The sequence below is a fragment of the Pungitius pungitius genome, chromosome 14 (genome assembly GCF_949316345.1).
Source record: "Pungitius pungitius chromosome 14, fPunPun2.1, whole genome shotgun sequence".
In the NCBI taxonomy this organism is placed as follows: domain Eukaryota; kingdom Metazoa; phylum Chordata; class Actinopteri; order Perciformes; family Gasterosteidae; genus Pungitius; species Pungitius pungitius.
The window spans coordinates 5088504-5160592 of record NC_084913.1 but is presented as its reverse complement, the minus strand read 5'-3'; the positions used below and the strand labels follow the sequence as shown (position 1 = coordinate 5160592).

The following is a 72089-nucleotide window of genomic DNA, read 5'->3' as shown; positions in this document are numbered from 1 at the left end:
GTCACTATTAAAGCTGCATTATTTTTCTTCCTCTTGACCCTTGGAAATGTCTACAACACCAAGATGCCCTCTCTTAGAAACAGCAGCTGTGTGTAGTTACATAACAGGAAACAGCTGTCACGGGCGACCCCCAGAGTCCGGCTCTTTAGGGTTCCGGGTCTGGACTCCTGTACAGGTTGTGATGTTTGTTTGGAGAACATGCTGGTGTTCTGGAGTTGCCTGGAGTCAATGGACCAGAGGGAGTCAAGGGTTCACACTGATATGCCGCGTGTCTGGGAGTCAGATGGCTTGCTTGATGATCTGGCAGCTGCTGGTATCTGACAAATTGTAGGTTATTTGAGCTGAAAAGCGTATTGTTCCTGCACTGACTCAGTGCAGGGGGTGGGGGGGGGGGAGTCTAAATTAATATTTTAATATTCATACAAGGGTTTAGAAGAGTATGTGGAGTGGGAGGACACTCGTGGTGATTCAGAGGGAATCATCGTCCCACTCAGCCGTTCCCCACCAGCAGCATGTGTGAGTGTTAGAATTCATCAATCAATGAAGTCTCTATTGTCCACATTTTGCATGATTTGTCATTCCTCTTCTTCTTCCCATTTTTTTTGAGCAGTTCAAGCAGAATTACATTTCAATTGTTAAAACTTGCTTTTACATTAGAAAAAAAGATTTGAAAGACGGTATTAAAAAAACCTGATGATAACAAAAACAACTTTGCCAGTTGTTTCCCATCATAATAACAAACTATCTGTTTTATCTGTCTGATTATCTTTCCCCATAGGTGGACCTCAAAGAAATCCAATAAACTGAAAGGCATCTATTACGTGTGATGGAGAATTCCTAACGAGAGCTGAAAATCAAACCGTTGTGTAATCGGACACCGTACTGTACACAATAAAGATCCTCCGCCTCGTTTTCCCCCGAACGGCTTCAGCACCTGATCAAAAGTTTGCTGAAGGTCATAAAAATTCCTCACCTTCAGTTAAATTTATGGCAGTACTCATTAGTTGAAATAAAACAGATTAATGCAAGTGCAATTAAATGTGACCTGTAGGTTTAATAATGAAGTGGAGTCTACTTAAGCATGTCTTTTCCATTCTCCCCAGCCAGCCTGGAGTCCCCATAAAACCCCTTTTAGTGGAGGTGTGCACTGGAAACATTAGTGAAAGAGACTGCTGAAATCTTTTAGAAAAAAAAAAAAAACTAAACTAAACCTTGGCCGTTATATAACTGTGTCATTTTGTAGAATTAGCTATGTATATATATATATTTATTTCGCAAACTCACACACTAAAGTTCTATTATCCACACACTGGAGTTTAGTTTCATTTCTTTGCAGTTTAAAGCGTTCAGCCCCGGGGCTTAAAGTGTCAGTGTGAGATTTTTCTGTTGATCCCGAGTGTTAGTCCACATCATGGCGTCCCACAGGGCAGGGGGAATTAGTTCAGAGTAAAGGAAGCCACTACCTCATTATGCTTCTTATTTTAGGCACCAGGAAGAGATGTTTAGAAAGTTTTTGGCCCAGATTCCAAGTGCTGGAGTGGTACCCGCTCTGCTCGCTACTCCCATGGGTGAAACGGGGGTGATTTTGGTACTTGAGCGAGCTCAAAGAAACAATTTACAACATATACAGTGGAACTTCAAAAGTGTCTTATCAGGGTCAGGCATCAAACATGAATGATTCCATATGAAATAGCAACTTTCTGTTTACCGTAATTAGGAGAATATTTTTCCATTAGGGAAGTGAAAATAAATTAACGTGGCTTTGGTTGAGAAGCGGACCTGAAACTCAGGCGAACTAAAACTAAAAACTGACTTATTGTGGTACTTCAGTTTATCTGTAACACATTTTAACCGGGATTAATGTGTTTTTTTCACCACTTGGTAGCAGCCCAATATTGACCTAAGATAAGGAACAGTTACTGATTTGCACATCCAGCGCATACATTCATTCACGCACCCCAACGCATGCAAATGCAAACATTTTTGGCCCTTGAGCAGCTAAATGCACCAGTATATTCCTGCTCTAGTTCGGAGAAGGCGGGTAGCTTATGATAATAATAACATATATTATCAAATGTTAACCTTCCAACGTAATGAATCGACGGGAATTGATATTTTCTTACCTGTAAAAATGAATCTAAAAAAGATTTCAAGCTAAACTCAGTCACCATTTATAGTGTGTTATTGTGTTATATAGAGTGTTACAGGGGAATAAAAACTTGAAAAGCATGTTGAGTGGCAGAACTCTCTTAAATCCTGCCGTTGGCTCTGTGTTGACTATAAACCTGGCAGGCGCTGTTGGGGGGGGGGGGGGGGTGAACCTACAAACTCATAGTCAACATGATGGTTGATTAATTGCAGATGAAACGAATGACACGCGGACACGGACATACCCTCATGGGGCACGGCTGGCTGGAGGGTTGCGGCGCCAGGCCTCCCATAAAAGTCTGTGATGATTATTAAGAATCTGAAGATGTCAAAAATCGATGTTCACTGGTGGAGGACATGATGCCTGTTGGCATGGGGAGGGAGGATGGGTGTATTCTGTGGAAGATGGAGAAAAAAAAATACAGACTTATAAAAACTTTTCTTCGAGACGCTCTGTAAAATCACAGCTCTATTTCACTGTGTCACAAATTGCTATCTGTGGAACATCGTCTGGCGAAACCTCTTTGACAAAACAAAGTATTTCCATCTTGTAAATACACGATTTGGCTTAATCTGGTACTTTCCTCGGGTTGCCGAAGAGAAGAGTGTTTGTTGTTCCACCGTTTCATCCATTTACAGCGCTGTGTACGGCGCGCAGGCCGTGCCTCGTCGCGTCCGACCACCCACCCGCACTGCGCTCAAACAGTCAAGAAGCGGTCATTAAAGCCTTTCCCTCAGGTCACTCAAATCCCACTCGTTAACGCTGTGAAGTGGAGGGAAGACCCTGCTGGTAGGCGTCGTCAACATTGATGACCGGCATTTCTTTAACGGTAGTAATGAAACAGCTGATGAAATCGTTCATTTATGTATTCTATACCAAATTTCATTTGTTATTTTTACATCTAATATTATTTTCACCCCCCTTTCAAACATCTAAAAGGAATCACTGTGATTTGAAAGGTCCGTTGCTTTAATCTTTTGGCGTTACTACTTGTGGATACACACTAAAACCAAGAGAAATAGACACTGGCATGAGCCTCTCCTCCCCCCAGTTGCCGTTACATTAACCCGTTAACGGCACGCAAGTGCACCAGCGGCTTGTTGAATGTACCACGCAACGCTGCATTGGGTTGAACTCTGCTCGGCTTTCTTGTCACGCTATCGCGCCGAAATCTCCGCTGTGTGTGGCTGCTTGTCTCCCCCCGAGGCTGTACGTGACAATGCCGGCGGTGCCTTTGTCTTATACAGCCTGCGCAGTAGGAAAGCGCATATTTTTTTTGGGGGGGGGGGGCCCTGCTTCTCCTCACTGACGTGATCGCTACGACCTAACCCTAACCCTAACCCTAACCCTACCACCTAACCCAGCGCCATTTTGAAGCCCACTGGGGGAGACGTGGAAAGGGAAATACAATGTGGGAGTAACTGGATATCCACAGCCACGGCTGCCCTGACACTTGGTGAGGAATGCTTCTCCCGTTCTGCTTTTGAGCAGGCATGAATAGACGTCATCTTTGCATTTCTGGGGCAGATTCGTCCGGACAGATAGCACAAGCGGTGTTTGCATACTTTGAGGTGAGCCGGTGAGAAGGCTAGTTAATTGACATGAAAGCAGGTAGGTCCGGGGCCACCACATCTCTCTTTGCACGATGCGGATGCCGGGCACAGGTGAACCGGAGTTCACGACGTCAGCTCCTCTGGCGTCCAACGAGGAGTTCGCACGACACGCCCGTCTAAAATGCTGCAGGTACCTGGAGGCCCGCAACCTCGGGCCGAGGACGTTAAGAATGTGACCCTTCAGCTAATGAACAAGTAGTACGTGTGGAGGGGAGGGGCTTTATTTGAAGGATGCAAGTTGAAAGGGAAGTGAAAAAGCATACGTGGGTAACCAAAGCGAAGTGCGTTACCAAATCATAGCCTTTGCTGTTTCGGTTTTAAAGCCAACGGCTTTAGAATGATGGATGAGCTACACATTCATGGGCTTCTTTTTTTTCACTTTTCTGTAGAAGGAATTTCTCCCTGGCAGTAGCAAAGTCCATAAATAGGTGCCGGTTTCTCCCTACGTGGTGAAGTGTGGGTGGCTTTCTGGAACTATAGTTTAAGCACACAAAGAAGCAGTGAGCAACATCGAGTGCGGTCACATTGCTCTTTGCAAATTCTGTGTGAAACTTTTCAATCTGATGTACAAACAAACATGTGTGTGTAGGATGTCCCTCGTCCCACGAGTGTTTAACCGTAAGCAGGGGGGGGGGCGAATGACGAGAACGCGGCTGGGGCGTCGGCGGATGGTTTGTCTGGTTGCCGCTCTGTTTTTGATTTCTGCGTATTACATCGTAACATGCATTCCTACAAGGATTCCACTGGACCGACTCTCATTACTCTGTGGTGAGTAGATCTGAAACGTAGCCGACATCATGCAAATGTTAACGTTTAAAAGTAATCTATCGAGAAATTGAAAAAAATCGGCAACAAAACCTCAGCCAAGCAGCGGTTAGTATTTTTTTGCATTATGAAAACATAAGAGCTTTAACACCAGGGGTTCATTCATGCTGATTTCTGCGCATAGCCTTGATTTTCTCCAAACTCAGAAAATATTGGAGACAGTGAGGAGTTACAGATGTTTGGCGAAATATAAATAATGGGTTAAGTCTTGGTTGTTTTAACAAATGAATGAAGGACCGGTGCATCACAATGCCGTTTCGCTTTCATTGCAGCCCACTGGCGCCATGGTGTATCACCGGGGCATCCTGTCAATGTTGAAGGACGGGGTGGAGGCGCTTGTTTTCAGGCGCTGTTATGATAGCACCGCGCTGTGAAAACATTTGCATTACGCAAACTGAAAAGATGGCATGCTTACATCATTAACGGTCTTTGTATGCCCACCTGGATTCAGACGTCGACATCTAAGATTTACATATACGGAGCATCATTGCCCGTGCATGTTATAATAAAAACTCAAAAAAACTTAATGTAAATATTTCTAAAACACAAACTGACAAATAACCAGGGTTTGCAAAACCTTCAAATTTCCTTATGATTCATTTGCCCGGCTGTCAAAGCTGCATGAGTTTATTTTAACAGCGAGAGATGATTCATGCAGACTTCTGGAGGAATTCCTTGGACTAGGCGTCACTATGCAGGTGACTGTTCTGCCAAGACACTCAGGGCCTAAGCTTCTGTGCAAGAGTCCGCCTGCAATATGGGCCAAAGATAACGTGATGTTTTTCTCTCCTACTTCAGCAGAAGGTGAGAAACCAGCATCTCTCTGTGGCGTTTGTAAGCACAGTCCTTTTAGGAGAGATACGAGGTCTGTCGAAGCTGGGGGTTGTTATAAATTACCCGCTGATGGAGGAGATAATCCTTGTCAAAACAGTTGGTACACGGGCACGGGCAGAGTCCAGATCGCTGCCCATCTTCCCCTGCAAAGCTTCGTCACGTTCGATGAAATCGTGATGTGGGTGACTTGGGGTTAGTCACATATTACACAAGATAGAAAGCTGATGCACAACTGTTGCTATGGAGTTGTGCCTTTTACATTGAAAAACTGACAGGCAGATTTAAAACATTCTTTTTCAGAGCTACCAAAGAAAATTCTGAGTCATTGGGGAACGTAGCGAGGTGAACTTTCAAACCACGTTTCCAAAGAAGATAACAGTTATCTGCCTATTTAGCTATTTTTCAGACCCCACTAACAATTTCCTGGGTCGAAGCGCAATGTGCCAACACTCCTTTAATCGAGACCTGCTTGTCACACGAGATGATTGGAGTAGAAGGTACCGTTTAAGGATTAATTACTTTGTTTATCATACATGCAACCTGAAAGCATTGTTAACCACCAAACCCAAACACATTAAAGGCTAGGTTGCACTGCGCCTAACATTTCGCAAATTCAAACCTTTTTTTTCTTTTTTCCCTTCAAATAGCCAGACATTTAACCACGTAATGACCGTGGTAAGTCCCCCTTTATCGGGCCCTCGGAAAACGCTTTGAGGATAAGGTTCTGTGGATAATAATTAAGATGATACAGTCAGTCGGAGCTTGCAGTGGGCAACTTCATGTTTAATTGCTTAAATCAACATGATAAGATGCTCTTTAAATGTCTGCGGGACTATGACAAAGCCCGCTGACATGAACGGGCGCTCTGTGTTTACTTATTCAAGACCTCTATTACAAAGATCAAATCAGCTACGAGACGGAGAACAATGTGAGTGCGTGTAGGGTTCGTTTGTTTGATACCAAAAATAAAGACATGTTTTGTACCAAATCAGATCATCGTCCGGCATAGTTTTCTTTATAAAAAAATAAAAAATAGAACCCCCCCTCAACCCACCAGAAAAATCCAAAATGCATGGATTCGCGGCTAAAGCAGTCATTTCATTCCATTCGTACTCGTCAGACTGGACTCAGCACAAAACCCAATCTCAAAATCATTACCATTACAGATGAAAGGCAAGGCCCAATTAGAATGGCTCCAATTGTTGCAATTAAATAAGTGTGGTTGAATGATAATATCTTTTCCCCCCAGAAATAAAAAGAAAAAGGCAGCAGCATTGAATAATCACACAATCAAAAACAATCAAGCTGGACTTTGATGTTGCTGCACGAGCAAATCTCACAAATACATCTGGTGTAGAAATGGCGTCTCGGGCTCAGCCGACAGGCGCCGTTGGACCTCTGCGTCACGGGGGTCGGGCCCGCTTACTCCGGCAGCCGTAGGTGCTGCTTTTGGGGTTTCAGCGGAGGACACTGGTGTGTGTGTGTGTGTGTGTGTGTTCCCACCCACGGTGCGACGCGGCAGGCCGCCAGCGCGTTGCAGACCCCGAGACTCGTCCCGTGATCCCGTCTCTGCGTCGAAGACCGGGCCGAGCCCGTTTGCAGCCGGTCGGTTCCTGTGTAAATAAGCAGGAACAAAACTTCACTGCTGCACTCAAAAGATTTGGTCTGGGCTTTACATTTAGAGCTTTGAGAGGTCTTTTTGAGGTCTTTTTGTCCGCCTGCGTCCAGTCCTGCTGTATCAAGCGCAGACTGTCCATTTCACAGCTGATGACCTGCTCACAGGGCAGTTTTCCAGCTGGGATGAGATCCAGTGTAGTTCCCCTTCACCCAGTGGACTTCAGGAGCACTCGAGCATGCCAAACAGAATACACCCTGATTGCTTCAGACTGGCACAGCAGATATTTCTTCAGTACTTACTGAAGCAAACAAACACGGCGACCCATTTCCTATCTTAAAATCTCCACAAAATGCTGAAGTGGACCCATCTCAAAGGGACTAATTATCTTTGTGATGGTGTGCAGCTGCAGGAAATGATAGAAGGGGACATTTCATGTGCAGGTCTGGGGAGGATATCTATCTTTTGGGGGACTTTCTGGCTCTACCTCAGGGAAAACAATGTGTTTCATGGAAAAACGTATACAACTAGTATTCAAAATGTCATTAATGGTGGATACCATGGAAAACTTAAGGGGGCATTAAAGGACAGTTTATCAGCTTTTGAATAACAACACTTTTGCATGAAATGTCTGATGAAGGACGACCAGAAGTGGAAGTTTATTGTTCCAAAGGTTAAGTAGGTCTAATCATACTTACGGATGTGCTGCTGCTACTGGGCTAAGCGACCATTTACACGTTGTTTACATAAACTACCCAGCTACTTGCATAGTTTACTTCAGGACCAACATGTGGCTCGCAGAGGTTTAATATTGCAGTCTGGCTTAATTGGTCGAGCTATTTAAAAGATTTGTTTATTTTCAAATGTTGATGGTTTGGATCGCAGAACATCAAGTTCAAATGGTCAGGAATAAAAATGAAAAAAGTTTGAATATGCCAGATAAGAGCACCTGAATATACTAAAACGGTGTTTAATGATTTAACAAACATTGAACATTATGTCCAGAAAAGGTAATAATTTCACCTAAACCTTCTGATGCGATACCCTGACTCATTTTATTGAGTGTTTTTTTTGGGGGGGGGTAATCTTCCAGTGCTGTGCAGCCGTGGGTTTGACAATAGCAAACCTCCAGGGGTAAAAAAAAAAAAAAGCGACTGCAGAGGATTCACAGCCTTCAGCAAGCGCTAAGAGACCAACGAAAGGACAGGACTCTGTCTTCATCGCAGTCAAAGGGACATCCGGTCTGTGGCACACTGATTACAGCAGCGCAGCGTAAGCCAACACACACTTGGCATTGACCTTGAAGAAGCTTTACTTTTCCTTCCAGCGCTTTCTTTGGGGGGGTACAGTCTGTCACATATTACGAGCTTTGACAGAAGTGTGAAGGAAACACGTGAAACGGCCCGAGGGGTGACCACGGCCCGGCTTAACCACAAACAGACCCGTGCCCGTCTTCTCACAACAGGTAATTTCTGTAGCACGACTGAGAGGTGAAAGCTTAGCTTAAGTTACTCCAAATGAGAAAACGCTGTCGCAGGCCTTTCATGTCCTCGACCCGAGCGCCGCGCGCGTCGCCCCGGCGCGGTGATAGCCATGGAAAGCAGTTTTGATGATGATGATGATGTCACTACGTCCTAATCTGTTTGCTCTTATTTTCTCTCGTCTCGCTTTAGGCCGCTTTCTCCTACATCCTGCCAGGAACGCAGTTCAACATGCAGACATGTTCACACAATGCCTGTGCAATATTTAAACAGGCTGCTTTCCATCTCAAACAACGATAACGTCTCTCACACCCCACGTCCAATCAAGTGCTTGGAGAAATGGAAATCAAATAAAAGTCAGCCAATTATTTAATACTTGTGTATCTATTGAATCCAATGAATACGGTTAATTTTTGCATGAAATGCTAGAAAACTGAGACTAATGAACACATTTTAACTATTAGTCAATGATATTACATTTAATTGCTCAAAAACTGTGGGCAGTAGAATATAACTAACATGCAAATTTGCATTACTCAAAAGAAATGGGGGTAAATTAGGCTTTCCTTACAGAACTGTTTGTGTGTTGCATTAAAAAAAAAGCATTTTCATGATAAAGTACACATGCTAGTTGTGAGCTTTGGGTACACGGGTTGGTTTACCTGGTGCTTTAACAAGATTTCTTAGCAAAGTGAAGTGTTCTAAAAATCATTTATCATTTTTGCACAATTGAAGTGCTGTTCTGGGTGATCAATACCTTCATCAGCACCTAAAGTGGTTTGCCATTTGTTGCCCAAATTGGCATGCACTACAGAGAACGATTAGCATCAGCACGCAACAGTTGAGTGGATCAACGACCAATCATCCAGAAAGTGAGTATTTCTCCTTTAACAGTGAACTGTGTTCAACCTGGCAACACTCGTACACGCTGTCAGCACCACGGCCACAGAGAGAGCGCAGCCTCTGGCTTCACTTCTACTTCGGAGTATTCTCAGATTAGATTTAAAGTGGTACGTCACATCCGTGGTTTTCTTAAGCGTGTGCTATCTTATAGGGAAAGGTTCAAAGGAAATAAACTTGGGTTCATAGTTTTTACAGTTTACTAACATCTAACAGTTTCCTGCTACACTTTCCCTTGTATTTTTCATTATTTCTAACTCACTTTTCGGTGGCATGGTACTTCCTTCCTGACCCCGAGCAAAGTGTTTCTGTGTACATTTTTGCATGTCTTCGGGGCTTATTTTGGAATATGGCCCCCCTTCAATGCAGAAAATTGCATTACAGTCCCGACAGGAAAACATCTGAAAGCGGACTCTTTTCCCGACTCAGTTTACCGCTTTCGTTGCAGAAGGGAAACCGGATCTTTCACCCTTAACGAGGACACATTTCATGGCTAATGCATGATCACTTAAACAGTTTCACCTCGCCTTATTCAAGTCACATTTTTCGTGATTGGGTCAAGCGGTACCTACACATTTCAAATGCTCAGAAACTCTTGAAGGCCAAAGGCTTAACACGATGTACGGCATGAGGAGGAAATGAGGAATGCGTGGCGTGAGCTGGCAGTCTGCGTCTAAGGCTCGGACCCCGGACGAAGCTGCGCCGTAAGAACTCTTCCTCTTTGGCTCTTTTCCATTTTCTCATATCCTTCTCCCACGCTAACAAGGTGCAGTGTTTGCTAAATGCAGCCCATCCTCTGTGTTTAGGTTGCACACGGAGGGGAAGAAAAGCATGTGCACCCCGAGTTGCATCCTGATCTGGTGTTCATTTGATAGTTTTGAACATGAGCGGCCCACCTGGTTCCGATTTTGCAGCCCCGAATGCCGGCCAGAGTGGCCTTGTTTTATTGGGAATCTTGTTCTCGTATCCCCTGACCGGTCCCTGCTGACCTCTGACAGCTCCCGTGGGGCTCATGGCTACACATCCAGGGGACCACTGAGGACGCGCATGTTACTCGCTGGGATGACACTGGGGCGGTTGTCTGACAGAGCGGGTTGTGTTTGAGTAGGCATGCTACTGCTACTGCAGTCCTTCGTGGTTATGCACAGGGTGGAAGGGGAGGGGGGGGGGTGTTGTCTTGTCATTGAACTGTGAAGAGCTGTTTGACCATGATTCTGAAGAAATGCTGGCTTGTCAGCATGTTTACATGTTTTATACAGGCTCTGCGGTTTGTCATCTAAGCATCCTGTATTTCTATGAATACGTCCAGTTCATAGGAAAAGGCGTGAATGGGAGCTTTCATCCCCTCCACGAAAACAGATATTTTGTTTGTTTCTTGGTCATAAAGATCTGTCCTGGTTCCTGATTCCTGATTAAGGGATGGACTGTGGGTTTCTAGAATTTTATTTTATTCTTAAAACGAACTTCGTGGTTATATGAAATCACTGGTAAAGACATGGCCGAGCCATAAATTAAAATTATTTGCAGTTATTTTCAAGGCAGGCTCCAGGTACTTTTTATAAGTATCGGTGCTTAGATGCTAAAAAGTTTTAGCTTCAGTTGTATAAACTTCTACAAAGAAAAAGTCACATATTTTAGAGCGCAGAAGTCTCCCGTTGCTCCCTCTACGTGCTGCTGCAGCTAAAACGGCAGAGCACAAGTAGTAAATGTCTGGAGACATTCAGAAAATAAAACTGAAACTTTTGCAAGGCCCGTAAGCCCCAAGTCATTACGCTGGCTGTTAAAGATTAGATGTTTTTGTGGCGTTGCAGGGGGGGGGAACAATTACAGCTTTAATGACAAAAACAGATTAGTAACTTTCATCAAATGAGTTGGGTTTGTTTCTTGTTATTACTTGTTGATATTTAAATGCTGTATTGCTTATGCTTGTGTGTTATTCCCAGGATTTGTATTGCTGTCTGCTGGATACAAAATGGAGCACAGTCAAATATATACTGCCACAAACTCAAACGGTTTGATTTATTAACCATTTTGCATTAAGGATGAGGATAAAATATACCAAATCATTTGAGTTGCCACGGAGCTCTGTTGCACACTGCTTTTTCAGTAAAATAGTAAACAATAGCCGTGGAGTCGGGACACTGGGTGGTTGCTCCGCCTCTCTTTTCCCTCAACATGGATCACTATCCTGGTGTAAAGCTTGCATTCTGTTCTGATTTAGACTAATAATTTATTGCATCTGGCATCGGGGTCTGCACAACAAGACCAAAGGCGCAGCACAAGCTTTCGTAAAGAACCTGATATTTCAGCACCCTAATCAGTTTAAGATGACCCTCTTCTTTGTGGAAAAGCTCTCGTTGCTAAATCCAGCAGACAAAACATCTTTCTAGACTTACAGAGCCATTAATATAGATATAATCATAGGTCTCTTCCACAGGGTTCTGCCCTCAAGAGGGAATTCCTCTCTAGTGAGTGCCCGGCTGCCTTCAAAGCCAAAGTGTGACTTACAAATGACTCTCTGAGAATGAGTGACGGGGGACATGAGAGATGGCTGACATCCCTTTTGTGGAAAATTAATTTTGCTCAAAGGGTTCCATGAGACACAAGAGCACATGCAACGAATTCGCCCAACCTCCGTGGTATATTTAACCCAAACGTAATTAAACATTCAAATAAAATGTTGTGTGTGTGTGTGTGTGTGTGTGTTTGTGTGTGTGTATAGCGTGCGAGAACTTTCCAAATCTCATCTTTGCCTCACAATTATAAAGATTTAAACTAAACACTAGCTCTAAAGACCTTTAAAAAACAAAACATTTACAAAAGAAAACCAACCACATCCTGCGCCGGTTCCACTTACAATATCACGGAGGTTGCAAGACTCGGCAGATCAGAATGAGGAGAGACTCGTCACAATGACAAAGTGAAACATGGGCCAGCTTCCCGGGGCCATCGCAGCAAGTTCGGAGCTGCCTTTTTGCAAAAAAACACTGGCGCAACAGCTAATGTGTCTCATTGAAACGCTCGGCTGGCTTTCAATGGCCACATTTCCCCACGTTAAAAGACGTCTCCAGAGTCGGGCTTAGTGGAGGTGAGACCGGCACTTGTGCTGGCGCCTGGCCTCACCTGGCTGCATGACTTCACCAGCGGCAGGTCAAAAAAGCCTCCAGGCACTCCTACTGTATACAGTGTGCGAGCGCTGCCAGATACACACGGTTCCATTTGCTCACCGGTCGGTTGGTTTGCTGCAAAGTTTATTTTTTTAAAAATCTTTTAAATCATTTGTGTGTGTTTTATAGTATGGAGGCACCTGTGTGTGCATCTCTGAATGCATATATTTACACCGATGTATTGTAGTTATGGATGCAGTGTGATGCCACAGGGACTGTGCTCCCCCCCCCTTGGTAAGGGGTGGGCCTGGTGGTGGGCCACTGACTGAGCAGCTCTTTTGCCAAAATTATACATTTTGGTGGGATCCACGGAGGGTGACCCCACTTGTTGAAAGCAAAAACACGCTAATAAGGTCATGTTTCTGTGTGCTGAGACAGGCTTAGATCTGTCCCGAAAGGAACTTCTGAATTCTTATTGTTTGCCAAAGCGTTATATTTTGTGTTAGGTTTTTATCTCATGATTTGTTGAACTAAATAATCACTGTAGATTGGATGTAGTTCAGTACAATTATTCTTGTATGGGTCCATTAGAAACAAAATACATTTAAGGCCTTAAAAATACAACTTTTCTTTGTTTTTATTATCATAATAATAATTTCTACTATCTTGAATAATTCTGTTTTTTCCCCCAAAAAAGGCCCCCCACAATGAACTGTATCTTGAGACGCAACCTTCCTGGAAATTTTTGAATTGGTGTTTTTATATTTAACTTGCTGCAAATGGGGCATTGAAATCAAACGATGTCTTACTGTTGAAGCCAGAACAACTCAGAATGTTGGCAATTAGCTATTGGCATGAAGGAAGGGAAAATGCTGGGAGATGTAAACAAAATGGAATATGCTTTTGAAAAGAGATGCTAATCTTTACAATGACCTGATGGTTCAGAACAACCACACATTTGCAGGTTTCTCCCGCATAAGGCCTTTTCCACACTTCTTATGATCAGGGGGATGTAAGTAGAACCCAGATTTGTTGAATAGGGACCGGAATTAAACAATGAGCATTCATCAAGGAATATCCTTTTAATAAGTGGTTCTGTACAACAGCATCATTTCTCCTCATTCCAGTGCTGTGACATGAAAGCACCACCAATACTCCCACCTGCTGGACCGTGGCCGTTAGTGTGCAGCCTCTCAGTGTGTCTGGCCCCTCTCACAGCCTCCCACCGCCCACCTCGAGTCTTCCCTCCCCGCTGAAGGAAGGGTAAAGTGATCTGTTGGTCCCTGAGTGCTTTTTGCTCTCAGCAGTGTTGACGTGCCTCGGTGCAACAGAACCTCAGCTGAGGCCGTCTTCGTGGAGCAGACCCGTTGGTCAACGGACAGCGAACACACTCCGGAACCTTTCATTTTTGTTTTGTCTTACGTGAAATCGGTTCATTCCTCGCTTCATTGGTGCATGAAAAATATTATATTTAAATAGTTTAAATAACGTTTTACTTCTTTTTTGATTTCTTCCTAAAAATAATACTTTTCACAAGATTTAGGTGCATGCATCAGCACACAGCAAATTTTAACTCTAAGCTGGTGTTTATATTGTCCCAATCTTGTCAGTTTTAAATCAACACTCAACGAAGCGTTAACAATTTAACTCGGGAATAAGAGTCCAAAATAAATCTGCTTATTGTTAAATACAACGTCATTTAGCTAAAGTAACTTACGTTGCATTTTTAACACATTGTGTTTACATTTTATCCCAGGGAGCATTTCGGGGTGAGGTGTATTGCTCGGGGACATTTTGACGTGGGACAAAGGTTCAAACCAACAACCTTGTGGTTCCCAGCACACCCTCTACAATCCATGCACCACGTTAGATAGAGTGAAGCCCTGCAACAAGAAGTGTGACACTGTACAGTTACATTTCAAACCAAATCAAAGAGTTAGTTTAACTCTACTAAATGAATCTGATCTTGACACTGGATAATGACTCTTTCCTACAATTGACTCTGGAAGAGTTTGCAGTGTGATTTCAACTATGCACTTCAACACTTTTTCCCAACACTGGAAAATTAACTTTAAGAATTTTGCTGTGTAGTTGCGTTTCTTTTTTTTGACCATTCAGAATCTGTTCCAACACTGTGTCTGGTATGAAGATTAGATTTAAATATAAATATTGTGGTAATTATTGAAAATGTCAGTTTGTGTTTCTATCAAGCTTAATCCGGAACAACATATTCCAAAGCCCTTATGGAACAATACCCCCCCCCCCTCCCCACCCCCTACTCCCTCCCAGTCTGGGGACTGCCTGCTGTTTGAACACATAGGGGGGCCCTTGTGCCCCTGAACCTGGCTCCACAGCGGGGGTCCAAGAGTCCCGGCGAGGGCGCCGCAGTTCTCCCGAGGAAGTAAGCAACCACTTGGCCTGCGGAGTGCCGCGCCAGCGGCGATGCAGAACCCCTTTGTGGATTGGTCAATGGACATTCAAGACATCCTCCGGGGACCCCGTGCTCGGGTGGCTCAGTGGGCAGCCGCGCGATTGACCTAAATTAGTTTACTTAATGTGCACCGGGGCCCTTGGCGAGTATAAAGATTAAGGAGAAAATCTACCGTCCGGGGAGTTCACAAGAGATGGAAGTTAGTGTACCGAATGAGAGAAGTAACTCATCTCACATTGCGGTTCGTGTGTAAATGACGGCTTTAAAGACAATAAACGGCATGCATGCCAGGGCTTAGTGTGACATGTTGGGATCAGATTGATTCTAGGACGAGGCTGAACTCAACACCTGTGGTCCTTTGAGAGGTCGAAGTGAACTCTGTGCGCTGTGTGGGGGCCGGGTCCAATGACTGGCCAGGGACCGGAGGGAAGCACTTGTAAAAATAGATGCAAAGGGAATACCTGGCCGCTCTAAGAAGCCTCCTTTGTTGAGAGAGAAACAGGTGAAGACAAATTCATCCAATTTGATTTAAAGTAATGCACTGCAGAATAACTCCAATTGTCTTAAATTTGGGACAATTCAAAAAACGAAATCCTTCTCGGACCTGAAAGAAAACCCTTTATTAATAAAGCTCACATAGTTGATGTGCACAGAAAAACACCATATTGATATGTGTCCACTTCATAGCTGCATGCACCTGAATTGTTTGTTTTTATTGCACTTATTTCGTGGTTCGCAGGAAATATGCATTTATTTAGGGATGTGAAAGTGTTAAAAAAGAATAGTGCAGTTCCCTGCTTTAAAGGCAGCTTCCTCAGCCTTGCATTTCCTCTAGTGATGACCTAATCATCACATGCTAATTGACCGTATAGGAAGACAGTGTTAGTCACCATCTATGCCTTTCACTTTTTCTTAAAAAGGCCATTTAAGGTAAAGGCGGTTTAGACAAGCATTTTTTTTTTCAAACAGTCTATTTGTTTGTGGATGCCGAATGACCACAGCCACTGCTTTCATCACCAAGCTCCACCTTTAAGAAAAACAATTTTATAGAGCCGCAGTGACATCATTTACACGAAAAATGTTGTTAAAAATCCAAGAACGTCCCATTGTATATTTGATTTGGCCTCGGGCACCTCAGCTGACCAATACATCACATGTCCTGGGCTACGACTATTTAATGTAGAACCTCCAAAACTCACAAATGCAGTGCGACCAAATGTTCCAGGGTTGTACCAGCATGCTAAACAGCCATATATCTCGCTCTCTTCTCCAAACAGAAATAGATTTCTCTGGATTGTTTGATAAATTTGGTCTAGGTTTTCCAGCCATTCCTATTGGAGCTCCTACTGTTTTTCTGTCTGTTGGTGGCCTAAGCCCTAATCACCCTCCGCTCCCTCAGAGGCCATAAATTATTCCGATGAGATGGTGCTTTGTGTTCCTACTGCTGGGGAGCGGGGTGAATTCACAGCGCCGTATTTTGACAACCCGTACTTTAAATCATTGTTTTATGACAGATGGGAAAACTTCTGCACTTTCACCGGCCTGATTTATGTTCATTTGGGTCTGGAGGACACTATAATTTGCGAGTAATGTGAAAACAGATGGATAGAGAGATACCAAAGGGTACGACTGACCTATACATTCTCAGTGCAGCTTACAAATGGCATCCATATGCTGCGAGAACTCTTCCAGTTACATCTCCATTACCGTGAGCGTGCGTCTCTGCACATGTTTGAAAAGAGAAACGCAGGAAGAAGCGTGTGTGCAAATGCGGTGTTGAAGCGGGTTTTTTGATGAAGGAAGTTAGACGTTCCACCAAATCATCCAAATCTCCTTTTTTTTCGACAGCAAAGTCAGCAATGTAACTCATTACATGTACGCAGCCCTTTTGCACCGTTAATCCTGATCTCATAAACCCGTGGCAGTTACTTGGATATGTTTAACACGACTGAGCAGATTACTTGACCTGGGTTTACACTGCAGCTTCCCCTCTCCGGTGAGGCGCGAGGAAATGGAAGTGAAATAATTTAAGGCCGAACTGGCGCAGATTTCCTTTCCGGTCAGAAGTCAATTCGGAGAAAATTACAAAGTCGGTCTGCTTCGTTTCCAGCGCCTCAGGTCACGGAGCGAGGTCACAGGCAGATAGCGAAAGAAAGCTCTTTTTCTGTTTTTATCCACTGTTACGTCCCCTCTAGGTCTATGAGCTCACCCTTTCTCACGTGCCTCACCTCACTCTTCATCTGCTGCCTTTGTTTTGCATAGGACAGCGGTTAGCATGTTGTTAAATTGGGGAGAGGTTACCAACGTCTATATCGTGCTTTCTAACACAGTGGCACGGGAGGCCCACGTCCCCAAAGAGTGTTGAGAAAGACTGGATTAGTCGCTGCACATCCTGATTTGGGGAATCAGGAAGAAAAGGGAATGCGTTTCAAGGTCTTCAAAGACACACAAGTCCCTTCTGCGTCCTCAGCCGTGACACTTTGATATCGCTTGTTTTTAAGGCTGAACCTTTTATTTTCTAGTTAATGGGGGAGTTCCGTTTATGGACATTTTATTGGTTTATTTTTTGGAAAACCTATAAATGAATGACTGTTACTAAACCACTTTTAAATATGGTCTGTTATTTTTTGACATCTCGACCACAGATAAGTTAGTGTTCGCCTGTGTTACGGCCCTAAAATCCACATATCAGAAGTCATATCATACACGAGGGGCAACTTTATGCATCATCCCCAACCTCCAGGTCCACATGGCAGCTAACTGGAATCATGGCTGAAAAATTGACCTAAGAGAGTATTTCCTTCTGGGGCGAATGTTCCACTGGGCTTTTCATAACATCAGGACTTAGATGGTTATCACTAATGATTCTAAAGAGTTCTTAATGAACGATAACGACAAGGTCAATTCGTCAGACCACATCTACACTGACGGAAGAAGATCGATCGATTTCCTTCAGCCTTCTGGCAGAGAACCAGCGCATCCCAGGCGATCTGTGAGGAAACCGAAAACTCAAAATATATCATGCACAGCCTGGGAAACCTGGACGACTCGTGTTTTATGGCTGTTCCCAATGAGGCAGGACAGTATGTGAGTGAGCAGTGTCTGGTGCACTCATTGTATTCCAGCAAGGCAGGGGACCACCCACATGAAGTCAGTGATGGAGTAAATACTGTTGCGTGGCCACGTCCTCTTCCACCGCTCGCAGAGTAAACTGTGGTCGAACGGCGGGTCCTTGCTATCTCAGCTTGCCTCCAGATCAGGGGGCGGGGGGGACGACATGCCCCCCCCCCCCCCCCCCGTTCTTTTCCCACTGAGAATACCCAACCCTCTGCCCTCGGAGTCTTGGTCAGGAAGCCAGCTAATAGTAGTCAACGTCTCCAGGCCGGGTTGAACTTGGCAGAGCCTCACTCCTTTCAAAGCAGAAGACAAACCCGCCGACGCCCCTGTGGAGCCGAAGGGAGGCCCGGAGGGAATGAGGTGCCTACGGACGCCCCTGTCACGGGATGACGCCCTTACTTTCCTTCCCTCTAATACCAGACATCACGCGGATTGCATCTTGGAAGGGAGCCACATGCTCAGACGATACAAATTGAAACGACGGGTAACTCTTCCAGTTGTAATGTTGCAATCATAGGAGGTAAAAACTAAGGGAAATACTAAATTAAAGTGACTATCGCAGCCCAATCTCCTGTGTTCTACATACCAAAGTCCCTTAATCATATCCTCTCTTTCTCTGTTTATTTGGGCTGTTTGGACATCAAACTTTTCAAGCGGGAATAATGTCCCAGGAGAATAGGAAAGAGCAAGCCAATTGGAGGTCTTTGAAGACGACATTTGTGTTGCAACAACAGGAACACACAATTTTCAATTTTGACTAAATGTAAGGCTAATTACAACCACCATCAGGAGTGTAGCTCCCAGCCAATTTATCATCTCTGTGCCTGGTTCGTGTGGGAATGGACTGCAAACGTCCTTTAGGCAAATCCTTCGGGTGGATCAGACCAAGGAGCTTTACACGAGAATTGTGTTCTGAAATTCTGAAACACTGACCCACACGATGAAATGTTCACTGTGATGACAGTTAGTGACACTTATATGTGAGGAGGCTGTTCCTACAAATGGGTACTTCACTGGTCTTAGATGATAGCATCAACCACAATGTCTTTTGCTTTCATAATGATTTACTGCTGCCTGGTGGGATGAGCTCAGTGAATATGTGTTTTTGGCCGCCAGTTTCCCTTTTTCCTCTGTTTCTTTTTGGTCTTTGTAGGTCCAGGAGGTTTCTTAACTTTTATAGAGCCATTTCGAGTGGATGCCAGGCCGTATGAAGCTGTATTTGGCAAAACGACCTCACTGCGTCTCCAAAAATAAGAGAGAGCAGAGCGGACATATTTGTCTGCGTGTGTGTGCATGTGTGAGACCTACAGACAAAGTGAAATACTTGTCCAGTAACACTGGTAACCTGAAAATACATGGGCTGTGAACATAAACGCGTTAATCTATGCTATGCGATTGATGTGGCAGAGATTAACTCCACAAATAGTCAAGTTGACCGCGGAAACAAACCGGCCGCTAGTTGCAATCAGTGACATCGGACCACTTTACGCACCGTGTTGCTAAGCTAGCTGCTAGGCTAAGCTAGCTGCTATGCTACTTCCATCTTAACATCTAACATTCTAATGCCTCCTGCCTCCAAGATGATCAAATGTGTGTAGTTTTGTGTTTAAAATAACATCAACAATTAAACAAAGTAATGAGTAATCACATATTGTGTGTATATGTGATTACTCATTATTTGTAAGACGTAGTCTTTAGAATAAAAACGTTCATTACAACAACATTCATTAATTGTGATCAATAGCGATTAATTAATTTCAAAATGTGCGATTAATTAGTTACTTTTTAATCTATTGACAGCCCTAAAAAAATACCAATAACCATTTTATAGTAAATTTAACTTCTCAGAGCATAAAAAGGTGAGTTGTCAAGTGCTCTCACTAAGTTTTATATTGACCAATTTAAGCGTTTTTTTGTGTATTTAGCCAAATGCTTTTAACTGATGAGGAGAATTTACAATTTTACTAACGTTTTACCCCATTCACACGACATGAGTTGCCTTTCCTGCACCAGCTACTGCTACCTGCAGCTGTTCCTGCTGGTAGCCATCTTGCGGAAATGTCGTTAAAAAACAGAGGTCTGAGCCAGCCATCGCTGTTGTTTTAAAGGAAAAGAGGTGAGGACCTTTCTCCCAAGGGGCCGGTGGTCTGACCTGAAGACCACCGGTCAGGGACGTGAACCGCAAAGAGCAGGCAGAGGACCGTGTCTTTATAGGGGGATTCAAGCAGGAGTAGCGGGGGTTAAATGGGGGAGGAGGGTAGTGTGTTGCTGCAGGTGAAAAACATTCTTCCCAGATTAAAAAAAAACAATGTTCTATTTTTTAATTAAGGTAGTAAACTCAACATATTCTAAGGAATGAAATATTTTCCCATTTTCTTTTATATGTTTTCATTGGGAACACTGAACTGAGGTCATGCTAGATAATCATTTAAAAGAGTACAATTCACAGGCTTGTCTGTTGCAGGCTGATCATGTGATCAGCGATGTGGCAGTTGCGACCTCCAGTGGTCTCTCTATAAACTGCACTTCCCTGTGCCATATGGAACTGGTTTACATCAGCGTTTAAATATGTTGCACCACACGCCACTGGGCAAGTTGAGGCAACCTCTTCTTACAAATCATATAATTTTAAAATTTGTTGCACGAAGCCAACTCCACTGTCGGCTTATTTTGGAAATTCAAGGGCCATATTCAAAGGAACTGAACTGGAGCCATGTCTAAACATTATATTTATTACAGTGATATTCAAGCTGTTCTCTATTTTCCTGGCATGAGACTTCCCTACGACAAATGGTCCAAATGCATAAATTAGCTTGGTAATTGTTTGGTTTTTTTCTTCTCACTGTGGCAAACCAGCATAACCCATAGTGGATTGTGACCTTTACTCTCCCTTAAAAACACGCTGACTGACCCTTCTACTCACGCCCAAAGACAGCCGCAAAAGCCGCTTGTGCCTTCCCCCCGTCCCCCCCCCTGCCCCCCGAATTGAATCATTGACTTTCCAAATGGAGAAGGGGCTCCCCCCGGCCTCCCCCGAGCAGCAGACAGACAGGGCCCTGTTCATCTCTGTTTTCTCTGGCCACCACGGAACGCGAGAAAACCGCTACATCACCCGCCATTTCTGTGCCATTTAGGTTGCGTTCATCCTCCCCTTCGCGGCGCATCCGACAGTGATCACATCGTGTAAAGCCATTTGTTCCAGAGGCTCCGTGTTGGTGGCCACCCGCGTTCAAGCAGGGGTTGGGCGGGGTTGGGGGCCCCCTGGGGGCCCGAGGGCCTTGCTGATGACTTTTCCAAGCCTCCCTCATAGGACGGGCGGACGGAACGGAGCGAGGCGGGCGGCCCTTTTTGCAGCCGGGGCCGACCGTCGAAGAACAAGCCTCCGTGTTTGTCCTTCTGCACCTTGTCTTCTGTAAGAGTCTAGACTCTGATGTACAGGTCAGAGGGAAAGGAAATGGCAATCCCAGCTGAGGGTCGAGGATATAACCTATTAACTTTCTCATGTGTGGGGGGCAGAAATGGATCACTCGGTGAGTCCTCTTCTAACTGGGGACTGATTTCCTTCCCCAAAAGGATGTGAATAGTTGCTGTAGAGGGGGAGAAACTCGCTGTGTGGCTTTGTGCATTTACATGTATTTCTTGTCTACACAGATAGAGATCAGATGTTAAATGGTTCACTATAATCATGGTAATCTTCTACTGAAGTATATTACAGTATGTTTTGTTGAAATAATTCCAATAGCTTTTGTTGCTATAGTGCTTTCTTTTTTTGGGGGGGGGGGGGAAACCTTACCCCTTGTCTCGCTCTATGTTCCCTACAGCAGTTTTGGAAGCTTTTGCCTTCCAAATAAAAGTAGGAATTCAGTAGTGATTTATGACTATTTAGACAAGTGGTTAACAGGGAGATGCAGGATTATGGAAATACTGCTTTCATATGAAATACACAGAACACGTCATGTGGTCTTCAGTGACCACTCAAATCTTTTGGCAGGCTGAAACAACCCCCCCAGCCCCCATCCAGTCAGTTGCACAGGGCTCCTTTTCAATCTTCCCTCCAAATATTTGACTTCCTTATGAACTTGACAGTTATAGTTTCAAGTCTTGAGGCCTCAGTGGAGTGGACACACTCTACAGTACAACATCTTCTTGATTCATGTCAATTAATGTCAAACAATACGCAGTACTTAATCCCTAGGGAAGTCCCTAAGGAACATGCAAGCAATATCAAAAATTTAAAAAACACATTTCAATTTCATAATATGTATATAACCTACATATTTCATTACAATTCATTTTGCAGGAACATTGGCTCCTCAAAAAGGCGTGCGATGGACAAAAACATTGATTTAACAATCGATAATCTCTCGGCTCTCGTTCACTTTGTGAGGAGGGGCGCGTTTGGTTGTGATGTGGTGAGGTGGGCGCAATGGAAAGGATGTCACATGCTGCAGAGAGATGACCATCTGGCCCACCTCCTCTCTAACCCCCATCACTCAACAGCACCGAGGGGCTTTTCTCATCAAGGAGGTGGGAGAGCCGGGAGATGACCATGGGGTCAGACTGACACGCAGACATGAATTTTTCACCGGCACATTTTCTTTGGGTAAATAATCCTTGTGTGTTGCCCGCAGGCAGATGGTAGCTTATAAATCGTGGATTCAAAAATAAATACAAAAAAAAAAAGGTTTTGAAGGTTTCCCCTCCAAAAAGGAAAAATTTACTTTTTGACTGGACTTTACTGTAAAAGTGTAGATTTGTTCCAACAAAAGACGCCAAGAAGAGTTCATTTTTTTAAGCTCAAGTCGTTTACTTCAAATCACAAAACATTCAGGTGTCCTCTTGAATGTTGATCATGTGTAGAATAGACACCCAGAACTTGCAGGTTTTTCATTTTTCTTTACAGGTTTTATTAAACAGACCTGCGTTAAAAGATTTATTACGTTTTTATTTCCAAATCCTTAATCAATATAATCATGATTATTTTTTTAAATAAAAGCGCTACGTTCCGACTTATTGCTGGTCTCGAGCACTTTACTTGTTTTTAAGGCCACTTTTGATTATTATTATTATTATTATAAGGATCCTAAATGGGTTGGAATAGAGGATATTTCTTGTTAATCTGACTGCATCTCTTCCTCTAGTTTATGCTTCCACAGCCTACAATCATATTGTGAATCTTGCAGTCAGTCTAGAAGACACTTCTCTCACCATCTTTAATGGATGACGCGGTTTATACAATGAAGGAAACGTTAACGCTGTGTTTAGATTTTCTTTGGATCCTGTCAAAAATGAAATCTTTATATTTTGAATATTACCATGCTTGTAATAATAAGTAATGCCTATCCACAGTTCTGAGAGTCATTTGTTAATCCTATTTCATTTCACTTTATTTTAATAATGTGTCTATAATAAACACTTTTTTGTACCTTTTAAGTTTTAGGAGCCAAAACGGTTGCAGTCTGGGTCAAGTGAATTATGTTGGTCCTTAATTGTATTTGCCTTTCTCACAAAAAGAAATCAATAAAGAAATCTATTAAAATGTACAGCAGTTGACCTGTAAGACTTTTCCTCCTATTGTAAATGTTTATACTGTAACTTATTTTGTATTGTCACTCTTAGTTGGAAGTTAGTAGTTGGTCATTTGCAATCAATAAGCTGACAGCATTTCCTTAATTCAACTCAATAGTTGTATCCATTTGGGAGCAAAGTCAAGGTCACACACATCACACATGTCACACTATACGCTTTTTTTTCTGCATCTCGGTGGGTAGCGTCGCAGAGGCATGCCACTCGCAATGGGTTCCACGAGCAGAACACCCTCCGCAGCAGACTGAGAAACCTCCATTTCTGCCGAGACGTCCCATCGAAAAACTCCCCAGTAAGGAAACGCCCCGACGACGACACGTCCCATTTCTACAGTTAACGGCTTCTTTTAAGACATACATTTGAAGTTAATAACCACCTGGAATCATGCTGGAATCATATTTGGCTCTTTTGGCAAAACATCACACGCATTCCATCGGTGATATACTCTGCCGTCGTGTTTATTAGTCTCCCACTGAACAGTAAATGTCAACTTCGGACGCGTCCCGCAGGGTTCGGCTGCTCGGTGTGGACGAGCTTTCAGGCAACGTGAAATAAAGGGTTCAGCCAATAACAAAAAAGTGGCATGTTTTGTCAATTTTTCAGGCAGTTGGTCAACCTCTTGCCTCCATTTTTCCTCTCAGCTCTCATTCCTCACACCGCTCTGCTCAAAGAGGCTCTCCGTTCTTTTCTTTTTTTCTTCGTTTTTGGCGGGCAAACACTGGCGCTCGAAGGAGCGTGTCTTTCGGTGAACGGTTTCCATTTTCGAAAAAAACTTGAGAAACATCCCTTGTTTGCGCGACGGAGGATAATCACCCAGCCCATGAAATGTTGATGAGCGGAAATGAGCGCGGGGGGGGGGGGGGGGCGGGGGCGTATTTACCGTTCCCGGAGGCTCATTAGAGAGCCAATCCCAGCGACGAGTGGCGCGAGGTGGCAGCCACCTGCCTTCTGCCGGGAGCCATGTCTCTCTTATTGCGCTCGCTTTTTATTTACTCGCTCTCAAATTATTTTTTGGCTCTTAGTTGACAAAGATAAATGGAGGGATTAATATATATTGGACTAATCTGGAAGCTTTCAGTGGGGGGGAGGGGGGGGCGGGGTAGCTGAGAGCCTGGATAGTATTTCCCTCAGGTAACCAAACGCAGGCCCGATGGATTATGAGCCATTTGAGGTAAGGCTTAGCCGTGATCCAAAGCTATTAGCAGAACATGGCTGTAGGAAAAAAACAAAAAAAACAAGGGCGGGGGGGCTTTTTAATTGCCTCCAAATGATTATAATTTAGAAATGCTTGTTAATACACGATTGCACTAAAAAAGACATGCATTTAGTTAAAATAAATTAGCGTTTGAAAAACACCCCACATTAACAATCGTGTTGCGTACCGGCATGTGCCGCCGAGCACAATGGCATGTTTGGTTATGTTAATGAGGAAGGTAGAGGGAAAAGTAAAAAATATACCTCTTATATCACCTACACAGAATGTTTCTTTCCGTTGGTTTGTATCAAAGATGTAAGCAATGAGACGTATAATATTTACTTGGTTTCTTGCCATTTTTGTGTTGCTGCTGTGAAGACACAGTCTTTTTTTAAAGAGCTCCACCAATTAATTGCATCTTTAATTGCTTCAATAAATGGCCCACGGTTAAAGCATTTTTACAATGTGAGTGAATCGGGTTCACTTGTTTTCTCACATGTTTCAGTGCCAATAGACACATATGACTACATGGATTACAGTTTTTTTTACAAGCCTTAACGTCAGTGCAGGCCTACAGCAGACATGATGAGCCCAGGATTCAATTCATACTTCATACAGTCCGTTGGGCAGAACCTTTGACAGAAATAAAAAATCCTCTGTGGAAAGTTATTCCTAAGCGCCTAATATTGAAGAAAGAAACACAGCCGACCGCTTGTCTTGTTGCGGCTCATGCTTTAGCCTCGTTGGTTATGTGCATGTGGCCTCAACACATGAAGACTTTGTGTTCACTGATCGGCTCATGTAAAGGTGGTCAAGGAGTGGTAATGTCTGTCTTACTTGATCAGAAGAAGTTACTGAGCTCAAAAACAGAATTATACTTCTCATTCACTGAATTGCATCGGACTAGTTGGCCAAAAATAAAGAAAACGAAGGGGTTTTTCAACACGCAGCATTTAAACGTGTTCTAGTAAGACCCATAACAACAAATTCCGACCCGGAAAATGAGAACTATATGTGACCTTTAAACAAGCAAGACTTGAGCATTGACTTCCACTCATCTGCAATTCATTCGCTTAAAAGGGGACAAATACGAAGATCTTTGATCAAGTATAAATATAGAATAAATCACTCTTATCTTTTTCTGTTCCTAAACGTTAGATTAAGACGTGAACACACATGAATAATAGAAAACTCTGTCGAGCAACACATTGGGACGTGTCAGACATGTTGGGGGCCACATGATCACGGTGTTCTTCTTTGTCCCCGTGGGAAGAAAAGACGCTGCAGGACACCCGGGGACATCGGGAAAGGAGGGACGGAAACGTGTTGTGCTGCACGAGGACCACAACCCCTCTGTGTTCCTCCACCTCCAGAGACTGATGCGCTGGGCATCACCACTTACCCCGAGGACACAATCTCCAGATCCGACATGAGAAGGGTGACAAAATTGTTTCCGATGCATCACCTAGATTGTAATGTTTGTCTCTGTCTCTTGGTTAAAACAGTGTGACAAAACATTGTTAAGTTGAGTATATTTTATTAAGGCGGTGTTACGTCCCCCTGGCGTACTTCAGCATACAGAGTGACTCTGTGTGTGTGTGTGTGTTTGCTGCTGTGTGAGCTGTGCCTTGATGCAGCTCACATAAACACTGGGCAACTTCCTCAAGGGTTCTCTGCCACTTGTTTTCAGATCCTTGTTTTCTCCCGGGGTTCAGTTTCATTTCTCTTCGTTTCGATAGGTGAGCTGAACTCATTTTAGTTTTGTTTGATGTGACGGTTTCTAACCCATGCCAGCTATTGTCTGTTTTCTTACACCAGCTGCTGCTTGTGTTACAGCCCGTACCCATATACCTTCCAAAGGGCATCCCAGGCAATGCTATTCACCTACAATCAAGTTACGCAAAAACACGTCTGAAACAGACCACCGAGTACAAACAGGTTTATTCAAAGAGGAGCCGTTGTGGTACAACCCATCCGACAGAAGGTGGTGCCACAGGCCAATGAGTCCTGTTTCCTCTCCTTCACTGGAGGAAAGTATTTCTAGAAACCTAATTAGCTCACTATTGTTGTCGCACAGTGAAGCTTGACTGACATAACCGGAGCAGTTTTAACAGACGCGAACTTTGCGCTGCACATCCACGTCCATGGCAGGTTCTCCATTTTTTTTCGGGCTCGACCTTTTCTGCCAAGTATCGCCACTGTAAAACAAGTGCCATAAAACCCTGTCCAGCTGGTGATAACGAGCCCTCACATCTAGCAGGTGGTGCTCTGCATGTAACGTCCCCTCCATACAACCAGCCGGTTATGGCTTTATTGCCCTACACATCCCCTTCATATCTGCCTGCTTCCCAGCCACGGCTTCCCAGCCAGGTAAGACCACCTGTCGGAACAAAGATAAGACAATAAGAGGGATTGCGTGTAGCGATAGCTTGGCAAGAACTGGATATGGCCTCAGTAATAAGTGAGTGTGTGTACGTGCGTGTACGTGTGGGTAATGAAAGTCATTACATTTTATGGTAGGGACTTGATTTAGTGTTAAGGTCAAATGTGGTCTATGTCAGCCTGGTTTTGCCATCAGTGGGGTAAATGTCGATGTCCACATCACCTCAGATTCTTAAAAAAAACACAACCGTGTTTGCGGGTTAGCATTTAATTTTGTGAACAAATGTTTAAACATTTCAGAAAGCTCAGTTCAAATTGCCTTAAAAGATGTAGCAATGCTCCAATATGTCCACTGGAGGGCAATGTTGTTCCCCAAAACGTTAACCTTTTCATTAATTTCAAACGTCATTATTTATTGAGTAATTCTTAATTAGCAGTGGTGTGTTTTTTTGGCATGTGAATTTAGAAAAACTCATAAATTCTAAATCAACTCGAAAGAGGCGGGTGACATACTTGTTTTTAGCGTACGAACACTGACTGGTCGCATTAAGCATGTGCGTTTTTTTTTCTTCTTCTTCTTCTTCTTCTCACTGTTGTCCATTTCCGCGGCCTCGCCGCTGGAGTTGCGGACAATAGTCGCTCGCTTGCAGCCCCGTCCGCTTCGCACTTGTACAAACAGGGCCCGGGCTGACTGCTTTGATTTACCAACATGCCACCGAGATCGGGCAGATCAACAGCTAGCTCTCTGAGTGCTCTGCCTTTTCAGCGCGATGTGCTGTAAGTCCGAGGATCTCTGTGCAAACAGCCTCTTTATGACGGAGGGAGCGAGGTGAGTGGCTTCAGACGCTGCGAGCCAGACGACTCGTCAAACAAACGCACCGAAAGGCACCGAGTATACGCCGAGTAGAGCATTTATTCACACAATAGTGCGCGGGCTCGCTACCGATCACTCGCTGAAGTCGTCCAATTTCATGTCCTGTTGTCTATGTCGCTTTTACCAAACATTGCTTCCCTATGTGCTCTCACACTTCAGTATTTGACCACACAGCTTCCTGTATTTTCCTCCCCTTCTCTTCTACCTTGACACGCTGGGAAGCGTATCCCTCTCTCGACTCTCGGCAGTATTTAAGGAGGTTTTTTCGTGTTTGTACAGCACATGGAAGGGTGCCATCTTTTTCTGCAAGGGCTTTAGCACGTTTCAGCACCTAGCTAGCAGGCTCAACTCTCTATCTGGATCCCACCTGATGAATCTGCACAACTCCCAGCTGCGAGGTTCTTTTCACCAACCAACCTGGCAACAGCTTTAGCGCTAATCTCCCTCTACTGATTTCTCTTTGAGTCATTTTGCTTTTATTGTTTCTTCAATGTGAGAGTTGATGACTGATCATTTTAGTGCTTCTGCCACCTTTTTCAAATCTCTCAGCGTTCCTTATCTGGAGATAAAAGCACAGAGCGTGCTAATGGTTGAAAGTGAACGCAGGTGCACGTATTGGGGGGAAGTGAAGCATGTTTGCTAAATCCTTACGACCACAGAGATATAAACCCAAAGGCAAGCCGTATACACTTTAAAGGAGTGTGCCTGCAAACGCTGTCTCTCCCCCCAAAAAGCAGAGCAAGCTTAGCATTAAGAGGGTCTGCTAATTCGAACTAAATCAGTGTAAGCAGTCACGGTGTAGCCTAAACCCTGTCACAAATGCTCCGACAAACTCTCACAACACAGAGTTCAAAGCTGAGGCGGGCGGCGGCGTCCGGGTCCAGGCGGCATCGAGCGGGCTGACGCGCTGCCGCCAACCGCCCCCCCCCCCCCCCCCCGAACGTTCTCCCAGTGCGCAAAGCGCCATGCTGGGTGTCTGAAAGCGAGCGCTGAGATGTCAGAAGGCCCCAACAGGATGCCTCCCTGCTGCTCCCAAGATGCTTGGTGTCCCGCCCCCCCCCCCCACACACACACACACACACACAACATCGTTTTTTTTTTGTCCTCGCATCCATAAACGGACGTTTCGAAAGAGACATTTAAAGCGCTCAGCCAAATGAGCAGTCAAATGAGCAACAACATCTGCTACATGGTATCGTCACGATATTTCCCAAAGGCAATACAAAAAAACGATGTGACCGCACATGTAAATGCCTCCTTTTCTTTTTCAATTCCCGCATTTAAAAACCATGATGACCATTGTGAGGATTAGGAAAATGTCATTCACGGAACCAATATTGATTTCCATAGTGGCATAAGAACAATAATGGTCCGACAATGGTCCGACAAGGAACGGCGGTTAGGAGGTGTCTCTCTGGGTGGCGTGCATGACGACATACGGTACCGCGGTGAATCTCGTGGTCTGCTGTGAGCGATGAAGCAACTGCCACAACCGTCAAGTCTGGTGCCTTCTTAGTCAGCCGTGAGCGGCGTTTTCCAACCGCCGGGGCCCGTCTCATTCACAATCGCTCGGCCTGCACGGATTCATTAATGCGGCTCATTCTCGATTTTTTTTTTTTTTTTCCAAAAATGTTCAGGCAGTCAAAGCCTGTTCCACTGCCAGTTCCACAAATACATCTACACTGAATAACCACCTGGAACGCCTCTAATGGACACCTCGGTGAAGACACCGCAATGGCCTGAGTGTTTTTTTTGTTTTTTTTCCCGTGCTGTTTTGCTTGGGATCTCTGCAGTGCCAAAGTAGGCCTGGTTTGCAGCCATGTGTGACCGGGCCACTTACTGCCTCGCACTAATGACCCTAATTGGGAAAGTGGGCTCCGTTTCAGGGTCACCGAGAGACTGACTGGCATGTGAGGAATGTGACCGGGTGGCACCCGGCCTATTGTCCGCGCTCCCCCCCCCAATCAATTAGCTGCTCACTGCAGGGGACACCCTCCGTCTCGCTAGTCGCCGCTCTCTCTCTCTCCAAAGAACTGAGCCTTTGTTTTTTTTTAAAACCTGTCCTCCAAGCAACGGCTTGTTTAGCATGTGTGCAGAAATGAGGCTATTCAGGCAATTATCCCAGCCATATCCGAGTGACTGGCGTTTTTTAAAATTAAATATTGTATATATATATATATACTGTATAACAGTCTGAACAATCCATTTATCCCCTTTGGTCAAACACCTCTGGTACCCGTTGGTAACAAAGGGAGCGTTGGGCTATTTGTTGTAATGTTCCACACTGAACAGGAATCAGGTTCTGCACCGGTTCAGGTGAGTTTCGCATTAACAAGCCGCATTGCAACCCCCCCCCCCCCCTCGCCCGCCCCCCCTCCTTTTGGCATTACACCGTCAATTAATCAACCGTTTGATGTGTTCGGCCTTTCCTTTGTGCTCCACTCCCTCGACGCCTTCATGAATGAACCCGTTGTGGCAACTTTGGGACGCGACTCCGGTCAGGAATTTTCAAACCATTCTTTGGTTTTCTATGCAAGACTTGGTTGACATTGGATGCTTAATGCATTGACACATAGCGATGTGTTGTGCTGCTGAAATGTTGTTGTTGGGGTGTGTTTTTGTATTTTTTAAGATGTTGGCATCAAATCAAGGTGCAAACGGACACATTTCATAGACTGCAATTTCACAGAGCACATTATCTTCCAGTTCCGTTTTTACCATCTCAAGGGCATGATGTGCACAACAAACAGGCTTCTGTGTGCCTCTGTGATCTTTTTCTGGCTGTGGTATCCATTCAGCTCTCATACTGCCGCTGCCACCTGCATCCCTGCGGTGCCGCTCAGATGTGGCTTTAGCTAATACCTGCACTATGGTCCTCTCAGACCTGCCTTACATTGTGTGCTGTGCAGTAAATAAAATGAATATCTCTTTGGGACTTGCTCTCTTCTACGTATTGAGGACACTACAAGTTTTCGTTCTCACTAAAATGAAGTGTGCAGGTCAAATGTGGCTGGAAGAATATACCGCAACACACACAAATTGTGGGCTTGTCAAATGTGTGTGATAGCGAGGTCATTTTCCCAAAGCTCCTCGCTCATATCAAATCTTTCCACGAAAGAATCAGCGCCAAACCGTTGACATTCTATGGTGACTATTTTCATTTTTCATACTCGCCAAAGCTCCGCGCACGTCGCTGAAAGACGTGGGTGTGAGCCACGCGCAATCAGGTATGTGTGTCAACAGTGCTGGCCCGCAGGTGAACCCTTGGATACACCTTGTGTGGACGGGAGAAGAAAAGGGAAAGGCAAAGAAAGATGGAGAAGGAGGGGGGGGGGGGGGGGGGTGGGTGTGGCCCTCTGCTAAGTGAGTCACCCCGGGTCTGCTGAGTGACAAATCAAATGCCAATTGACAGAGGGCTCTCTGGCTCCAGATTCACTGGCTCCCTCCACTGCACAGGTGGTCTTTGTCTCACGCACAGCAACCTCGCCCGCCCCCCCGCCGGCGCAAACACACGCGTCGACGACCTGCGCGGCGGCGGTGCAGCCTCATTGGGTGATTGCTCTCTGCATTAAACGGGTTAATCTGCAGGAAAAACAATAGTATTTGAGTTTGACAAACACTCCTGATCACACACGGTGGTTTCGATGTTCAACAGGAAAAGAAAAAAAAAACGGCAACAGCAACGCAAATCACAGTTTTCTGTCCATTATTAAGATATCGCCGTCCTAATCCGGTGCCCTGTGTGTGACCTATCGCAGTTGCAACACAACCTGCCTGAATCTGACCTCATCCGCACACAAACGTCACACGTTGATGGATGGGCCCCCGGGGTGATCCCTCCGCGTCGGTCCCAGGTCAGTCTCATTGTGCTGATCCGTGAAGGGAGTGGCCAGGTCGTCCCCGATAAATTGATGCCGCTTCCAGGAAGCAGGGGAGGTAAATCAAGTGGCACACAGAAAGACCTGCTGAACCTCCTTTTGCACGGCTTTTTTCTGTGCCCCTCACACACACACACACACACACACACACACACACACACAGTGGAACAAAGAGAAACCACTTTCACGTGTCAGTCACAGCTCCAGTTTACCTTCCTTTAACTTTGGCATACTGTCAAACTTTAATCCATAATAGGCGTGTTTGCGAAGCAAAGAATCCCTAAGAATGATCTATTTGCTCATTCCTTAGGTCTTGTTTAAATAAATGCATTACATAAACTCTTTCTGTATTTGTTTGTAAACATCAGGAGATGACGCGCTGAGCAAATTTGTGGTCACGAGGGTGCCGAGGTAGCTCCGATTCATAACGCCACCTAACAGCTATGAGACATTTATGCATATTGCTGTTTGTACATTTAACTTTTTCATAAATGGAAGATGAGTTTGTAAACACCAGCTGACTCTGGGGCTTCGTATAAAAAAACTAAACACTTAAATGTTTAGTTTGAAATGATTTGAAAAATTCAAATGATTTTTGAAGTGCGCTCCAAGTCCCGACCCACCGGTCAGGTTCCACAGCGGCTGCAACCAAAACACGTAAAAGTCCACAGTACGTCCTCCTCTCCGTCTTTGCACTGCACGCTATCGAATGAATCAGGATCTCCACCAGCAGATATAACCCACCGAGACCCACTGCGAAAATTTTGTAAATTTGAAATGCTCTGTCATGCTCAGCGTGTTAAACATCTTATGAACAGACTTGCAACCCGCCCGCCTGTCTGCTTCCCTGTCTGTACTCCACCTCGGGAGACGGGGATTAGAGGCCTTGGAGGACTGACTGTATGGATGGCGTATGAATAACTTGGAGAAGAGGTGACAGACGGGACAGATCGCGTCTCATCACCAGTAAAGCCTCGGGGCTCCCATAAGGGACCAGTGCATCACACAGAGAGCTACATAAAGGGCCGCCGCAGACGAAGGCCTGGTCAAGGCCTAAGCTATAGAAGCCCTGACATCTGGCTTTCTTCTATGCTTCACCGCCAACCTGCTACCCCAGTCTGGCAGCTATATGCACTTCATTATTGTGCCTTAATGCGCTCTTGAATCACAGTCAAAATTTTGTCCCGATATGTGTTTTTATTGCCAATATAAATTTATTTGATGTGTGGTATCTGCCATAAGATATGCACTAAGTTGCACTTCCATGCAGTATATGATGCCTCCGGCGTCATTTTATGTTGGCCGGTACAAAATGTGCAATGTGTGTTTCATTTTGGCCAACAAACTGTAAAGATAAAATTATGATGAAACAATAAAGGCAGGCTCAGTGATTTTGAGGGGAAGATACACAGCAGGTGGTACGAAAAGCTCTGACAGAACCCCTGATTTGTGCAGAATTGTGTTGCTTAAAGGATATGGCCACCAGATGCCCATTTGGATGAAAATCTAGGTTTCAGTCTAATCTGTCAATTTTGGAAGCCAAAAACGTGTCAGCTTCGGAGAGCAATGCAAGAAACTTTAGTGTGAACACTGTTCCAAAAGACTTTTTTACTTTGATGAATTGATCATTTTCAGGCACGTGGTTACAATTCTATGATTACAATTATATTTTATTAATCTTATTTACAAATATGGAGTCATAGGGTTTTTTTTTTCGTGGTAGGAATAGTTGGTTGCCTTTGTGCTGGTTGCACAGGACCTCAGCAGTCCTAGGAACATAGCCATAGATGGCAGTGTTTTGCCTTATTTTTAACAGCCCACTCGGCTCTGTGGCTGTGCAGAAATTTAAAAAATAACAGAAATGTGTGGAGTATGTTTTCTGATTTGAGCCCATATGTAATTTTGTCTTCAACGGTTGAGTCTGATCTTTTGACGAAATGCTCAAGGTACATTTCCTGAATTTGTAAATCACTTAATGTACTATAAAACAGAGAGATTGCCAAATGGTGACTTAATATTCCTTATATACCATGAATGTTTTCCCACTGTACACAGTGATTCCCCTCAGCAATCAGTTGGGAAAAATCTGTTTCACTTTCAAGAAATTATTTTGCCCTTAATTGTGTGAATAAATGTCTTCTTTAACAGGACACTGTTATATTTACCTTAACGATATCATTTTAATCACGTGTATTATGGGTGGATATCACTTAACCACGTTCACCCCATGTGAATTATTTAAAAGGGGTAAATGATAGAATAGAGAAGCAATTAGGGGGTTAAAATTCAAAATGAAGATTCACTGATTCTTTTTGAAAAAAAAAAAGACCAAAAAAAAAACATCCTGATTTTCTTCTTTCATTCGCCAAGGTCTAAGATTAGTTGCCAAGTTCTTCTTGAATAACTTGCGTGTAAACAGCAGTACATTTCCTTTGGTCTCCCGCTCCGACGGGGCCAAGGTCGGTTTTATATTCGACTGAAATCATAAAATGACACTTGAGATAAACAGAATGTTTACCCTCCCCATGTGAGCTCAGGCTGATATGTAAATGCAGCCTTATTCTTTCATCAAATTTGCATTTACCCTCTTAACCAAACACTACAGGGCTCCAATTCAAACAGCACTAATGATGGCTGGCCCTTTATGACCGATTGCCGTATCGGCAAAAAAAAGGGGAAGAGCAATTTAGCCCGGAATGAAAGGAGTAAAGCATAGTAGCTATCTGCGAGTGGCTGACAATAATTGGATCAACTCTGCGGAGAAATGGATGTGTTTTGATGCTCTAGTGGCTGACTGGCAATCGGCTGGCTTTTTTCGCCTATTTATCATTCCCCTTTTTTATCTGCTGCTGCCAGACCTTTCCACAGCCCTCCATTCCAGGGCCGGCTAATCAAACAACTTTTTTAATATGACTTAAACGGCATCTCTGCAGCCGGAGGACGGAGCAGGCAGGAGGAGACTCTTGGAATGAATGTCAATTAACTCTCTGACGTGAGAAGTTTGACACAGAATCAAGAAAGAAGCGGCTGACTTTGATGCTGCTGCTTCCAGGTGGGTCGCCCGAGCTAACCGCTCCTCAGCAGTTAAAAAACTCAACTTATCTGGACGTGACCTTTCAGCCGAAACGCTTTTTTGTCTTTCAAATTAATTTTCCTGTATTTTTGCATTTTAAAAACAAAAGAAATCCCCTATAGGGACTGCCTATAAACTACATTTTACATATCCGGAGAAGATGAATTCAAATGGACGTTTTCCTGCTGAAGCACCTCTGACCAACCCATCGGTCAGTACAGTACGCATAGCTGCTTGGCAACATGGACGCCATGGATGTTCGGGGGGGGGGGGGGGGCAAAAGGGTTCAAGGTGCTCTCAAAAGCGATCCCGCCCCGTCTTCCCTCCTTGTCATGTGACAAAATTGATGCCCCCCCCCCCCCCCCCGCAGGGCGCAACCGCAAGCTCACCAGCTGCTGCTCGTCCATGCGGCTGCAGAGAAGTTAACAAGCTCCAAACAAAACAAGTGACAAAACGCAACAAAGGGCAGCGGGGAGCGAGCAGGGGGCCTAGCAGGGGGCCGTCTTTGGGGAGGGTCTCCCCCCTCGCCCCCCCCCCCCCCCCACGTCGGTCCCCTACCACCAAAGGAGCGCGGGGCAGAAAAAGGAGACCTTGATTTGAGTCCTTGCTAGGTAACTGAGGGTCTTATGTTTGGAATGTGTCTCCCTGCGCCTGTGATATCCCACCATGCGAGTCCTCCGGCCATAGGTCACGCGATTTGTCTTTGTTCTGCTTTGCCTCAATTATGTACTACCTTTTTTTTGTATCAAACAACAACAACAAAAAAGACGCGTTGCCCTTGGAAGGGAACAACGAGCTCACATTTTGAGTGTGCCCGTCAAAACGCTATCTAATTGTTGCAGGGCTGCAGGGGGAGCTGATATCTGCCTTTCTCTCCGGCCCCGCCGTCCACAAAGCCCCGGGATGCCACACACATTCTGTTTGTTCTACATGAGCAAACAGATTGTAAACTGGCTGATAATTTTTGTACTGACAATGTCATTTACGGCTGTCAGCCTTTTGTCTGCTCTGTTTGCTTTATTCAAATATGAACCGAGTGGACCGCCCCCCCCTCTCCGCCGCTCACTTCTGCATTAAAATCACATCAATTCACTTCCATTTTGTCTTATCTGAAATTCATTGGAGGCAATCACTTGGTTGAATGCCCTGCCGTTGCCATGGAGACCAAAGGTCCCGTGTGGACTTCAGAAGGATTAGGAACTTGTAAGATTTAAGTCTTGAAGTACACAGTTGCTTTGTTGCGTCTCCCTTTGATTTTGATGGGCAGGAATTTGCCTTTTCTAACTTTGGACTGCGGTGAAATAAATCTGTATGTATATTAGCATCCTCTGGCAGGATTGATAAATATTCATTATACTCTCTGCTGCACTGCTATTTCTACATTTAAAAGGCACTACCGCGGCTATTTGCCTGACCCTGATCTGCATTCATACGGCACGGCGAACCCAACAATGCACCACTCTGAAAATTACGTTTCTTTCCTGCTCCGCTTCATCTGTCATGCAGCCATCTTTGTGCCGATGCTATGACAGTCGGGTGGCACCTCTTTGCCCCCCCCCCCCACTCCTCCGCGGGACAATAACTCCAACCTCAGCCTCCCGGGGCATCTCGCTCCGTTCCTGAGGCATCTCTTTCTACCCCCCCCAACACACACACACACACACACACACACACACACACACCCTCACCCTTTGTTTGCCAAGGTCAGGGCACAAAGTGCTGAGTTATTCACATCAAACTGTCTGGCTGGAAGCGGCTGCAGATGTTAGTGTTTTTTTGTTTGGTTTTGTCTCCTCACCTCTCTCTCTCTCTCTCTCTCTCTCTCTCTCTCATTCTCTCTCTCTCTCTCTCTAACGTCTTGTCAGCGCTGGCTGCCAGGGCGCTTTTGGCGTGTGAGTTTTTAAAAAGCTGGAGAAAAAAAAACGTGTCCTGTCAAAGAAGAGTTGAGGCCTTGGCTCCTGCACGTCGTGAATTGGCGGAGGGGGGGTGGGGGGGTGTTCTTTATTTTTCTTCGCCATCGCAGCCAAAAGTTCAAAGTAAACAGTCAATGGAAGTAAACGGATTCATTTTTAGTTGCGCCGGGGCCGTTTGTGCACAACAGAGAGCTGCTTCTTTTTGTCCTCTTTACCATCAAGGCTAACATCTATTAGGCTACTCTTTATTGTCGGCCATGACAGGCGGTTTTCAGAACTTAATGCATTCCAAATATTTCCTCCACTCTCCCTCTCAGAGGTTAAGAACAAAAGACATCTTTTGAATGCTTGATTTGAACCAACAAAAGGAGAGTCTAGATCAAAACACTAAATAACGTTCCTAAAATGTGCTGTTGATGTTTGGGGTCATTTGCATCTCATTTCCTTATTGAATCGCACCGCACACAGCGGGCTTTTTCCGCGTTGGTGGGGCGGCCCAAAAGAACCACGCAGCACCCCGGCTACCATGCACTCAAATGCAGCGCTGCTGTTTTTAATCTCTGTAAAAGCAAACATTTTCAAAAAGTTTATGCGTTGTGTTGCGTTTTTTATTTTTAACATATTACAATGAGTGCGCATAAACGTTTAAAAACATACCTTTTTAATGCGATGCGTTGCCTTTTGTTCTCCGCTCCCTTTTCACAGAGACACTTTAGCAATATGTCAATAATTTTTTAGTGCCTCTTCAACACTGTGAAATTTGAGAGGTAAACAAAAGTCCTCTCTACTGGCAGGGTGTCACCTGATGCATCTAAACAATCAATGCACATTTGCAACTTGGTATTTACCTGGTGTTGACACCAATGGCAGCCCTTTAAATTAAGGTCATTTTGTCAGATATTGCATGACATTACTCGTGGCATTTTGAAAGGATAACAAGACGCTGAATATAAAGTAAAGGACTTCACTTTTATGTCAGGTCAACTCTGGGTCTGTTTCTAAATACTAGAACATTTGTGAGGAAATGAATGAAACATGAATTACGTGTCACAAGAATAGAATACATTTCGAGCTTAGATGAAAGAAACACATCAAACCTCTCCCTGCTTGCCTGGGCTCTAATTGCACATTTCCTGCATCCGAAGCCGGGTGGCAAGTTTACTTCACTTGTTTTGTCATTAACAAGACGTTTCTTAGCCTGGAACATTGCAGGTCTCACAAAGAATCACCTCTGGAAAAGGTTTTGACAGAGTCTTGCCGCTGCCTGTCGAGACACTATTGCATCTATGGAGGGAGGATTATTCTCAAATACCAACCCCAGTTTGAACAAAAGAAACTGATGATGGCAAATTAGGCCAGGGCTTTTTCTGTTGGGAAAAGAGAAGACAAACCTCTTGAGTCTAACTTGGTGGTCTCCATTTATTCATAATGATATATTCGCCTAGAGTTTACATGACTACAGAGGGGAACGATCAAAGTGGCTCTAATGGACAGTTAAATCTGCATTTAATTCAATGGATGGTTCCACCAGGAGCAAACCTGTTAATAAGTTAAAAGCTTAAAGCTAGGTATGTTAAAACAGCGCGGGTTACACTTTGGTCAAGGACACATCTCAGGTCCGTTGACAGTTTTTTATGTGCCAAGAGGGAATGGGAAATCAATGGAAGTGACCTGTCCAATCCAGTGTACCGATAGGCTGACTGAGGTCACTGTCAGGAAAGATCTGGCTCAGCAGAGTACACAGAAAACTTTGAAAGGTCCCCGGGGACATTTTCCACTAAATGGAGATATGGCACGTCAATATCAGTACCTTTAACCGACCATGTTCCATCTCTTGCGAAAATGCAAACCCGGATTGAAAAGTTCCTGATGCAGGGAGCAAAGAGCCTCACAAGCAGATCAAAGATACAGATCAGACAACGCGCCTCATCAGCTTTATCTTCCCCTCGCGTGTAGCTCGCTCTCTCGCCGCTGGCTGCTGCACAGTTGGCAGTTGCTATTGATCTCCGTGTGGCTAAAGACACTTCATGTACCCTGAAAGACTGCTGCACAAAGCGCTGACATTGATAGGGACACACTGAGGTGGGTCTTTGTGTTCCTGCCTGTGTGTGTGGGAGTTGGGACTAAGGACTAAAGACTAAGGACGGGGGGGGCAGCGCTTCGAGCTGACCCACACAGAACATCTAAACTTCTACAACTTCTACATCTGCTGCTTCTGTCTAATCTGTCCAACACTTTTTTCGCTTTTGACTCATTTAAAGTCATCACATTTGAACAGTGACTAATCCGGTTAATCTGCTTTCTTGTTGAGACTTGTCATCTACAAAGGCTACAAATTTGCATTTTTGAAAAATGTAATAGATATTGTATATCATCACACACATTAATATCCTACTGATGTTGTGCCAAGTTCAACTCTCCCCCCAGCGTCAGTTATGTTTGTACATTTGGTTGGGACTGCAGGGTTAAACCTCTTCTTTGTACACTGTCTGAAAGGGAAAGTCGGCTTGCAAAGCAATGGCTGTCGACAGGGCTGCCTTTCGCCGTCACACACGAGTAGCCTGCATGTAGCCACATGTGACTTCTGCCTGCACATCTGGCCTTTATTTTCGTAGCTAAGGAGTATCTAAACAGTGCTGAATCTCCCCCCCCCCAACAAAAAACGGCAGAGTTGTTTTAGGCCCAGGTGGAAGGGATGTCGGGTCGCCGTGGCAGGAATCTGATTTTGGCTTCCCCTGCATTCCGTGGCTGTCGTATCACTGTCTGTTAGTGGGCACTTGCTTGTATTGTTTTTCTAAAAGGAGTCCATTTTGATAGGATTAGCCATTGCTAGGAGCCTTGTTATAGCGGACTTAGTTGATCCAAATGTAGGAGCTGTATTGTGCTGTCGTGAAAGAGCCGTGGCCACCCAGACTTCTGGAGTTGCAGGGGAATGGCTCTGCAGGCAAAGGCGCGACTGATGTGCCTCCCCGAGGAGAATAACAACTTCCGAATGGAAAGTGGGTAATTGATTTGGTGCTTTGTTATTAGCTCGGGGCTAATTGGCCATAGCATGAGAGGCAAAACCAAACAAAAGTACAGAATGCGTCCGCGCAAGTCAAAACTATCAAGATGCCTCAGTAATTTAAAAAGAGCTGCTCTTTTTCTTACTGAGGCTGGGGGTGGACTACATGACGTGTTGTGAGACATTGCGCCATCATGGGTGACCTCCGACCTTTTCATCTTCCTTTATGTCAGGAGGGGCGTTTTGCTGCGACGAAACTGCAAAAAACAAAAGTACAACTTCTTTGTCAAATTTATAAAGGAACATGGTTTTAAAAACATTTGTGTGAGACACTGAAACTCTTTTAACTCTCTGCTATCTGGTCATTTGGTGGTACAGCTTTAAGTAAGGCTTATACCAGAGCATTACATTCAGCCTCCTTTTCTTCTCCCACATTTCAATGCCATCCTTTACTATTTACAATGCTCTGGCATTTCACCTCCGTAGCACATAGGGTGTTCCTAATTAGATCATAATGCTGATCTGTTGTCCTGATTAGCATTGAATAGACTTTGATCAGCGTGTATTATCAGATTACTGTGATAGCCCACCTTTTGGATTAAGACGAGGTCCGCGCTCATTGTCCTCTCTCGCTGGGAAGAAAGAAGGGGGCGTGGGTGTGCTGAAGATTAAGTCTGATGCCGCCTTTGTATGCGGGAAATACCACTTTATCAGGCAGGGCCTGTGTCGAGCCGCAGGGTCCGGCGATGAGAAGGAGGGGGGGGGGGGGCAGGCTGCTCTTTCAGGGGAAGCAGTGTGCTGTACCCAGGCCTCTCTTCCAGGCCCCCCAACCCCTTTTGTGGAGGCCCAGCAACCAGTGAGGCGCACAGGGGATGACACACCCCGATCTGGACCTGTTTACCCAGGGAAATAATCACTAATTTTGGAATAATCATGTCTCCCGCTGACCAAGACTAATTGAATGGTGGCATGCCATGGAGGCCCCCGCACCGGCTTTTCTCCCCGTCCACCTTGTCAATGGTGTTTGGCCAGGCCACTCGCAGTGATTGATCCCCGAGGCCCGGAGCGCACCACGGAGCTGTGAACACAAAAAGGCGGAGCAGGGCGACGCAGAAACATAATTAGTCATGAATATGCCTCCCAACCCCTGCTGTGATGATCCTGAGATGTTAGAATCGAGGAATGTTGGATTACCCATCATTGCTATTTGGACAAGTCTGTTGCTTTGTGGCGCACAGGGGTATTCTGAGGAAAAAGCGTGACCCAACCTGAACCTCTCTAGAAATCCAAATTTCATAAGTAGAGATTGCCTGTTCACAACAGCCGAGAGCACTTGCAGTTCTTCATTATTACGCCATGCTTCAATGTTATTGCCAGCTTTAGAAAAAAAAGAAAAAAAACTCCCTTGACAATAAATGGGTCATTCCTGTTGACATTTCTCCCAGCATGCGCCATTTTGATCACCCATAATATCTATGATTCCAGACTCTAAGAAAAAAGGATTTAAGAAGCTCATTGCGTCATTCTGCTGATAGAAAAGGTATCATTACGTCTCTCAGCTATGTTGCTGTCAAGCTACCTCTCTGAAACTGAAAGGGAGGCTTTGAATAAAGTAATGGAAAATTTCAAATCCATCTTTTCTCACTGACAACCCTTCTCTTTTAGACACAGCTTAATGCAACAAAAGAGGCCGGTGCGTGCGTGTCATGCTTTGTTTGGTGTTTTCGAGAGGGAAAGAAATGCCTCTAGGTTTGGATTGTTTTGTATGGGAGAGCAAAGGTTCAAAGTTTACGAAAAAAAAGTCATATTAAATTTAAATCTAAAACTTCTATCCATTGTATTTTCCATTTGAAACTTTAGTATCTAATTTAAGGTTAGGGCTGGAAAAATACTCTTGAACTAGCCAACAGTAAAAGTTAAAAAAATAAATAGAACACTAAGAAATAAAAATAAATACTGCATATATTTCTACTTTTTAAGCTTTATGCATCTATTTATTGTGAACAGTTATTCTTCGAAATGAAATTCAAGACTATACATATATAATTTATCTATATTATAGAAGAACAGTGCATATGGTAACATTTAAATTGGAAGGGAAATATTCTGGATTAACAAGAGACAAAACTTATTTATTTTTATTTATTTTCCAAAACAAATGTCACAAATTTTCCAACACATGCACACACACACACACAAATACATGGACACCGTAAAACTGAATGGCTGATATCAAGGTGTCCCATCTGCTGTCAGATCAATATTTTGTGCAAGCCTTGTAGGCCTGTCTGTTTACCCGAGGCATCTGTGCCTAGCATACCAACCCAGCGCAATGTTTGAGCATGTGACTGTGTAATAATGGCAGATAGGGGAACTAATAGCTACCGCAATATCTGTAGCTTGACCCAGTGTGCCTTTCCCTAATTGATCTGTAGATTAACATCAGACACATCAGTCAGGGGTTAACCTTTTCTGTTAGCTGCACTGTCTTTGCTGTGGATTATCAAGCAATTGGAAGGCTGACAGCAAGAAGGACGCCATCCTCCGTCTTCCTTGTAATGTCTTTTAAAGGAGAGATGAACAGAAAAATGGAAAAAGCAGTACAACCAAATGATGGTTGGCTAAAAATAATATAATATTATTTTTTTATTATTAGGGCCTGAGCTGACCGAAAAGTCAAGCGAAGCCCCATTGAGTTTTGCAGAATTTTTATTATTATTATTTTACCACTTCAATCGCACTTTTGAGGACTGTATCATATTAAGAAACTCTTGGATTTTTGCATGCGCATCAGAGGTGCGAATCATTTTGATATTCTTTGATATTCTAAAAAAGTGCTCTCTAGTTATTATTATTATTATTATTATTATCATGAGATGACATGTGTGAATAATGGTGTGCATTTCTTTATCTGCCACACCACAACGTGGAGGCGGAAATGTTAAATTTCCCCTTCTCGGGCCCCGACTCTCTGAGTAATCTTCCTCCTCTGCGGCTTCTCCCACAAAAGTGTCTGCATTTCATTGGCGCACCCTCAAGCAGGTCAGGCCGGTCCAGCCCCGCTCGGCCTCACAGTTCCCCTGCCCTATATGTACACTTGGTCCCGCTATGTAAACTTTGACATGTGGGTGTCAATCTCTCGCCGTATTTACCATGGGCTTTATCAGACCATGATTAGTTTTCCGAGCAAATTTGGGAGGTAAAAAGAAAAACACCACTAGCAGTGTGTAAACCAACACTGCGTGTGCCACTGTTGGGCACTGCATATTTACAAGGGTCCTGCTTGTTTTGCTAAGGCTTTCCCTGTAGGAACATGTCAACTGAGGGCTTGTGAAAGAAGCACAGGGTTTATCAACAAGCGAAAAAAAAAAAAAAAAGAAGGGTGCGTCCACAGCACGCCGTCCACCCCGGCAGGTTCATGTTTGTTTGCCGCGACGTTCCTCCACTTGTACTGTAAATACTTAAATGCTAGCGGATGTCAACAGTAGGATTTCACTGAAACATCGTAATAATATCGTGAAGTAGTTTGTCCAGACCCACTTGAACAAACATAAGATAGAGGGACTCGAGGAAGTGCATAATGCACACAAAAGAGAGAAATTTTCCATTAAATTTAAATTCTTGTCTATTGCATTAGGAAAACGATGGCGTAGGACATCCTAAGATTGAACTTGATAGGATTATATTTGTGGACACTGGTCAATGACATACAAGGGCCCTAAGTGTTTGCCTCAAACAAATGGTCCCCACTAAACGTGTGCTCAAGCCAGAGCAAATTTGATTGTGGTGAACGGAGAGAGGGGGGGGGGGGGGGGTGGCTCGGTCATTCCTGTAAACACTGGAGAAAGAGAAACATTTGCTATGACATGGATAAAGCAAAGATGATAATATCATGCAAATGTTGGCAGATGCAACAAAGCAGTTTGCTTTTACGGACCTTGAAGGGTCCTCGTGGAATAATGACACTGACCTTAGTTCATACACTCCAGTAGTACGGCTTTGGATTGTCAGGAAACAAATATTTTACAGGAACTAAAGCCTTATGAAAGTCCAACATTGTGAATCTCATTGACTTGGAGTACACCACACCAAGTGCACCCCTTCGAAACCCAACTATGACTATCGTCACTTCTGTGCACCTAATCCAGAGTAAACTCTGCTCATCCATGTACCTAATAACCATCGACACAGATCCAATCAAAAGTTATTAATATTGAAGTTTGACTTCCTCACTCCCATGTTACGATCCGGCCTGGACCAATCGCGCGCCGCGCTGCGCGGCCGCCATGGTAACCGAGGGGAACGCTTGGTCTCTGTTTAATAAAAGCGGTGGTACCGGAGCGAGGGTCCCGTATTGACCACTCAGGAAGAGATTAAACGCTGGTGACATTTCCGAGGTGGAATTTGCAATTTCCACAAATATGAGGGCGTCCTCGAGCCCGGCATGACAGCACATAAAATCAATACAAATAACCTGAATCCCTAATACCTTGATCCCTGTTAGTGGAGGGATGCATTACAACTAAGACACTGGGAAGTGGGAGACACAGCCTTCTGTAGCCCCCCCCCCCCCACCACCACCACCACCACCACCAGCGCCGGGCTCACCGCTGATTCCTATCGACTGTCTCAGGGCCAAACACACACGCAATAACAATTAGGTGGGGACACCGGCCCAATCCGCTCCCTCTCACTCAAACGCACACATATGTTTGGAAACCCACACTCCGGCAACAATGCAAACCGGAAGAAAATGGAGACGTGTTCTTTTTATTTACAGATTTTTGGGAGATTTTCGTTTTGTCGCCTTTTTCAGTAAAAAAAAAAAAAAGGTGTTTTCGGCGGCCATTAGAAACTATTAAATGCCACACAACGTGATTCCCGAAAAGCCGACATAAACATTTCCTATTGATATTCTGACTGTGGAGGAGATATCTTTGGAAACACATTGGCCACACCCGTTGTGAGTCATCACAAGCGGGATTAGCGGGCTTACCCCAGATTTAGACGAGGAGAGACACTGAAAAGAAAACAGCTCCTTCTTTATATCCTCTCTTCTGTCTGTTGCAAGAGCCGAAGGAGGTGGGTTGTGTTTGGGGGGGGGCAGGGTTTGGTGCAAGAGGGGAAGGGGTGGGTGTTGAAGGTGTACTGCCCCATACAGTAGCTACTGGGCAGGCTCGAGTTGACACTGGTGTTCATTCTCTAAGCCCTCACAGAAGGGCAGGTGAAGGGGGTGGGGGGAGGGGGGGGGGGGGGGGGGCAGGTGGCTGGGAGAGCAGTTGGCTCCTCTTCAAAGCGGGCAACCCGTAAAAAAAAAAAAAAATGTCAAACCACTTTGAGTCTACATGGAGCGCTAATAAACAAAAGGAGGAAACCACTGCGGGGGGGGGGGGGGGGGGCAGCTCCCTCGCAGTGGTTTCCCCCCTTATCGACAGCGTTGAGTCTTCAGTGAAGGCCCGAAAAGAGGTAGACGCGACAGTCGGGGGCCGCGTCCGACCCCCCCGTGCAGCCGCTTGTGGACGTTTTGAAAAATGTTGTTTGGAGGTCGGCGTTCAGCTGTGCCGCTTCATTTCCGGCTGATTGTGAACGGGGTGGGGGGGGGGGGGGGGAGTGGGAGGCATTACCTTTTTCCATGGAGGCGATAACAGCGCACCTGCCGTCTCTCCGCTTTCCTGTCTCCTCCCAGCCAGCGCTGTTGTCTGCCTACAGGTGGTGGCGGCGCTGCTATCGCCCCTGCCCCCCCCCCCCCCCCCCGCGGCCTCGTGGAAAACAGCTCTCGTAAATGGCTGTGCTTTTATTTTGGATCAGCTGCGCGGAGTCCTCTTCCCTGGCAAGAGCGAGGAGGAGGTTCCACCTTTGAAGGGGAACCAACGACCAGGTTTTCTTGTCGTGAGGAGTACAGCTCAGCTTGTCAAAACGGTTGAATATTACTTTCGGTTTGTAGCATGGGTAATAAAGGATTATTAGCATTATTTGTTGTAAAACTAGGAAATATCATCAGGCAAGGTATATAGGACCGCGGGCTTCGTTAAGCATTTTATTCATTACAAAACAACTGTGTGTAAAGCACCTGGTTTGCAATATACGCAAATAATTTAACAGGAGTCCAAGTTCTATGCAAAAATATAATTTGCCTGTTTTTCAGTATGAATATGAAAACATTCGTATACTTTGTGCTTTAAGTGTTAAGTGTGCAGAGACGTCACATTTGCTCTGCGACCCTCTTGTCACCTGCTTCCACTTTGTTTAATAATGTCGAACACAAAGTGGTCCTTTACCCTCAGCTCGTCCCACATATTTATGTGAGTTGTTTCTTTTTCCCAACCCCCCCCCCCGCCCCGCCCCCCCATAGCTGAGGGATCACTGATGGACGTGAGAAACTGAGACCGCGGCTCCAAAAGCTCGCCTGTCAGGAGGTATTACTGCTGCAGGACAGTCGGAATCCTTCGGCACTGATACCCTAATCTGCGTCTTTTCGCGAGTGCGACTCCCCGCCGAAGTGGTCACTAGAAAGGGAGAGAGCAAAAGGATGTGGGGGTCGCGGGGCGGTGGGGGGTGGAAATCCAGGTGACCCGTGACGTTCGCCGGGCAGGTAAAATCGGAGACATGCCTGAGCACGGCGGGTCCTTAACGCAGCCTCTTTTCTAAAACCCAGAAACCTTATCCCCCCCCCCACCCACCCACCCAACCCCCCCTCCTTCCCCCCCTCTATGGAAGAGGGTGTTTGCAGGAGATGGGTATTAAAAGCTGTGCCCCAGTAAAAGCTGCCATCATCATTACGCTAAGGGGTTGAACTGTGGCGGCGTAATGTGTGTACCGAGTTACTCCGTCTGTTTGAAGGGCCCTCAGCAGGAGTGTGTCTGCTGTTGACACTCCCCATTTAATATTGTTTGAATTTTTCATCAAGATCCCGAGCAGTGTCACAAGAGCCCTTTTGTTTTCCGACTTGTTTGTACATTCTTTTTGTCTCTCTCGGTGTATGTGTGTTTGCAGAGACATTATAGACGTTTATTTAGTTTGAAATGTTACGAGTGTGGCTTTGCATGTCCCCGCGCTCGCGCTCATGTCAACTCCTCTGACAGATTAACCACGCACTATTTTTTCTCCTTAAGTATTTATCCCGGGGGTCTGTGGGGGTCTTGCGGGGGGGGGGGGGGGTTTCTTGGTTCCGGAGCTTCAGACATCCCTGTCCTCCTCTCCTCCAGCGTCTTTTGTGCAGGGGACCCTGACGCAGCCCTGAATGCAGGTCACTGCAGGTTACTGACAAAGCTCTGTGAAAGGGGCTGGGTGGGTGGGTGGGGTGGGGGGGGGGCGTGTTCTGTGTGTGTTTGTGTGTGTCTGCCCTGAAAGAAGTGCACACGATTAAAAATAGCCTGCCCTCCTGTCACTGCATCGACCATTAAAAACAGCTGGGCAGGGGGGGGGGGGGGGGGGCTCCCGTCTTCATTCAGCCACGTGAAAGTTGATTTTCTCTTTGTGCCGCTATCTTGTCACGACTCCCCCTTTACTGCCGGCCTTTGTTGGCCGCTTTGTGCGAGCGCCACGGCGGAGGCAAAGTCAGCCTCATAAAAAGAGTTCATTTTGGCTTCACTGGCCTCCGATGAACACTGGGAACTTTCCTTTTTTGTGCCCGCGTCCATGAATTGCCGCTCACTCACCGGGGCCCGTCAGTCCGCCCTCAAAGGCCTCTTTTATGAAGCATTTCCTACTTCTTCTCCCCCTTGGACACGTTTTGTCAATCCACCCATGTAGGTGGGCAGCCTAATCACACTCGGGTGGTTTTGATACCAACAGCTCCGCTCACAATGCGGATGCAACTACTGATTCGTGCAAAAGAAGATGAGAAAACAAACGTCCATGCTTCTTTTTTTTTACTTTTTTTTTATTTGTGCATACAGCAAATCATTTCAATTAATCAACTTCAAAATGATCATAGTGTCATCTTACGGTTCCGTGACAGTGTTTTCGTTTTTCTGTCACTTATGACACATTGGAGCTTTCATTGGGTTTAGGACGAGTCCTCTGAGTCTACAGGTAAAAGTAAACACGCGGGATCCCACCCATGGAGCAGCTGTCGGTGCTTTCAATGAATCCGTCTGTACCTGGGCAAGCAGGCGCTGCGAGGGTTAATGGAAGAGGAAGAGGAGGAGGAGGAGGAGGAGGAGGAGGCGGAGGACGCTGTGGTCTGTGCGCCACGGGCCTCCTCTCGTTAGACGTGGAGCTCCCAGGAAGCCCTCCTTTTACCGGGGCTCGTCATTTTTCCGCCACCCTGCTCTCTCCTTGGCCCCTCCCCCCTGCGCCGTCTCTTCGCTCCATCCGAGCGAGGCCTCAGAGAGAAGCAAGCAGCAACATGCGCCCTCACACACCGACACACACGCGCTCCAGAAGGCAGACTCAGGGAGCAGACCAAGACGCAGAGGCGACGCACACACGCAGACACACGCACACACACACACACACACACGCAAACAGTCAGAAAGTCTCTAAAGGGCTTTCTTATCTTATCAGTATTGTCATCGGTCTTTCATCCGGAGACAATCCTCTTGTCTGATTGCAGTGACTCCAAAAACAAAAGAAACAATTTATACTCACAAGGACAATTTAGAGGAGTTTTTGCGAATCTTAAATAGATGAAAGATGGCATTCAAATGACAGATGACAACACAGAGCGATGTTACGATAGAATTCCCAGAGAAAGAAGAGGTTCTTGTGTGCTCTTTTAGAAACGTCTGTGCAGGTGTTGTTCTGTACAAATCTCAGTGTTTTCTTTTTCTTTACCTTTATTTTCAGCGTTGTGTTGTTGAAGTGTTACCACCTTGTTTTGTGTGCCTTGTGTGTTGAAGGCCAGTTCAGGCTGTGCACCAAATCTAAATAAACTGATCAATAAATCAATCAAACTGTTTGGGTTTCATTGTAATATAAAAAAAGGGGCCCGTTTGTAAATAATGCAGTCTGTGTAATACCATTATCTATTTCCTTCTTTTTATCTTATAATGAACATTTTAGGAATTGCTATACTAATTCTTCACAATAATATTGGTCCCTCCAGTCGTTGACAACATTATGTGTTAATTAAATATACTTGGTACTATTCATTTGATGATAAATATAAAAATTCATTCTGATTCAAATGTTACATAAATGGCTCCATGGCCCAATAAACCTCCATAGGATTCTCATTATTAGAAATTATAATGCATTATGGGTCGTTAAAGCAGATGCAAGGGGTGATCTCTGTAGTGTGCTGACAGAAAGCGTTGCTCCTCCTCTCGTCCTCCTCGTTTTCTCCCACACGTTCCGCTTTTGTTCCGTCTCTCTGTCTGTTTTGGCCTCCGCTGCTGCTGATGGAAGGGATTGTCTGGTTTTATTAATATGACAGGTGAGCCTGCCCAGCTGGTACCTGCGTGTGTGTGTGTCTGTGTGTGTGTGTGTGTGTGTGTGTGTATATGTGTGTGAGTGCCAAAGAGACGCAGCTGTCCCATACACGCAATGCACACACACGGTATCATATGAACCCATTCACACAGGCATTATTGTGGCATACGGACATGTATTTTATTATAAAATATAAATCCACTTACAAGATGCTGCGATCTGAAGTGCGCTCTTCCTGTCAAGCTGGTGAGGAGCAGCAACAGCACACAGAAGCTCTGGAACCATATTTAGTGTGTTATTACCCTCACACATTACCGCTTTTTTGTTTGCTTCCTGGACTGCGAATCGCCAGCGTAATTTCCACCATGGCCATAATATCCCTGTTCTTGTATATACACTTTTTGATTTGACTCATACGTTGAGGTTCAATACATCCGTATTGACTCAAGTAATTGAACACGGGGAGGGGGGGGGGACACGGGCCGTATTCATAAAGGAGGCAGAGAGAGACAATGCAGTGAATGGAGGGTTATTGGAACAGCGGGCGGGAGGGAGAGAGCGGCATCGGGGGGGGGCGCACGTCTGTCATTGACTGCAGCTCGGGCGTGAAGGTGGCGGCGCAGAGGTCTTCCACCTGAGCCGACTGTGCTCCAAGGCGCTCCATTACCTGAGTGGACCTCCTTTGTCTTATAGCTCCAATGTGGAAAATGAACGCAGCACTAGGCCGCCAGGCGTCAAAAGGAGTGGTGCGTTTGTGTGAGTGCGAGGGGGAGGGGGGGGGGGGGGGGGGACGGTGGGGGGGGGGGGGGGGGGGTGAAGGTTGAGAACGTTCTTGAGGGGTTACTGAATGTTTACGCGTATTTTAAAAGGCAAGCAACACCTGCTCTTCGGTTTCATCTCAGCTGATCGTGTCCCAGGAGGACACGTGTGGTTTGGTGAGCCTTTTTAGTCTCTTTTAGTCTCACTCTTTTTAAAAGAGAAGTTAAGTCAAAAGAAGCCGATTTCTCTTCGTGAAACAAGAAGTGGCCAACTTTTGAAGAACCCCTCTCTTGAATCGATGATTAGATCGCTTGATGGGGAGGAATCTTTGAATGACCGGAGGCAACGTGATGCCCGCTCTTGTAGGTGGATTGAAGTCCTTGCCGGTATGTCCCACCATTGTAGATTTATCGGGATGTGTTAAGAGACAGCAGCCAACTCTCACAGCAAGTCATATTTATACACGGGCCGGTCCGAGTGCTCAGTCTCTCTTTTTTCACCGAACAAAGGAAGCAGGTAGAATTAGCACAAAGGTCGTAAACTGCATTCTCCGTGGAAAGGGAATATTACTTCTTGTAGGTGCGGGCCTGTCAAAAGACAAGTTTAATGCAGTGCGGTGCTGCTTAAAGCGCACTTTGCTCTTTTCAAATTTTTGCCATTGTGCCCCCGGCGAGATCAAAAGGGCCCTTTCAACATGTTCGCTGTGTTCGACGAGCTTTCATGTCTTGCCTCATTACTGGAAAAACTTTTCTTTGATTGAGCCGAGTTCTGAGCGGGAGTTTGGTGGGACAATGGGGCCCGGACGACTTTCACCGGGACACAAAGAGGGGGCAACAAAGATGTTGTCTCAGATCCCTCTCGAGATGCTGGGCCCCCACGCTTCACTGCGGCCCCCGAGCCGCCCCCCCCCCCCCCCCCCCCCCCCCCCCCGGGAATTACAGTAAGACCCCTAAAAAGTGAGGATTTGTAACTCCTGTGATCAGACTCAGCTCACGACCAGCGGAGGTTAAATCCCCCTGCAGAGAAGCAGCCGAGATGAGCTCTTCCGAATACATCTCCACCCGTTTGAACCCCGTCTGGTCGTCCCCGGGAGAAAGGTTTACTCTACTTCGTGTCTTCTGTCACAAACTTTTAGGGAGAATTACATTTAAAAAAAATGACACATAACACTTTGGCTTTTAAAACAAATGTTTTATTCATGCAATTTCCGCACAGTTTATTTTATGGAAGTTCTCACATTTGGTGCCAAGGCACCAATATTTTTTTCCAATCATTTCGTGGCAATAAAGCAAACAAAGCACTGAGTGAATCCTTGAGTACACACCACTCTCTGACTCTTAGAATTGGGCTGCAAAAGTCCAAAAACCCTAGACGGAAGTTGCATTTCACCGATCAGAAGTACAACTTTTGACCTTTTTCTCCCTCCGTCTTCCCATCTTTTCATTTCACACGCGCAATTTATTTTGCACTTCAAAATCTCTATAAATATCTCCAGAGTAAATATTTGTAATCACTAGGCCCCTTTTTTGCATCTATCTCTCTCAGCTTTACAACTTAAATTCCATATCTGTTAATTTAAATTGTTTGTTTTAAAACATTATTCATCATCTTTCCAGTGATGATAGCGGTTTTATAGGAACAGGTAACTGCAAAATGTTGAACCAAAGGGCCAACAAGAGACAGTATAAATATTGGAGTGATCAGGTAAAAAAAGGGTGAAAGTGGAAAATGTAAAATGAAATAAAAGGCAGGTACTGCAACTTTTACATCCTAATCATCTCTTCTAGTCTTTGGAGCCAAGGAAAAAAATAAGAGCCAAGGCTTTTGTTCCTGTTATCGCCCACTGTTCATTTGTCCCCCGGCCCGGAAAGCCATGCTCAGATAACGCCGTCCTATCATCTGATTGTCTTATCAAAGTTGAGCGACGCAGCAGCCCCCCCCCCCACCCTTGCCCCCCCGCCCCCACCCCAGTCCCTCTGCCTGGATGAAAAGGTTAAGAGCTCCACGCCTCCTGTTAAAGTGTGCGGTCAAAATACACCGACAGCAAAAATAAAACACCAGTGTTTATTAGATATCATCTATTTAAGATTTATTTGTCACCCGGAGGTGTTGCAACACGGGGGGGGGCTCGCGTGGGCCGATGCATTCAGGGCCCCCTGTTTAATTTCTTAAGGCCTCCTCCCTGCAATTCAAGTGCGGAGGGTGTGCAACCCCTCGGTCAGCGGGATTGCCCCACTTGAACTAAAAGACGTTTTGGTTTGGTTTGGTTTGGAAAGGGAAAACCGGGTCAACCATTAATTTGTTTGCTCTCCCACTAGTCGTGACCACGGCAAATGCCACCGCCTCAAAGAAGTGGTCGGCCGTCCTCACTTTTATTTGTTTGTTTCTCTGGAGGGTGTGTGCGAGAAGTTGTGAAGCGGCCGGACATCGGCCCTCGCGTAGGAAGAGGTGGGGGGGGGTCTCCAGAAGGAAGGCTATGGGGAGCTAGCAAACAAGTTAGCTATAGCGACAGAGAGGGGGTGGGCGGGAGGGGTGGGGATTCATTTAGCCAGGCATAGCTGCTCTTGTTTGTGGTTGTCCCTGACAGCGTCGGCAACGCTGCTCCAAAGCACCTGTGTTTGCTCACTAGCTTTCCCCCAATCTGCTCGAAAAATGCTGTGAGCATGTCACATGGCGGCCAGATAGCCCGGGCACCATGGGAATACAAAAGCCGGGGCTTTTAGAACAGTTAATCATTAATGGAGGCCTCGCTTTTGTTCCCATTCAGCCCGGCGCTGACAGGGGCTTTGATATTACATATGGCAGACAGGTCGGACGTAGATATAGCCAAGTACATCGACTGGGGAAGTGCTTTCAGGTCGCTGGATGCAGAGGGGGGGGGGGGGGGGGCGAGCTGCAGGCGGGAACGCGGCGATGGAAAAGTGTCCCTGAGAGAAAGCCACGTGCGTCTGTAGAGAGAGAGAGAGAGAGAGAGAGCGCACACGTCAAGCTCACACAACCATCAGCGTGAAGGCGATACTTGTAATATTGCTATGAACTTGTTGAGGTCGGCCCCTAAGAAGCATCACGACGTGTCTCAAAGGGTATGCGTAATGACACTGCAGGTTGTCCAAGGCTACCAGACAAAAAAGAAAAAAAAAAAAAACCTTATCATAGTCTGTGATTGGCAGGACGGATGTAAACGTCGCGGGATGGGAGGCCAACTCACCAGCCCCACAATTAATTAACATGCCCTAATCTTAGTTTGCTCTCCATCTTGAACTGTCAAAGAAAAAGTCCGGGACTCGTTTCATTCCCTGTCAAAGCGGGCTTTGGGACAGGAAAAAAAAAAACGAGCAATGCATGAACTTGCTTTCACAAAGCAGCAGGGCCGATTTATCTTGAGGGGAGATTAGGTTTACACAGCCGCATTCTTAATAAAGCACTAAAAGGGTCGGAGACAAACTCTTATCTCACATTTACCTCAGCATGCCAATGGTTCTTTATTGAAACTTAGTCGTGAGCCCCACCCTAAACACCCCCCCCCACACACACACACACACACACCCCCGCCAGTGCTACTAATACTGTATGGGAGTTGGAGAGGATAGTGGGATCACAAACATTTACGGCTGGAAATGCAGCACAAGAGGAGGCAAAGTGGCCACTCAACGCAGGATGCTCGCTGGGCCGAGGGGTCAATCATTAACGGAGCGCTTTCAGCAGTATCTGCTCCCCCCCCCCCACGGCTCCGGGTACAAGTCGAAAGATAAATGAAGGTTGCGTTTCAACTTTAGGTGCTTTAGCAAACACCGCAGCCCACACGTAGGTTTCTCTTGAGAGGTTTTTGGCCGCGTCCTGGTTCTCATGTCAGAATCTCAACTGGCCAACAATAGCCAAGTGACTCAGGTGTTTGTTTGTGTCGATTTCAATGGAGCATTCGCGGAAATCTATAGAAACCTCTTCCAACATTCCAACATCAAATACACCGGTTTCTCATTCTTTTATGTCTTATGCTCTCTTTCCTTTATTGATGACCATTTTGATGAAATGGAAACATACCATAAAAAGGACTTGAACCCAAACGTCATTAACGGAGCAGATCCAATGACTCCAACAGAAAATGAAACATGTGTGAGAGCCATAAATCTTTCCATTCTTACATTTGGCTTGAGTTAAGGCACAGTGTGTTTATTTGCTAACCCTGGTCAGCGATGATAAGGGCCATTGGTGTCCCCAATCTCTCTTAGTGACGCCCGTGTTTCTGCGATGGCGTTCGCGCTTTACAAAACAGGAGAATAAAGAACAAAACATAGGTGCTAATAAATCCTCTTTTACTCGGCCATAGGGAAATAAATTGGGTCGAGCGTGCATGCTTCGAAACAAAAGTTCCTGTTTCGGGAGGGAAGGTGCATGTGTGATGGATGGCTCGGCAAACATAGTTGACATACCTGGCCAATGCCATGGGCCGGTCACAAACCCAGGACTGAGAGGGACATTGTGTGAGTGTGTGTGTGTGTGTGTGTGTGTGTGTGCATCAGCTCTCGAGCAGCTATCCCTCTTCCCTCTGAGGTTTCCTCTCCTTCCTCTCTTGCACTCGGGCCACGGGGATCACTTCATTCGGGCAGAGCCCCTGTTTGACAGAGACAGAGCCTCCATATAAATCCTATTTATTTGATGTGCAGTTCTACTAGGACGCCTTCGATCCGTCCTCGGGGAGCCCGCATCTCAAAACACTCAAATAGTCTGGGTGTGGCGATAAGCACGGGGCAGGAATTATACTCCCAAATTCCCAAATCCTCATAGAGCATTGTTCCATCCGTCTCGAGACGCACTGGAAGAGAAAAAAAAGGGAACAGATACAGACTGGGGGAATTATTGCAGTTCCTTTTATTGGTATCCTTTACTTCGTCTTGCATGCGTGTTTTTTTTTTTTTTTTTTTACATGTGAAAGATAAATGGAAAGAGAAAAGTGAATATATGAAGGGTATGACATTTTGCATCCAGGTTGTGCAGCCTGCAGCGAAGGGAGACGGGTCAGTGCAGTCCGGTGGATGAGCGGTGGACCTTTATGGGGAACACCCAGGAATGTTTAGTTAACTCGTCCGCCGCATTCAAGCATGTGTGTCAAAGGTGTTTACAGGGTGTTGACATTCACACATTGGCAAAGAGGTAATGTGAATGGCGCAGCAGTGTCTGGCTGTGCGGGGCCCCAAAAGCGTTCAGCAAAAACTAATGCGGGGGGGGGTTTGTTGCAGCAACGACGATGGCATTTAAATTGAGAAGTTAAAAAAACGCTTCTGCAAATTATTTCTCTAATTCGTTTTTATTTAATCCAGTATTCATGCAGAAAAAAACATGTTTATATTATTACAGCAGCATTTTTACATCAAAAGAATTAAATAGATGTTTTCCTTTGCAGTACATTTTTTTTAGAATAATTAATATAATAACAGAATAATAATAACAGAAGAAGTCATTCTAAAAGATGAATATTTTGTGTCATAGTTATTTTTGTTCTGTTATGTGAAGATATGTTCTAATCATTATTATTTCAAATTCAGGTTTCTGCATATTTGGATAAATATATTTTTCAAAACTGCTTTGCTATCATTGATTATTTTGTTTTTTGCATATTAAATATAGCCTAAGATCATTTGAAATATTTAATCTTTGTGAATTCCATAATAATTGATAATATAGTTTGATCAATAATGTCCACCAAGCAAACATTTGGTGTTTAAAGGACACTCATTACTCTTTAGCTAATAATTAAAAGATACAATTAAATATACTAGTCCATATTTGTCCCATAAATCATTTTATTTTTAATAACAGTTTATCTCCTGGGTATTAAAGCCAATAAAATATTTTTGTTTTTGTGTTCAAAAGGCAAACAAAATACATCAACTCTGATCGTAAATTTCATGTCGTGGAATAATGTGTGGAACCACTAATAAAACTAACCTGATAACCTGCCGTTTCATTTCCCTTCATGTAATGGCTTAGCAATAAAATACATTCATTAAGCCATATATCCAGCCTTCGTATCACCACATACGTTCAACACCGAGAATAAATAAATACTTTGCTTTTTTTCACATTTAAATGAAGACTTTAATGTCCAAATAAAAAAATGAAGAGAAAAGTCCTTGTTGATTATATTCACAAATAAATATTGATGTAAAAGAACTTATAATAAAGTTGCTTTTTGAGGGGAATACCACACTATAAAATATATTTATGTCAAGTATCCAAACCTTTCTAAGAAAAAAGAAATAGGTGCATGGCAAAAAGCCCCAATTTTGACTATATCTTTCACTCTATTTTTCAAATACAAATGCCAAAAATGTAATTCCCAGTCACTCTCGGAGAAAGCTATCTTTTCTTCTGCGGAAGGTTGCCAAAGAGGAAACCAGTGCCAGCGAGCACAAGTCTGTCTGTCTGTCTGTCTGTCCACACGACCACCCACCGAGTGCTGCGGGGCATGAAGAGAACAGCTTTATACCCACCTACAGGTGACAAAACATCTAACCTTAAAGTGCCAATATGTCCAATCACGTTTTCCCCACATCACGTCAAATACAGTAACTGAACGCCGCAGCTATTACCCGGGGCCGCCATTGTTTAAGGTAATTGGAGGGGGGTGGGGGGGGGGGGGGGGGCTGTTGTAAGTTTCCTACGCTATGACTCACGCGGCTTCTTTTCTCCACCCATGAATGCCGGGAGATTGTAGGTCACAGTGAACTTAAAAAAAAAAAAAAAAAAAGTCCTCTCGACTCATAAATTACATGGCCACCGACAACCTTAAGCGGTGTCGAAATGCCTCGCACAGAGCTTTGTTTCAGCGTTGGTGGAGCGTGAAGCTGAGAGCACCACCCCACAAGGAGCTCGGCTCTCTCTCTCTCACGGGGGCGCAAGTAAGACAGCGATTCATCTCGCCATACCTGAGGTCTGACATGCTGGCAAAACGCTGGCGGTGCACCGAAAGGTGGATGTGAAAACAAGCACTTACTGTTTCTTAATGATGTTGCTCTTTGAGGTATCGCTTCCGTAACGGGGGTCATGCCGCGTTTTTTTTTTCTTCTTTTCGGGTGATTTGTGGCCCTTGTGAATAAAGTCTGGTCTTAAATGTAAGATAGCTCTGCCCCAAAACAAAAGGGTTCTCCTTCCTGGGACCTGTCTTGGCACAGCTACTGGAACTTTGAAATCTGATCTGATAGATTAAGAGCTTAGCCGTTAGAATAAACCATTGTGGAATCATCGTGGGTTTTGTGTTTTCACTCAGTGCGTAAAGTGTTTGAGAGAGCACTCGTAACCCAAAATGTCAGTGTGTCTTTGAATACATTAGAACTTAAAAGAAAAGCTAGATAATAAACGCATTACCAAGCGGTTAAATAAATGTGACACAGCCAACGAATCTCTTTTCTCAAAGGTTTCCTTGCAGAACATCATATTGTGTAGAAATCATCCTCGGCCTGACCACCCAGGGGGTCCCTGACACCACAACCTTTACAAAGGGGGATGGGCGTGTGTGTGTGCGTGTGTTTGTGTTTAGGCAAGTGTCTGCTCACATGCATGAATTTGCTCCTTCATCTTATGTGTGTATTGATCCTCCGGTGACATCCCACTGCTCTTCTTCTTTTTTTTTTTTTTTCTCTGTGTGGGATTGTTTGTTTGTTTGTTTCAGATGCGTTTACTATTGTCGTTTTATTCCCGGCAGACTTCAACTGGGAAGCACGCTTGCTTCCATTTCCTGCCCCGCAGACAACGTGACGTGTGTTGAAGTGTGAATACGCATTCGGGTTCGGAGCGCCGGTTCAATGTAAATGCAAACACAAACCAACAAAACGAAACAAAAGAGCACAATATGGAACCTTCTCTCGGCCAGAGCCACTACACTTGCTCTGTTTGCCCTCTCCTCTGGCTGGAGTTGCCATTAGGTCATATAATGACCGCAACTCATTTCTCCCTCAAGAGCCCTCGGAGACTCTTCCTTTGGCTGGAAAAAAAAAGGGTGCATCTTTTGCCTTATACTAGAAACGGGGGACGCCTCAATTTTCTCTTGCGTCCCAAATCTAACTTGTTAACTAGTTTTTCCCATTTTTTGATTAAACAAAAAAAAAAAACACATTCAAACTGCTTTGACGTGAGGATCCGGTCTGGTGCAAAAGCCACTTAGGCACCGTTATCGCAGTGGTGTGCTTGACTTGTGCTGCCTCTTCTTTGCCGGGGGAGAAGGGTCAGCCGTTATCCCTCCTCCGCCCGGGCCTTTCATGGCAAACTGAGGGCAATTCAGCCAGCTAAACGGGTACACAAGCTAAGGTGAACCGAGATGCACGCGCGATAACGCGTTCAATTAAACAACGCGGCGGCGTGGCAGAACGCGGACAGATAGATGACCATACAGTATGGTCCCGCACAATGGGACTTAAAAGTATAGGGCAGCTGGGCTCTTATCTGGCCCGGGGAAGAAGAAACCAGGCAACAAAGGGAGGCCTAAGACTAAGAGGCTTGATGCATGGGAAAGCCATGGGCCGGCCATTGTGGCTGCCCTTCTGCTGAGCAAATAGTCCAAACTGTTCATTCCCCATCTCCCTTTCTCTTGCCGGTACATTGTTTGTGTCCTTGCATTTCATTCTGACTGGGGAAGATTGCTCTCGGGGCCAGTGAGCAAACAGTCCAGAAAAGAGCCGGCTATCTCCTGCCGTTCCCAGGAGAACTAGCATTTTTATTTCAGCTCCAAGCTGTCAAAGGCTCGGAGAGTTTATGTCAGGATCCTGAATTAATTGCTTTAAGCCTCAGGGCCGACGCCGGCGTTTTCTATCACCAAATGTTCGGTAAAATGTTTCCGAGCAAATTATGCAGCCCCTCCCCATCCCGGCCCACCGCCCCCTACACCTCGTCCGCCAAGCATTTGGTATTGGATACATGCGGGATGAGTTTCTGCAACACAAATGTGTTTTAGTTGTTGTGACAGCACAATGGCGTGAATAGTGATGGGCTATAGCACGGCTGTCAAGGATTTGGTGGAATGAAGGCAAACATCAAACTTTTGTGTGTGTTTTCTCTCTCTCTCTCTCTCTCTCTCTCTCTCTCTCTGTGCGTGACGGTGGGTGCACGAGCCAAGCTTGGCAACAGAACGAGTAAGCTTACAGATGCCTCAATAAACCATAGCCGTTCAGACATTTGGTTGACCGAGCTTTAAAGGCTCCAAACTGTCCTCTGAACTGCCAAACTGATTTCATAACCGTCTGTCACCCTCCTATCCATCCTGTGCTGCTGCTTGCTTGATGACAGCGACATGATACGCGGTGCAGCAAAGCATTTGGATCGGCAAAAGGCGGCCACACGTGCGTGCAAACTGTAGATCCGGGCTGATGTTGAAGACGCCTCAAGTTTTAAAGATGTTTGGTTCAAAAAAGCTGGGGTAATTTTCCTCCAAGTGCATTGATATGTGTACTTAACAGCAAATGCCAGTTTATTCTATGCAGAGTTTATGTCTATTGTTTGTTTTAGAAAAAGGACGGCTGCAGCTTTTTTTTTATGTGGCCATATCTGGATGTTATGTTTTCATTCTGTTTTGGCTCCTATTTGAAGGAGCAACAACGGGAGGAGGCTGTCCAACAGTTCCAGTCTTCAGAGCAGCACACCAATAACTGAAACCCAAAGTCACAATCTGGACTCTACTGAGCTATTCTTCATTCAAATGCATCGTGCCGCATTGTATTTGCATGTAAAAAACAGTAACAATATGATGCTTTGCTATTTGTATAAATAAGCCCTTTGACAAACTACCTGTCATTCACCCATCGCTGACTACAACTATTCCAGGATGTGGCTGTCCAATTTAAATAATGATGGGTGTTGTTCCCAAAAATAAATGCAACTACTTTTCACGTGAAGGGTTTGCATATGAATGGAGGTCAAAGTGAGATTTGCATTAATACGCAAACACAACGGTCTATGGCACTGTGAACGGTGTACACCGCCACGGCTGATTTAACTGTTAGGCCCGGCACAAACGGATGGTGACACATCGGAGATGCCCCCTTTCACCCAACATCATCTCCCCGTTGGGCACTTCAAGGCATCAAGGGTGAACCTGCTCTCTCCAATAAATCTGCCAGTTGACTCCTTAATCTGAAAGGATATTAAGTGACAAACGCTGCGATGTTTCTGTCAATGTCAAGCAGCCGAGGGTTAAATAGTGTGTATCAAGGGACTACTCTGCAGTGGGGGGGCGGGGGGGGAAACTTACACGCCTCATCCTTCATCATAATCTGCTGAACAGCCCTACAGACACCTCCCCGCTTTCCTCTATGCTTCAGCCGAGCATCCGCCTTTCCATTATGAATAACCCAGCCATTTATATGGGATTAAATTGGGGATTAATTTGATTCAAGTCAGGGTATGGGAATTCATTAGCGGGGTGACAGTGGTGCTATACATGGGGGGGAATTTAATTTCAAACCCCAAAGGGGGAAGCACTGTGGGGTGCTGAAATGGAGGTCTTAAAGACAAGGAAGGGGAGGGGGGGGGGGTATTGTACCACACTTTAGATTTGGACAGATGTAAGGTGGCGCTTTAATGGTGTTGATGGGTTGTTATCGAATTGAGAGCGGCAATGCAATTAGGTGAGAGCGTCGCTGAAATGGACGAGCCATGCTGGATGGAGAGGGTCGATCCGACGGGGGGGGGAGAGAGGAATCACATCTGGCCTTGTTTGATCAAAAATAGTTCTTGACACTCGCATGGACCGCTAGGAAGTAAATGCCCTCTTTTTTTTTCTCGCGCAGATTTGGCTCTCCCTCATACGGTATTATAATCAGCACATTATTTGAATGTCAGTGATTCTCATGAATGTTGAAATGGCATATCTATACCGCCGCCATTCCCGACACGCCGTACGGTGTAAAGCAAAGGCATTAAATTCAACTCAGACACAGATTACAGAATTCACCCCTGCAGAACACCATCCTGGCATTCTCTAAATTGGACAAGTCCCATTCTACGATAGCCTATCACCGCGCACATGTCCGCATAGGAGAACATATGCAGGACAAAATATTCCGTAGTTTGTTATTCCGCGGACGACACTGGGGGCACACAGGCTTGTTTGCCTTTGCTGGGAGAGGAGATTGGATTGGGGGTTTAAATGAATCGCTGGCGCACCACGTTTATAGGTTTCATTAACTTTTAATGAGTTGGGTGTCCTTCGCCGCGATTGGCTGGCAAAGCTCTGCCTTCACTTCCTGGAACTGGAGCTGAGGGGGAAGTAAGGGGCCATTGCAGCGTGTTGGCTGCCATGTCCATGGACATGTGCTCGTCGAATGGGCCACGCAGTGGAAATAAGTCAGAAGAGGAGATAAAAACGTGTTACTATTCCAAAGCAGAATTCCCAGATATCCATCAGCACTGGCAACGGGAGAATCTAAGACCCAGCTACCCTCGAGGGGAATAAAGACGCCCTGGAAGATCGATCCCAGTCGAACCGGCATCCCCTTTACCACAGCTGACTGACATATCGCTTTATGGTCTCTCTGCAAGATGGTTTGATCTCAAAGACGGCCAAGAGACCTGCTGGGAAGTGCCCGCGGAGAGAAAGAGCAGCTAGAAGCACAAGCGAGTGCCTCCATGCACACAAATGTTTCCTGCAGTCAACTCAAGCAATACCTGTATGTATTTTGAGCGTCTCTAATCGCCATACCAATACGGTATCTTTCTGCCTGGTTGACCACATCTATTATCTCACATGGAGGGCTGTTTCTGTTCAATTTATGTTTCTCCTCGAGAAGCTAATCCCCTCCTCCAGAGTGCGGCTGAGCCTCACTTCAGCACAGGAAACAAAGGACGTGGCCGTCCTCTCAATTTTTTTTGTGCATGTACATCCATCAATCCACCACCCGTGATACGGTGTTGGTCCCTCTTTTTTTCGGTTCGGGTTTGGTAAGGGCCGACTTCTCCTCCATTTGCATGACGACAGGCCTGTGTCGCAATACTTTACGAGAATAAACACTGACCATCCATCCACTTCCAGGCATATAAAAGCAGCAGAGTATTGAGAGGCGCCCCGTCCTGGCCTGAATGGATCGCCTTTAGGTCACCGCACGTCCCACCAGCTGCTGCCTCACAGTACTCAATGGGCATTGTTGGTGGACCTCTCTCTCTCTCTCTCTCTCTCTCTCTCTCAGGATATGAAGGAGTCCTACATTGGAATGTGACATAGTTGTGTCAGAAGAGTGCGGACACATCACAGCCAGCGGCCGCATTCTAACCCTGTCCATTCTGCCATCCCTCTAAAGCCAACACACAGACACACACAGACACACACCTCTTTTTTCACTTATGACAGAACCCCAATCGGACCCAATGTAGATTTAGAAGAAGCCACATATTTCAGTCGTTGTTGAGAGGGAAAATTTCCAACAGTGAAATGGAAGTGTCACCTTCATCAATGATAATAAGTAGCGGTGACCATTAAAAATCCATTAAATATTTATGAAGAAAGGCCTAGTGAAGACTTCAAAATAATTGTATGATCAAAAATTGCTTGAATATTATTCATGCCTTTTGTGAAAATCATAATTACAATTATAGAAAGATATTTCAGAAGCAAAAAATTAACGGTTCCTTGAAATCTAAAATAAATGGTCGTTTATAAATGTTGTTGCAGATCATTTTAAATATCCTCACTGAACAACAAATATGAACCAACCATTTAGATTTGAGCCATAGGATGAGAATCCTGTGCATGATTTCCTATAAGCTAGAATGTTAAGTTTAATTCAAAAAATCAAATATTACTTCCTTTTATTTTATGGGATGTATGTGCCAATTACAGTCTACAATAACTGTTCATTTAAAGCATTCTAGGAGCCTGATTTATTGCGTAATATGGCTATCTTTATCTATTGACTTTTTATATAAACAACTATCTTAATTTAAAGTAGAGCATCACTTAACTGAAAAGTTAAACTTAAGCACCTTATACTCAATTGGGGGGAAAACAAATCCATTGGTCTATATAAACGTGCAATTTTAGTTTTGTTTATTGGAGGCCTATTTTAAATGATGTGTTAACTATAAATATTAAAAATAGAATTACCAGGGATCCCTTAATGTATGAAACCGCCTCAATGATACAACCGTCATTACAAATATATTTTTCGTGTGTGCCAGGGCCCTTTAAATTACAAAATGTGGCCGTTTTATTTTTACATAAATTATGGTGGTGTTTTTTACCATTACAAACAATAAGAGGCAATCAAAATAGTAGAATAATATAACGGCAGTGGAGTTTCCATAGAGGCCTGAAAATGTGTTCATTGGTGTCATATCAACAGACAATTCGAGCAATAATAAAGTAGTCCATGACTTCATATGTTTCTTTATCCGTCCGTATAAACATGACAATAACCCACATTTATATATGTATATTTTTTCAGACACGTTTCGAAATAAAAAATAAAAAACGGAAGGCCTAATAAAGAATACATGTGTTAAACGTAAACCGCATGGTCGGCGCATGACGGGACGACGCAGCGTTCTCCTCCGGGACGGGGCCGCCCGCTGAGAAGCCATGGGTGGCTTCACGTTTTGACTCCGTGGGCCCTTTAATATACTGAGGGACGGCAGTTTGCCTTGCTAAGATATGGGATTAAGAGCATTTCTGGTGAAAGAGGAGTTAAATCGGGCTAGTGTGGACGATCCCTCCCCTGCAAAAAGGCTGAGACAGAATTACAGCTTGTTGGACCGGTGTCCCGCCGTCGCCATGGAGACGGATCTACTTGGGTGTTCCAGTCGACGGGTATATAGAGCCTATAGGTGCGCCGGGCGATCTGTTGTAGCCTGGCCTGTAGCCCGTAGCACCACATTTCCCAACGCAATAACTGCACCCGATTTATACGCGGTATACGTGACCGAGTCGATGATTTAATCCCCCGAGCTCTCGTGCTCGCGGCCTCACTGTTCCAGCTGCGGCTCCCTTGAAGGGGATTTTCTCACATCATATTTTTCCTTCATGTGCAATGCCCCCCTCTTTTATGGATAGAAGTGCCGTCGGGAATGACGGAGCCTTTGCCCCGCTGTACTCAGCTGACGCCCATGGGTGGATGCGCATGTGGCTTACACGGAACTGAGTCATTCAATGGAAGTGTGGGGGGGGGGGGGGAAATAGAGGCCCAAACTCGTTTAAGTGTTAAAAAGCATCGCTGCGGGGGAAATGTCTCACTTTGGAGGTCTGGTAAAATTACACGCTGTTTAAAGACGTGGAAGAAAATAAAGAGTAAAACGCCTGTTGTTATACAGTTCGATTTATTTTTAAAGAAAAGAAGAGGTATCGCAGACATGTTTTAGGCCTGTATTATTCATTTTGTTCTATTTTAACAAGGCTTTATCATAAGAAGGCTTCAATCCGTGTATTAATGTCTGCACATTCCCCCCGCAGTAAACCCCCGCAGCCATGAAAAGATAGCGCTGTGTCTGCGTGAGAAAGTTCAGGCCCTAATCAAGAAAAATGCAAATGTGCGACCACAAGAAATGCAACGAAATTAGATTAGCAGTGAAGAAGGGAGAAAAAAAAGAGGATCAGCAAGGCTGGACCGTCCTTTAAACAGTTGCTATAACAACAGATGTGCTCGTCTGCGGTGGTGTGGCTAATGGAGTTGCAGAGGTGTCACACCTGACGGAAATGCCAGTGGCAACGCTAGGAGATGGGGAAGGCGCAGCACTGTGGCCACGGCACGCTTTCGTCGGCCATGTACAGATTGAGGTTGGATACCTTTGAACCGCCAAAGCTCCACAAGGCCATTCCCATCTCAGTGTGCGCCAGAGGGGGCTTGACTGGTGTTATCCCGCCTTCAAAGGATTGGCGGAGAGTCGTGTCCGGATACAACTGTTTGATATTAGCTAATGGACATTTTTGAGGGCTCTCCATCTTCTTGATTTGTCTACTTGACAAGATATCCTGATGGACATTTTCTTCGAAGATGCATTTTTGCAGAATTATGGGACCATTATTTCTTTCGCATATTATTTTATTATATTACTGATATAAATAATATTATCATATATTTGATTACTTAATATAAATATCGATTTGATCATAAATAATGCAGGTAATACTGTTATGCAAAATATTTGTTGAATAAATGAATAATAAATTATAAATGACTACTAACATTTGTGGGTTATCAATGAGCATCCTGTTAGAACTGTAGTTTACATTAAAAAATACGTTTCGTTTATATTTATAGTATAGATTTTATATTATATACATACAAAAAAATGTATGTGATTATATAATTTGAAAAATGTCTATAGCCTGAAACAAAATCGGAATGGATTACTGGTGTAATATAAACAGCTGAACTCGCGTGCACAAAATAACGATTTCAGTCGGCCGCACAGTGCACAAAATGCACAACTCAAAAAGTTATTAAAGGCATAAGATGTGAAATTTCCGTAAGACCTGCAATGGTCACCCGTTTCCGGTGTCAAGCCAACAGATTATTCGATCAGATGGTGGTTTTAAAAAAGAATCACCGGCACCGAAAACACGTCGAATTATCTCATCCTTTTCTTTCGCCGTTTTAAGTGGCATTCAAAAGAGACGAAATCACCCGTTAGAGGACAGGTGTAGTTTTGCGGTGCAGCAGAATCGCTTTTCTCCATCACACAACTCAAAAGACCCCAGAAAACCTGAATCAGCCTCCACCCTGCGACCTGCAGATCCCCCTCCGCTCTGCACCACCCTGTCGTCAAATCCAATACGTCTCCCTTTCTCGTGAATTTAGGATATCAGCCTTTGCCAACAACACCGCCCCCCCCCCCCCCCCCCCCACCCCCAATCCGTCCACCCACCCCCCCCCCCCCCTCCCAACCACCACCAACCCCCACCCCCCCTGTTCATGCATGTCCACCAAACCACTTCTCCCTCTCAAACATACTTTTTTTTCTTCTTTTTTTAAGAGATATAGGGATATAGGGAATAAAAAAAGATTCATACCTGTGCAGAATAGCCGACGCTTGTGGTTGGCAAGCCACACAGGAGCCCATTGTAGAAGCTCGCCTTCTGCCTTCTGCAAAGGGCTCCAGACATCACGGCATTTATTTGAGCTCAAACTCTGTCACTGTTGACTTTAGCACAAAGCAAAGATTTCACTGCCCCGCTAGTTAAAAAAAAAATGATTATTTTACAGAGATATCGATCAGTGTGCTATAAAAAAAAATCAGCTTAGCATTATATGTCTAAAATGAATAGAACGAAATTTAATGTCTGTGTAAATTTACAGAGGCGCGACGTCCTATTCAAAGTTTACACTTGTGCAATTTGGCTTGTGTGTGTGTACTCTTCCTATATGTGGGCATAGCCTACACTCCATTGTTTACTGGCTGTGTTTATTCGCAGATCACGCTGTTTAAAGTGCGATCTGTGAAGAGGGTCTGGAGAATAAACGCACACTTTCCGGCCCTCGGTGTTCACAAGGCGAGGAGAGGGGTGTCATTCGGTTATTGGGGAGCAGGTATCTCCGGCCTTGGATTTGAGCTCAGCGGGGAATAGCAGTAGGGGGAGAGAGAGGGGGGGCTGTTTTGTGGGGGGGGGGGGGGTCGATTCATTTGGACTACAACTAGCCTGTATCTTATCTAACAAGAGGGGAGGGTCCAGCTACTTTAAAAATAGGGAGTGGACAATGGTCCCCCCAGATTGTGGGGAGAGAAGTTAGAGCATCACATTCAGGCGGCTCTGTTCCCAAATCAGCCCTTTTTTCCAGCAACTATTCTCCTGCTCCACGGGGAGGCTGTTTTATGTGACAATGACATTTAATCTTATTCACTGATCTAAACTTTGCTGGGTGTGCGTGCGCGCGTGCGCGCGCGTGTGTGTGTGTGTGTGTGATGGTGTTTGAGTAAGAGTGCTCGGTGGGTTTGGATCATAATGTATCTCACTAAATGTGTGGGAATTTAAATGGTTTGTGTCATAATTCTTCCTATACGTCCTCCTCCAATTTCGGGAGATGAAATTGTACCACGTGTTAGTGATTCTTTGGTTTGGATGAAAAAATCATTTCGAAGTCTACTGGGATTAAAGTTTGTGATTTTATTTCCTGTGTACTTCTTTTTTTTTTAAGTATCTGTTTCTTCTTTGTCACCAGTGCCAAACTATTACAAAGTGGGATAAACGTCTTTTCTCATAAATATCTCACTTTGCATTTGCAATTAATAACCTTATGTCTGTTTTGTTTACATTTTCTTACCGACAGATTGAGAGCATTGTTCTCGTTGTTGTCCAGCAAAGCTAATAATCCCTTCTGAAAACCTGCGCCTCATTATAACAGCGCATGGATAAAAAAAAACAATGTTTGAATCAAATATAAAGTTGTATGGCCTTTTATGGATATTGTGTTTTTTCTTATCATATCATGGAAAGCTCAAATTGATTAACTGAAAATAAATAAGGTATTCGATATCTTTTCTTTACACATTTTAGTTATTAACATTTAATATGTATTTGATGTAAACCATTTGTTTTTCTTTTTATTTAATGTAAAAAAAATATCCCTATATTTGTTTTTGTAATCTGTTATACTTTTAATAATCTAATCTAAATCCACCTTCAATAGGAACACAATGTCTGTGATGGTGCATTTTGGTGTAGACGCTTGTTGCCTCCTCTGGAATATATTGTTTTAGTAATAATAATCCCATTACAATAATCACACCAGCATATTCAGAAAACAAAACCAATAACACTTTAATATAGATTCTGTTCTTGTCACTACAAGAATACACATATAGAAGCCATAAATAGGAATTACACAAATGATTGAAGAAATCCTGCGAGGCATTTAAATTCATATAGGAATCCAGTTGCAGATGGAGGCTATTTTACAGCAAGTTGTTGTTGTTGTTGTTGTTGTTTTTCTTTGGGGTCCATTCCTGAAGCCGAACAGATCTCGTCACATTATCTTTACTTTTATTCATTATCATCAACAAAATAATTATGCTACGAACAAACTCGACAACTAAAACGGTGGGAAACGTCAAAAATATCTGAAATACGTATTGTACACAAAATCTATATTTTTTTTACAAATGTACAAACTGAAGGGGGAGAAAGTCCACGTCACGTCGAGGGGGGAAAAAAAAAGTTTATGAGGAGTTCATGATCGGCCTGGAATAGACGCCTTGGTAGTACGTTGTGTCGGCCATGGATGAAGAATCCAGACCGGCTTTCCCCGCCATGGAGCCCATAGAAAGACCCCCGGGCATCTGGGAACCGTAGCCGGAGTAATGCATCACCTGCTCGTAAGTCTTTAGGTCCATTTTGTGGTGCTGCTGCTCCGACGACATGAGGTTATTTATGGAGAAGGGGTGGTTGAAGGAGTAGTGGTGCTCCGGCTTCATGTGCGCGTCGTGCGCCAGCACCGAGTGATGCTGAGACATGAGGTGCTGCCCCTGCGACGCCGGCGAGGCGGCGGCGTGCTCCGGGCTCAGGGCCTGGCTCGTCTTCATGTCCGACATGGACCTTTTGTGGTCGCCGGAGGAGGAGTTGGAGTGCGGGGACTCGTTGCCGTTGCAGCTCTCCGAGCTGCTGTTGGAGGAGCCGCCGTCCCCGCCTTTGCGGCCGCCGTCCTTCGGGTTCATCTTCTTGTCGCACTTGAAGCGCTTCTGCCTCCGCAGGTAGCAGCCGTTCTCGAACATGTTGCCGGAGTCCGGGTGGAGAGTCCAAAAGGAGCCCTTGCCGGGCTTATCCGGCGACCTGGGCACTTTGAGGAAACAGTCATTGAACGATAAAGAGTGGCGGATGGAGTTCTGCCAGCGCTGCTGATTCTGTCGGTAAAAAGGGAAGAGGTCCATTATCCACTGGTAGATCTCGGCCAGAGTCAGCATCTTGCTGGGAGACTGCTGGATGGCCATGGTGATGAGGGAGATGTACGAGTACGGCGGCTTGGCGTGCGTGTAGCTCCTGCGGTAGGTCTTGGGGTCTCTGGACCTGTTGATGCTGGACTGTCCGTAGATGGGGCTCATGGCGTTCATGTTGGTGTAGGATGCCAGGGCGTTCATGGACGCGGGCTGCGCGGTCATGGGACTCATGCTGGGGCTCAGGGCTGCGCTCATGGCCGTCATGCCCGCGCCCATGCCGTTCATGGCGCCGGTGCTCGGCGACATGCCGGTCATGGAGGGGCTCATGCCCGTGTTGACGTAGGACATGTTCATGGAGTTGGCCGTCATGTTGGCGGGGGTGCCCATGCCGGACATGCTCATGTAGGTATTCATCGAGTTCATTCCCAGGCCCGTGTTCATGTTGCCAACGGAGGTGTAACACTGTCAGTGGGAGAAAGAGGCAATCATCAGCTTCATCTGGCATACGGTGTTAATTACTTAACACAGAGCGTGGTTTTTATGTAATATCTGTACAGTGATTGCATTCATTCAGAATAGGAAAAATAAATAAGTTATTTGAAACGCGCACCGGCTGGTACGAGTTAAATTGGACGCATTTACTTTTGCTTCCTGCTTTCTAATCGATTTGAAATTAAAATCAATTTTTAAAAAAAAACATAGCTGCAAGTGTTAAGTGAAATTATCCCCTGAAAATACACGCTGTCCTTGAGAGTGTTGACACCAAATATGACCGCCGCACAAATATTTGAATCAATCTCCCCAAAAAACAAACAGCTCAGGTGTTTGTTGAGGGGAAACACGGCACAAAAAAAATAACACCATGATTTGGTAAAGATATACGTATAGACTTTAGAAATTATAATCCATGTGAAAAGTTTCTCCCCTCTGCCACCCCTCCAACCCCCCCTACATGTCAAGCAACTTTGTTAGGATAGTGCGCTGCGTGGAGATGGGGGAGGATTTGGAGGCGCCTCAAGTCAATATTTGATCACAAAGTTAATATTATCTCAGTGCTAATATTGAGTTGTATAAAATGGGATTGGCTTTAGAAGGAAAAAAATATATATATATTTAAGGTACCCACCTCAGGCTCTGCGTAGTAGGTGCTCCAGTCGGTGTGTTCGTGTCCTTCCATTTTAACTGCTCCAAGCATCATGGAGGACCTTCACAAAGCGTCTCCCAGCCGGGGGGGGAAAAGCCCAAAGCCTCTCTAATAGCAGTAGATTTTGGGACCACTGGGTGTATTTGGCTCTTCGGGTAAGGGGTCCCCTCGTCAAAGAGAACTGGCGTTGATGTGTGTCTTACGGAGCCAGCCGTGAAATGCGTCTGTCAGTGACTGGAGTTCAAATGACGCTCCGTGCTGCCTGTTAACGCTGTGATATAGCTCTGAGCGCCAGGCAAGCCTCCAATCCCTACTTCTACGCCTTGGGCCCTATTTGAATAATCTCCTCGCACCTAGGCGTGAGACTCCTCAAGCTCCCCCCCAGCCCCCACCCCTCTCCAACCCAATTGTACACCTGCACTTGGCTGAAAAGAACAGTTTCTCATAAGAAAAAGCTTCATTAGAAAAAAACTATTGTATTTTGGATGGGGCCAGCGGAGAAAAAGGAAAAAAGGGAGAGCTATAAAGAGGAATGTCTGTTCTTTGGTGAGCTTTTCATGACGCACAACCCGCAAAAGCGTTTATTCCACTTCAGCTGAGAGGAAATGTCAAAGCGATATTATTGCGTCGCGTTTAAGGAATTTATAGCCTCGAACTTACAGCTGTTAATTAATTCACTGTGTAAACAAAACACCGCGTGAAAACGTTAATGGATTAGATACGGGCAGATTTATCAGTACGAATAAAGGAAAACTTATTTTACAGCTATTTACTCATCATTTCGCAGGTCGCGTTGCGGTTTAATTCCGGGCGCATCTGTTCACGTGTTACTCATGTATGTGATGTACGTCAGGCTTCACCTGCAGAGGTGCATAATAGCATGCGGGCCTGCATTTATGCATGCATGTGCACATGAGTCGGCTACTGCAGTGTACACTCCAATGACTCCTTTTGTGAAAATAAAAGCCCTTTCTTCGCTTTGTCTCGTGCTGTTTAACAAACACAATCCTGATGCAAATCGGCTGGTCTCCGCGTCTTTGTACCTTTTCGAATGTTGTTGTTGTTGTTGTTGTTTTTCTACCTCCTCAAAGATTTCACCAATATTTCCACAAAGGAGAGATTTGATTCTTCCGTACTAATCGGGTGGACTGCATTACTGTTTTCAACATGTTCTAATTAGGGTGGAATATGCCAGTCACAGCTTCAGAGCGCCCCCTCTTGGACATTGTCTCCAACTGGTTTCTTTTTCTTTATGGTGTCTGGTCCCGTCGTTCTGAAGTCGGTGAAACGTATTAGAATGAATACAAACTATGCACGTTTTTTTTTTTTTTTTTTAAATGTTTGGCACTAAAAAATATTGCACATAATTAAAGCCACAATAAACATCTGTTTATTGGAAGCTGTCAACCCTCCCGAGTCGTCCAGCCACCTACTAACGTGTCCGCCCTGGATTCCTCATTCTAAATTACATCAGGCTGAAATTAATTTTGTTGTTGTTGTTGTTGTTAGTAGTCTGCCATCGTGCTACTACCCTAACCCACAACACAAGTTCATCTAATGGTTTTCTTCGGACAGATCCGTCCAGTATTTACAGACACGAGGCTGCGGTGCGGTGCCAGCCACGTGTCAGTAGCTGGTACATCTATTTGACTGCATATTTACGCAAGAGCATAACTATCAGTATAAGACCCATTAGTAAAGGCAAGTAAACCTGTCGTGTTGACGAGGGACTAACAGCGTCTGCTTAACTTGGAAATGAGATCATGAGAAAAAGCTGTGTGTGTGTGTGTGTGTGTGTGTGTGTGTGTGTGTGTGTGTGTGTGTGTGTGTGTGTGTGTGTGTGTGTGTGTGTGTGTTTGAGGATTGGGGATCTCACCGCAGAGAGACCTGCGCTCTCTCGGCTCGACCTGACTTGTCAGGCCAATATTTTCTTTAATAATTCAATCAAACTGTGAAACAGTTTCATAATGATGCGATCTGTTCGATTA

General features: G+C 45.0%; 1 protein-coding gene and 1 long non-coding RNA gene across 2 annotated transcripts; both read right to left on the bottom strand.

Moving 5' to 3' along the window:
* Positions 1–47870: 47870 nt before the first annotated feature.
* On the bottom strand, positions 47871–66518 carry LOC119227260 (uncharacterized). The gene is made up of 3 exons (XR_005121328.2): positions 66100–66518; positions 49559–49627; positions 47871–49318 (listed from the first exon to the last, which is right to left on the bottom strand). It is a non-coding gene; the product is annotated as an uncharacterized LOC119227260 (long non-coding RNA).
* A 1302-nt stretch (positions 66519–67820) lies between these two features.
* On the bottom strand, positions 67821–71858 carry foxa2 (forkhead box A2). Its single transcript, XM_037485881.2, has 2 exons — positions 70084–71858; positions 67821–69419 (listed from the first exon to the last, which is right to left on the bottom strand). The coding sequence occupies exons 1-2, from the start codon at positions 70153–70155 to the stop codon at positions 68244–68246; spliced, it is 1248 nt and encodes a 415-aa protein (XP_037341778.1). The 5' UTR covers positions 70156–71858; the 3' UTR covers positions 67821–68243.
* Between the last annotated feature and the right edge of the window lie 231 nt (positions 71859–72089).

Coding starts and splice junctions, on each gene's coding strand:
- foxa2 (XM_037485881.2), bottom strand. CDS start 70,155: ATGATGCTTGGAGCAGTTAAAATGGAAGGACACGAACACACCGACTGG. Junction 69,420..70,083: donor CCTACTACGCAGAGCCTGAG/GTGGGTACCTTA, acceptor TCCCACTGACAG/TGTTACACCTCCGTTGGCAA.